We start from the raw sequence: 72,089 nt of genomic DNA on the forward strand, positions 1-72,089 counted from the left end.
GCATTAATTGTACTCTTTTTACCGGATTGTGACGAAATGTGGTTTACTTGTATACGCCCGGCCGAACTTAATAGATTTTGGCTTGTTTATATCTACACTACGTATATCAGGCCAAAATGGAACACAAAATCATCCCTTGAGCTGCTTGACTGTGTCCAGATTTGGTTGTTGGAGTTGATTGGAGTTGGTAGGGTAACCAACTCTATTGTTTCTAGAGAGCATCGTCGAAATGTCGAAATTCGGTTGGAATCGGTTCAGATTTAGATATAGCTTCTCAGATTTTGGGCAATTTGGAATGAAGTTTTCATTTGCCTATCGTAGTAATTAGAGTTTGAATATATTTGCTCTAAATTTTATACGGATTGTTTAGTAGCCCATCTGAAAATATCCGCCGAGGTCCATTGGTTCAGAATTATTCAAAATTGGTTCAAAATTAGATATAGCTCACACTTTGTACTTATGGGGTAGGTGTAGGGTATTATATAGTCGGCACCGCCCGACTTTAGCCTTTTCTTACTGGTTTTAGTTCTAGACCTCTGCACCACCTTCGCCATCGGCTGTAAATAGAAGAGCTTTAAATATTTTACTTAAAATTAAATCAGTGAGAACTAAATTTTGACAATACAATATAAAGGCAGAAAGATGTAAGACAGTCTGTAAAATTTTAAAATTATGTTTAAAGATTGATAGGTTTGATAAAATAAAATTAATCTGATATATTCTGTTTGTTTATCATACAATTCAAAAATTCATTTGTGTGCATTTCAGCAGAACAATTGCTATAGTTAATAGCAGCGATGCGAAAAAATTCTGCTACAAAGTATCATGCAGCACAAAAATGCTTTGTAACATGCTCCCCTATAGCATACAACCATCAATGGCATGAAAGCAATGCAGTTGTTTTGAAGAGCTTTTTTCAATAACGGAATTTCAATTGAAGTTTTGTATAGAAATTCACAACATGTATCAAATATTGTAGAAAAGTATCTAACCTACTTCTACTGGATGCAAGTGTACATTCATACGAAAATAAAACACAGCCAACACAAGAATGACCAAGAAAAAAAGGGTGTTTTTGTGTAAAACTGTATGTTCCGTTTCCGTTCCAGTTTCAGCCAACAGACAGACAACATCAAGATGTATGGCACACCAGCAACAAATTGTTTGTAAAAATTATTTCTCTGAAAAAGATTACAAGTCGCTTTTTTTCTTTCTTTACTGTTGCAAATGCCTTCCCGCTAGCTGGCAAGTTGTGTCTTTGTGTCACCGACAACAATCACGCCAGCACCCACATTGATATTTGTCCGTTTGCTTGTATGTTACGTTCTCTATCTCTCTCGCATTCGCTGCTTTTGCTCTTCTTACTTTGTTGCTGCAATATGTCCACACACATGTGTGTGTGGGTGTGTGTGGGAGGGTGTTTGCTAGTATTGCGTACAAAACAATAATCCGTAAAGAAATATTTTAAACAATATCTAAACATGCTGAACAATAATCTAAAGCTTTGCACATTTACAGCGGCAACACCAAATCGCATGGATCCACACATGTAGTTTAGAGTAAAGCACACATGGACACACACACAAATGATGTACAAAAGACAGCAATGTGTGCGTGTGTGTGTATAGGGAGCATAGAAAAATGCCTGTAGATGGTGGTAAATGATAGCAATAAAAAACTCAACAACAATCGTTGTTACTTTTGTAGAGTTGAGAAAAGCCACAGTCACAATGGTCATGGACATTGAATTATTACCGAATTCGTAATACAAGAGGGATAATTTAAAATGATACAGCTACAAATGTAAAAATGGAACCAGGGATTTGATCTATTTAGCCGACAGTAGCCTGTCGGATTCCCTGATTGTTTTGAACTTAGCCATATCCGTCCGTCTGTGCGTCGAAAAAATGCTAACCATCGAATGAGTAAAGCTAGGTGCTTATAAATATAAATGCTTCCTATATGTGTATGGCGGTTTTGATTGTCTACCATACAAACCGATTTTCTTATTTGACTTTGTCCTAACTTTTTTAGGTAGTGTTTAGCTACGGCTTCTAGCATCCGGTCTATAACCTGATATAACCCCCATTTAAACTTATTACCTGATTTAAAGTCTTGAGTTCCTAGAGGACGCAAATTACGAAATTATGCACAACGACTTCTCCTATGACCTACAATCTACGTGTCTAAAATGGTTCGAATCGATCCATAACCTGATATAGCTTTTATATAAACCGATCTCTTGAATTCACCTGATGAACCCTTAGACGGCTACCCTGAAATCGAATTCTCCTGTGACTTCCAACATATGTGGCAAGTATGGCCCGAATCAGTTAAGAATTTGATGAGGTACCACATAAACTGATCTCCCAGTTTGTTATTTTGAGCCTTTAGAGGAAGCAATAATTATTAGATTTGAAAATTTTTAACTATGACGTTCTCTATGACATTCAACAGATGAGACTTCTATTCAAGTCATCGATAACTAAGCCGTAGACCTATTCAAGTCTAGTTTGAGTCGCAAAATGTTGGAGTGTTTACAACGCCTTACAATGTTGGGGATTTTTCTGCAGAAATCGGACCATAGTCAAATATGCAAATTTGCCCATGAACATTCCATTAAGGAACAGTGGAGAACTTCTCACATATCAATAAGTGCAGTCCGATTCATGTTAAGCTCATTGATAAGGGGCCTCCTTTTTATAACCGAGTTCGAACGGCGTGCCGCAGTGCAACACCTCTTTTGATGATAAGTTTTTACATAGCATAGTACTTCACAAAAGTCGCCAGCATTAGTAGGGCATAGCCACCGCTGAACATTTTGTAATGGTCTGGCCAGTATTCGAACCAAGGCGTTCAGAGTCATAAGCGGACTTGCCAACCTCTGCGCTACGGTGGCCTCCAGCGGTCCATAGTCAGGATTCACAATTTCGACTACTGTTGCGTTAGCCTCACTTTTTGGGTCCGCCAGGAGTTTATTCTCACAAGATTCGTTGAGAAAGCATTGGAAACGCTTCTTCAGAACACTGGATCCTTGCGGTGTGGAAGTTTCTTCCATAGGTACTTCACCAGCTACTGCCGTGGAAGTGCCTTTTGAGTTCCGCCTTTCCCCACTGGTGCATACCTTGAGATCAATCCACAAGGATGAACCACCCACACAGGGTTGTCCGAGCCCGTATTGAAGTCTTCCCCTCCTATCTTGACTGTGGTAGGGGGATTTTCTGTCTCCTATAATCTGTCAGAACTTAGATATGTGGTCGATAGTTCCTCAGACAAGTGTTCAGAAAACAGCTGCTGAGTCGTCTTGGAATTCCCCAACCCCAATGCATCTATACTTGTTGACAGCTTAGTCTCAACTTGTTGACAGCCGAATACTGCATCTCTTCGGCCGCCATAAGCCTCATCCAATCTACCAATCTTCCAGTCGGTGGTTGAAAGACTGGGATTATATTCTCTTAGTCTTCCAAATATCGATTCCGGATCTGAGGGAATCCTTGGTATCCAAGCATGCGCCATTGGTCGAGAAGGCATGTCTTCCTTCTTGACTGAATCCAGTGCTGCGGCTGGCCAGATTTCGCTAATCTTTCTTAAGGCACAACGATACATGTCAATTGAGAGTAGGTCCCCGAAAGCAATTGGTTTGTATTGGCCCCTATACCAGCCAGCATCGTCATAAACTTGAGGAGGATACAGACGACAGTTCATTGGCTATCCCACTCCAATTGTTCCTTGGTATCAGCTCTGTTGTTGTTGTAGCAGTGTTGTGCACTGAGGCGGCAGCCCTTGCCGATTATGGAATTCTTCGGTTCAATCCGGCACGCACAACAGGCTTCCATGGGATTGTATGGGATGCAGCTCTGTTCTTTTCCCTTGCCGACAACTATCATCACCAAGCTGTCCCTAGCGACGTTAGCAAAGATTCTTGAACCCGTACTATTGTTTGCCTTAGTTCTCTACGGCATGGGATGCCCTCCCCTCCAATAGACTACTGTACATGCAAATTTCCCCAGAACATTCCCTTAAAGAACAGGGGCATGCTTTTCACAAATTAATGAGTGTTGTCCGATTCAAGTTTAAGCTCAATGATAAGGGGCCTCCTTTTTATAGCTGAGCCCGAACGGCGTGCCGCATAGCGACATCCCCTTTGGGAAGAAGTTTTTACATGGCAGAGTACGTCACAAATCTCCAGCATTAGGAGAGGATAACCACCTCTGAAAATTTTTCTGATCCTCTTCCCAGGATTGGAACCCAGGCGTTCTGCGTCATAGGGGGATATGCTAACCTCTGAGCTACGATGGCCTGACTACTCTGCCATTTCCATATCTAGACTTGTAGTCTTTGGGGTAGCCTGTGCAGCGAATCTCCAAGCCTAACTAAGGGAGCCTCTCCTTTTTGGGGAGAGTTTTATGATCATTCCATTTATTATTCCAAACTCTTAAAGAGTTATCACACGGCATATTTTTTACTAGTTTTTTTTCCCGATATTCTCCCACTGTGCGATTGGTTTAGCAAATTATAGGCATGAGAAGATAAATAGGTTCGGCCTTGTCCTTAAGATTTGAACCGGAAGTCTTCGTCAAAAGCACTGCTGACCAGATATATTGGAGCCTGGCGCTGTTGGGTTTTTGGAATCCATTCTAAGCTTACTCCCGGGCTCATGATCAGATACGTTACGATTCGTGATTCATGATCTGGAGTGGCTGATCCGCTCCAATAGTGGAGGTCTCAGTAGCAGACAACATGCTCTAGTCTGATACAATCGCAGCTGTTGGGTCTTTGGAGTCCATTCTAAGCCTACTCCCGGGCTCATGATCAGCCACTCGCCTGGCCACAGACAAACAACATCAACCGCCTAATGCATAACACCATCGTAGTTATCCTTGAGTGACTTAAAAATTTCTCCGAAAATAATTGAATATTACGAGTTATAGAAAATTCTTGCGGAGCGAAATAAAAATACGTCCGCTCCACTAAAAGATTCAAACAAGTAGAGAGCCCCTATAAGGCTGCCTTGATATTTTGCACATTGACTTCAACTATAATCTCCATCATCCAAACAAAATATATCCAGAATCGGTCCATAACTTCATCTAGCTCCAATAGCATAGCAATTTTTACCCATTATCGTTTGTTTGCATATGAAGAGACACCGGGCAAAGAACTTGAAAAATGAATTCCAAGATGGAGGTTATACAGCATGCGTTTTATTGTTTTAAAGGGTGATTTTTTAGCTATTATCTTTTTGGCAACACTGCCTTAAACAGGTCACACATGTTTCGTGTTTTGTTTCACTGTCAAACCTCTTCAGTTTGGTCCATAATTTAACCATGAATCATCTTACAAACGAATAACGCTTGAAAATTGTTTAATTTTTTAATCAAAATGCGTGCTCTGTTAAGAAAATTTAACGCATGCTTCTTCCATGTTATGGTCAGTTTAATCGATCCACTGAAGTTGCTATTCGGGCTATTGTAACTAAATTTCCCACCAAATTGACATTGTTGGACATTAAACCACCAACACGCTAACTTAGAGTGCGAGCTGATGAAAATATCGCTGGTGTAACAGCCAGTGTTAATTACCATCAATTATCGATTGGTCGCCGTTCGCAGCATTGTACCTCTGTCAACAACGTGGACAATTTTGCAGAAGGATTTAGGTGTAAAACCTTTCAAAGTACAGTTGGTGCAAGAATTGAAGCCGAACGATCTACCGCAACGCAGAATTTTTGGTGAATGGGCTCTCGGAAAATTGGCCGAGGATCCATCCAAATTGGCGACGAAGCTCATTTTTGGCTCAATGCGTATGTAAATAAGCAGATTTGTCGATTTTGGAGTGATGATCAGCCAAAAGCATTGCAAAAGCTACCAACGTATCTAGAAAAAGTCACAGTTTAGTGCGGTTTATGAGCTGGTGGCATCATTGGACTGTACTTCTGCAAAGATGATGCGAATCTTAACGTAACTTCGTATGGTGAGCACTTCCGTAAAATGATATCCAACTGTTTTTTACCCAAAATGCCAAAGCTTGATTTGCATGACACGTCGTGGATGATTTCATGAATTTTTCAGATTTTTTTTTTTTTTTTTAAACTTTCCCATAGCTTTTAAAACAAGAAAAAAGGCGTTAAGTTCGGCCGGATGAAACCACGTTTCATCAAAATCCGGTGAAAATTGCATACCTTATGGCCCATAGTAGTTATATCGAAATATGTTCCGATTTGGACCAAATATTAATAAATACAGTAGCTATATCTAAAAATAATTCGAACAAAAAATTGGTCTAAACGGCAGCTATATCCGAATTTGAACCGATCAGGGGCAAATTGAGGGAAGATGTCGAAGGCCTTAAGACAACTCACTCTCCGAAATAACAGCAAAATCGGATAGTAAATGTAGCTTTTATGGGCCTAAGACCCTAAATCGGAGGATCGGTCTATATGGCAGCTATAGCCAAATCTGGACAGATCTGAGCCAAATTGACGAACGATGTCGAAGGGCCTAACACAACTCACTGTCCGAAATTTAATCAAAATCGGATAATAAATGTGGCTTTTATGGGCCTAAGACCCTAAATCGGAGGATCAATCTATATGGCAGCTATATCCAAATCTGGACAGATCTGGGCCAAATTTAAGAAGGACGACGAAAAGCCTAACTTGTCTCACTGTCTCAAATTTCAGCGACGTAGGAGAATAACTGCGGCTTTTATGGCCCCAAAACCTAAATCCGAGATATCGGTCTATATGGCAGCTATATCCAAATCTGAACCGATCTGTGCCATATTGCAGAAATATCTCAAGGTGCTTAACTCCCAAATTTCATCAAAATCGGGCAATAAATGCGCCTTTTATGGGCACAAGACCTTAAATCAAAAAATTGGTCTAAACGGCAGCTATATCGAAATTTGAACCGATCTGGGCCAAATTGATGAAGGATATCGAAGGGCCTTACGCAACTCATTGTCCCAAACTTCAACAAAATCGGATAGTAAATGTAGCTTTTATGCGCCTAAGACCCTAAATCCAAATCTGGGCCAAATTGACGAAGGATGTCGAAGGGCCTAACACAACGCACTGTCCCACATTTCAGCAAAATCGGATAATAAATAGATCTATATGGCAGCTATATGCAAATATTGACCGATCTAAGCCAAATTGATGAAGGTTATCGAAAGGTCTAACAAAATTCACTATCCCAAATTTCAGCATAATCGGATAATAAATGTCGATTTTATGTGCCTAAGACCCTAAATCGGCGGTTCGGTCTATATGGTCCGATATAGCCCTTCTTCGAACTGCTTATGGACAAAGAAAGAATCTGTGCAAAATTACAGCTCAATATCTCTATTTTTAAAGACTGTATCGTGATTTCAGCAGACAGACGGACGGTCAAATCTAGATCGTCTTAGATTTTTACGCTGATCAAGAATATATATACCGTTAAGGGTCGGGGATTTTGTCAATCCCCTACCTTTGTAAATATTGCAAATATATTATTTTATTTCATTGCCTTATTTTTCTTTTCTCAAACATTGCTTACTTTATGGCATTAGCAAAACGTTGTTCTATTTCACAAACCCTGCATCTTTTCACCGACTTTTCTTATTGTTGTTCTTGTTGCCAAACTAAATATCCTTCCTAGATTTTGTATCTTTACGTGTTTTTTATTTGCCAGACAGAGTTGTAATGCCAACAATACAGGACCAGCAGCTGCAATTGGTATGACAACGGCAACACCAACACCAACACCAACAACACGTAGTTATTGTGTCAAAACAATGCAATGCCGGCTAACAAAAGTGAGTGGGTGAGGAAAAAAGGAGATGGTCACAAAGAGAGAGAGAGAGAGAGAGAGAGAGAAAAAAAAGGCATCGGTAGCAGCGGCAACAACAATAACAATATTGTTTATGGCAAGAACATGTCACAGTGACATGTAATTGCTCAAATTATGACACACAATATGTAATTGTTAAGCGTGTAGTAGTAGAGTAGCATTCCAGAACAGCAGATCAAAAACCTAAAGAGGAACGCAGCGAGGGTAGACAAATGCCGAGATGGCCTCACTGTTAGAATGGCACATAGAGGAGAACATGAATTACATTTTCAAAGCGTACAAAAAACAAGAAGAAGAATAAGAACTATGAGATGTACATCAGTGCAAGCACAAAAGATGAGTGATATGTTTGCTGCTCTCAAAAAACAAGTAAAAGAAATAAAAAACAAATGTTTTTTAGTGATGCTACTTCTTGTGTTTGTTCATTGTGTGTAGCATCTTTAGCCGAGTGGAGGCAAACAAAAAATGAAACACACCAAGGAAACAAGTGAATAATAACAACGGACACCATGAATGAAATGCAACTCTAAATGGTATTGTAAACAATTGCAATTGTCAGTTTTATTTGTTTCCTTCGCTCTGTTTCGCCCCACCATTAATGGGAAAGATGGGTGGCGATGGGCTATGCTCTAAAAGGATGTCTTGCATATGATAAAGCATTGCCAGCTTAAATTTCCTATAGAAAGTCAGAGTATAAAGCAATTCTTAACATTTTAGTTAGCAGAAAATGTTTGCAATTGTGGCCCAGAAGTATAAAATAGTATTTTTGTACTTCGAGAAAGTGTGTCAATGTTTAACTGGTGATTTTGCTTTATGAAAGCTACAAGAAATGTGGAGGCAATTAATATGCAATTAAAAAGAGCTTTGCTTTTGTAGAAAAAACTTATGTTTTAAGAAAAAATTTACATAAAATATTTTAAATTTTTGTTTCAAAAACACATGTCTGTTGAAAGTCTCTATGAAGTAAGTAGTTATTATTATACCCACCACCGAAGGATGAGGGGTATATTCATTATGTCATCCTGTTTGCAACACATAGAAATATCCATATCCGATCCTATAAAGTATATGTATTCTTGATCAGCGCAAAAATCTAAGACGATCTAGACATGTCCGTCCGTCTGTCCGTCTGTCTGTTGAAATCACGCTAGTCTTTAAAAATAGGGATATTGAGCTGAATCTTTACACAGATTCTTTTCTTGTGCATAAGCAGGTTAAGTTCGAAGATGGGCTATATCGGACTGTATCTTGATATAGCCACCATATAGACCGATCCGCCGATTTAGGGTCTTAGGCCAATAAAAGCCACATTTATTATCCGATTATGTTGAAATTTAGGAGAGTGAGTTGTGTAAGGCCCTTTGACATCCTTCTTCAATTTGGTCCAGATCGGTCTATATTTGAATATAGCTGTCATACAGACCGATCTCTCGATTTAAGGCTTTGGGCCGATAAAAGGTGCATTTATTATCCGATGTCGCCGAAATTTGGGACGGTGAGTTAAATTAAGCCCCTCGACACTTTTCCATAATATGACACAGATCGGTCCAGATTTGCATATAGCTGCCATATAGAAAGATCTCTCGATTTAAGGTTCTGGGCCAATAAAAGGCGCATTTATTGTCTGATTTCGCCGAAATTTGGGACAGTGAGTTAAATTAAGCCCCTCGACATACTTCCACAATATGACACAGATCGATCAAGATTTGCATATAGCTGCCATATAGACCGATCTCTCGATTTAAGGTTCTGGGCCCATAAAAGGCGCAGTTATTGTCCGATTTCACCGAAATTTAAGAGAATGAGTTCAATAATTTTCTTCAATTTGGCTCAGATCCGTCCATATTTATATATAGCTGCGATTTAAAGTTTTGAGGTCATAAAAGACGCATTTATTGTTCGATGTCGCCGAATTTTGGGACAGTGAGTTGTATTAGGCCCTTCAATATTTTTCTTCAATTTGGCTCAGATCGGTCCAGGTTTGGATATAGCTGCCATATAGACCGATCTATCGATTTAAGGTTTTGGAACATAAAAGTTGCAGTTATTGTCCCATTTCTCCGAAATATGGGAAAGCGAGTTGTGTTAGGCCCTTCGACATCCGACTTTAATTTGACCTAAGTAGGTCCAGGTTTAGATAAAGCTGCCATACAGATCGATATCTCGATTTATAGTCGTTGCCCCATAAAAGGCGCATTTATAATCCGATTTGACTGAAATTTGACACATTGACTTATTTGAGGATTTTCGACATCCGTGTCGTTTAAGGTTCAGATCGGTTTATTTTTAAATAAAGCTACTAAAAAGACCAATATTTTGTTATACACAATTGAACAAAGACTTGTTCTTATTAGTATTTGGAACATATTTCGATATAACTGTTATGGGACATAAGGTATGCATTTTTCACCGGATATTGACGAAAGGTGGTTTACATATATACCCGAGGCGGTGGGTGTCAAAAGTTCGGCCCGGCCGAACTTAACGCCTTTTAAATTGTTTTTACGATACAATTGCGCAAAACCATTTGAAGGTAGTTGAATTCTAAATCAAATTATACAAACAGATGAAAATTGTGTCGATTTTTTAGCTCATACCATTTATGAACAGCTACAGCGAAATATTGTCCATTCTAGACCACGTTGATTTGGAATGACAAGCAATACAAAATAACTCAAGGGGGCAGTGTCACCTCATATCTTCAAAACAGCATTTTTGGGTGTAGCAAAGCATACCGGACCAGCTAGTACTAGGCAACTGAGGATACTAATTGAAGAGCGTTCATTTACCTTCTCATACGATGTTGTAATACTCCTAAAAGACGCGATTCTAGTCTGATCTGCAGAAAGGCCAAAACGTAGGTGGGAATGGCATAGGACTGGGATAGATTCGGGGTCTTGATCGTTAAAGAAGGCAGACTGACTTCCAGCATAAGCGGAAGGAAAACATTGGCCAATAAGAAACACAATTTTTCATGAAAAAAATAATATTCAACAAAACAAGTAAGAGCGTGCTAAGTTCGGCCGGGCCGAATCTTATATACCCTCCACCATGGTTTGCATAAGAGGCGCCTTTATTTTTCGATTTCAGTGAAATTTGGTACAGCGAGCTATGTAAGGCTCCTCGACATCCCTGTTCAATGCGGTTTAGATTGGTCCAGATTTGGATGAAGCTGCCAAATATACCGATTTCCCAATTTAATGTTTTATGCCCATAAAAGGTGAATTTATTAACGTGTTTCGCTGAAATTTAGCACTATGTGTTCTGTTAGGCCCTTCGAAATTCGTACGGAGTGTGGTAAAGATCAGGCTGTATTCTATTTCGCTGAAGTTTGACACAATAGGTTGTGTTTGGATCTTCGAAATTCGTATTCAATATGGCCCAGATCGCTTATACATGGCATCGAATTTCGACAATTTTATAGGTCCTAGACCTTTAATCGGGAGCTCTATATGACAGCTTCTTAGATATGAAGCTGTCATATAGGGCTCCCGATTAAAGGTCTAGGACCTATAAAATTGTCGAATTTCGATGCAATTTGGCACGGTGATACCTTTCAAGCTCTTGTACATCTGTGCCTAATATAGTTCAGATCGGTCTACATTTAGATATAGCTGCCATATACATATACTGATCTCCCGATTTAAGTTCTTAGGCCCGATTTTGTTGCATTTAGGCACAATGAGTTAGGTAAGAAGCTTATATAGCCTTCCTGAATATGGTGGAGATCGGACTATATTTAGATATAGCTTCCATAGGTTTATAAATGATGCAATTTTCACCGTGTAATGACGAAAAGTGGTTAATATATACATATATCTGATGTGGTGGGCATCCAAAGTTCGGCCTGGTCGAACTTAATGCCTCTTTACTTGGTTTTATTTAACTTCTTAAACCCTGAGAAGTTAATTTTTTTCTTTAATCTCCAAATAATTTCAGGTGAACTACAAACCATTTTCACCCACACAAATTCCCCCAGGCTAATTTAATATAGACTCCAAAAATTTATGCTAAAGTAACAACTGACTTAACAAAAAATAAAAAGAACCCGCCGACAATAGCCGCTGTTGGCCCTATACAATGGCGTTTATTGGTCTACTTGTCTATTCATTTGATTGGCGTGAATTCATTAACAAAAACTTAACACAGATGCCAGTCAGGTGTACATGAGATGCCAGGCATAAAGTCCATTGATATCGGGCTTTTTGCAGCACGCTCTATCTGTAATTGAAATACAACAAAAGTTGTCAAAAGGCCCATTCACGACAAACAATGGCTGGCCAGCACACTTTTTTTTTTTTTTTTTTTGGTTACATAATTGTAAATGGCCTGGCTCTTTAAATACAAGTTTATAATCAAAGTGTAGGTCTGTTGTTTGCACTTTGGTGGTTTTCAATAGAATCGTGAAAAGCAAAGAGGGAGAAAAATAAATGGCGAAAAAATACATATCGGGAACAGCAGGAAACAGGAGTAGCTACCGCATCATTAAAGTGTGAAAACTCTAGGATAGATTGTTGATGGAGTGGATGAAGTAAACCATCAGAGGACACAGCTGCTGTATATGGGAATTTGCCAGAGTGTATTGGATAATAATGGGGGAAAACACATAAAATTTGACCGGTCCGTATTTTGGATATGAATTTTCCCTATTATATGCTCAAGAAGTTCAATATGAAGAATAGAGTTTACATGAAAGCTGTATTCAATAATGGATGAATTAGTGGGTAAGTCCAAACACGCATATACATAGTCCGACTTCGAATCCCGAGCGCTCCTTGCTCCACCCGGAAGAATTCTGACAAATTTAGCCAAAAATGTCTCAAAATTGAGAGAATTTTTGTATAGAATACTGATATGATAATATAGGGAGACATTTTAGCTATTATCTTTTTGGCAACACTGGTTTTTAACACACGTTTCGTTCATTGTTTCCCTGTAGAACATCTTCATTTATGAATCGTCTTATAATCGAACAACGATTGCAAATTATTGGAATTTATTAACAATTTGCGCCCTCTGTTAAAAAAGTTAAGCGACGATGCTCATTTTTAGCCCAATGGATGCATAGATAAGCAAAATTTTTGATTTTGGAGTAAAAATCAGCCAGATGCATTGGAAGAGCTACCAATGCACCCAAAACAAGTAAAAAGGCGTTAAGTTCGGCCGGGACGAACTTTTAAACCCATCACCTCGGGTATATATGTAAACCACCTTTCGTCAAAATCCGGTGAAAATTGCATACCTTATGTCCCATAGCAGTTATATCGAAATATGTTCCGATTTGGACCAAATACTAATAAGTACAAGTCATTGTTCAATTGTGTATAACAAAATATTGGACTTTTAGTAGCTATATCTAAAAATAAACCGATCTGAACCTTAAACGACACGGATGTCGAAAATCCTCAAATAAGGCACTTTGTCAAATTTCAGTGAAATCGGATTATAAATGCGCCTTTTATGGGGCTAAAACTTTAAATCGAGATACAGAAATCTGGACGGACTTGGGTCAAGTTGCAGAAAAATGTCGAAGAGCCTAACACAACTCAATGTCCCAAATTTCGGCGAAATCAGACAATAAATGCGCCTTTTATGGCCCCAAAACCTTAAATCGAGAGATCGGTCTATATGGCAGCTATATCCAAATATGGACCGTTCTGTGGCAAATTGAAAAGGGATGTCGAGGGGTTCAACATAACTCACTTTCCGAAGTTTCGGCAACATCGAACAATAACTGCGTCTTTTATGGGCCCAACACCTTAAATCGAGAGAACGGTCTATATGGCAGCTATATCCAAATCTGAACCGATCTGAGCCAAATTGAAGAAGAATGTCGAAGGGTCTAACACACCTCACTGTCCCAAATTTTGGCGAAATCAGACAATAAATGCGCCTTTTATGGCCCCAAAACCTTAAATCGAGAGATCGGTCTATATGGCAGCTATATCCAAATCTGGACCGTTCTGGGGCAAATTGAGGAAGGATGTCGAGGGGCCTAACACACCTCACTGTCAAAAATTTTGACGAAATCGGACAAAAAATTCGCCTTTTATGGGCCTAAAACCTTATATCGAGAGATCGGTCTGTATGGCAGCTATATCCAAATCTGAACCGATCTGTGCCATATTGCAGAAGTATGTCCAGGGGTTTAACACAACTCACTGTCCCAAATTTCGGCGACATTGGATAATAAATGCACCCTTTATGGGCCCAAGATAATAAATCGAGAGATCGGTCTTTATGGCAGCTATATCCAAATTTGGACCGATCTGAGCTAAATTGTTGAAAAATATCAAAGGGCCCAGCACAACTCATTGTCCCAAATTTTTGCAAAATCTGACAATAAATGCGCCTTTCATGGGCCTTAGACCCTAAATCGGCGGATCAGTCTATATGGCAGCTATATCCAAATCTGGACCGATCTATGTCAAATTGAAGAGGGATATCGACTGGCTTATCAAAACTCTTTGCCCAAAATTTCAGCAAAATCGGATAACAAATGTAGATTTTATGGGCCTAAGACCCTAAATCGGCGGATCGGTCTATATGATGGCTATATTAAGATATAGTCCGATATATCCCATCTTCGAACTTAACCTGCTTATGGGCAAAAAAGGAATATTTTCCAGAATTTGGCTCAATATCTTCATTTTTAAAGACTGTAGAGTGATTTCAAGAGACAGATGGACGGACACAGCTAGATCATCTTAGATTTGTATGTGGCAGCTTAGATTTTTACGCTGATCAAGAATATATATACTTTGTAGGGTCGAAAATGGATATTGCGATGTGGTGCAAACGGAATAACAATATGAATATACCCCCTTCCTTCGGTGGTGGGTATAAAAAGTCACAGTAAAAAGTACGGTTTATGGGCTGGTGGCGTCATTGGACCGTACTTCTGCAAAGATGATGCGAATCATGTCGTAACTAATATGAATGGTGACCGCTATCGTGTGATGATATCCAACGTTTTTTTGCCCAAAATGCAAGAGCTTGACTTGCATGACATGTGGTTTCAACAAGACGGTGCCACATGCCACAGAGCACGTATAGCAAAGGACTTTTTGAGAGGCGAGTTGGGTGAACATTTTATTTCATATTAGGGGCGCTTCAATTGGCCGCCTAGATCGAGCGATTAAACCCCTTTAGACTATTTTTTGTGGGGCTATGATACATTCCAGCACGCTTCAATTGACGCATTGGAAGAAACATTGAAGCATTTATTAGTGAGATACCGGCCGAAGTGTTGGAAAGAGTTTGTCATTATTGGCCTAAGAGGGCGGGCCATTTGAGGCGCATTCACGGTCAACATTTGCATAAAATTATCTTCAAACATAAAATTATATGAGCCGTACTTTCGATTCAAATAAAGATTTCATCCATTTTTCTGAATTTTATGTGTTGTTTTTTGAAAACCTTTCCTATAGCTCTTAAAAAATCACCCTTTACATTTTCTGTGTACTGAACTCTGGGGCCTTTGATCAACATTCTGAATTGTTAGAAATTGAATGAGGAAGTTTGCATAATTTTTTCATGCGTGAAAATGTTTATGATGGAAATTTCGTATTTGCGATACAACCCATTGTGCAAACAAAGCTGGGCGAATGTGTATACTATCGTAGCATAAACTTGTGCAACGCTGAAATGTAAGTAATGATGATGTTGATGAGGGTACTCAAACTTTCTGGCTGGTTAGTTTAAAGATTGATGTTCCCTTTTTTTGTTGCTCATGTTAAACAAATGAAAAGTACTTGAAAATCTACATAAGATGAGGACGATGTTGGTTTTCTTAAATAATAATAAAAATATGCTGTTTATTTATTATAGGCTCGTTCCGGTCTAATACATGAACCCTCCCTACAGGCAACTGTTAAAACATATGCCATATACACATATGTGGCCTACGCTTTTTATACGCTCCACCACAGGATGGGGTTATACTTATTTCTTCTTTTCGTTTGTAACACCTCGAAATATTCGACAAAGACCCCATAGTGTATATAATTCTTAATTGTCATGATATTCAAGTCGATCTAGTCATGGCCATATGTCCATCCGTCTGCCGAAAACTATCTTTCCGAAGCAGTAAAGACAGACGACTAAAATTTGGACAAGTACTTCTTATTAATGTAGGTTGGTTGGCGTTGTTCTTGTCGAAGCGTATAAAAAATTCATGGGGATTTCTTGTTATGGCCTCCATTTACCCCTTTTTGAGTTTTTACCTATAAAGAGAAACCGTCCAAAGAACTTGTCGAATGCCTTCCTTGGTGGAGGGTCTATTAGATTCGACCCAGCGGAACTTTACACTCACTTACTTATTTCTGTTATTGTGTTAACGGTTGGCAGTAAAGCCTAGGTGCATAAATAAGTTCGTGGGCCCGAGTTCCCAGCTGCATGTGAGAGTTTTATTTTAGCTCAGATGTGTTGTATTCAGCTCTCGTTGTTAGTAGGTGCTTGTTAATGAAAGTATGTCAATGCACTTCAAGGTATCAATGAGTTCAGAGGAGAGTTGGCAAAGTAAGTTCTGAATGCACTTGTACGAGTGCTGATTTTATAGCTGGCTACATGTACACCCCCTACACTGCTCATCACACTAAAACTCACTACTGTTATGAACATGAATGGTGGTGTACAGAGAAGCGAATGAGTGATTAAAATAGTGGATGAGTTTGTATCTGTTTTGTGTGCAAAACTTCAGGCACATATTTGGCATCACAGCATCACAGTTGGTAGTTTCTATGGAGTTATGGATAAATTTTTAATAAATTGTAAAAACAAAAATATTTTAATTGAAAGTTTTAACTATGCTATTTTGTGCGTTAACGTACGCTTTGGAATGTGCTGATCAAGAACATATTGCTAAATTAACAAAAAAAAAGTAAAAGCGTGCAAAGTTCGGCCGGGCCGATTTTGGGAACCCACCACAGTGGATTCTGCAAAAAATTTATACAAAATAAATTTAGTTAGAGGGTATAATTTTATTCTACATACCAAACTTCTGTCAAACCAGCAAAAATTAAAGCTTCTAGGAACCGAACATGGATAATCGAGAGACCGGATCATATGGGAGCTATATCAGGTTATAGACTGATTTGGACCGTACTTGGCACAGTTTTTGAAAGTCGTAACAGAACAAAAAATCGGGCAAAAATTAAGGCTCCTAAGGACTCAAGATGTCAAATCGGGAGATAGGTATACATGGGAGATATCAGGTTATAAACCAATTTAGATCGTACTTTGTTGGAAGTCTTAACAAAGTACTGCATGCGGCCTCAAGCAGTCCAACCGGGAGATCGGTTTATATGGGAGCTATATCTGAATCTGATCCGATATGACCCATTTGCAATCCCCAACGACTTACATCACTATTAAGTATCTGTGAAAAATTTCAAGCGGCTAGCTTTACGCATTCGATGGCTATCTGGATTCCGACAGATAGACGGACGGACGGTCATGGCTTGATCGAATCAGAATGTCGAGACGATCCGGAATACATACAAACTTTATGGGGTCACAGAACAATATTTCGGGGTGTTACAAACGGAATGACTAGAAGTAACAAGTCGGGCCAAGCCTGCTTTTTGAAACATTACACCACATTGGGTATGCAGGCTGTTAAGAAATAGGCTGACAGAGCCTCTAATTGTGAAAATCGGTTAATAAATATATGTGTATGGGGGCTACATCTGAATATGAACTAATTTCTATGAAATTCAACAGTAATAAGTCATAAGTGAATCCTTTGTGTAGGTTAACCAGTTATCAAATGACCACGTTTTTTGTGTAGGTTAGGCAGGAAGGAAACATAGACTATATAATTTTTTGATATCGGGAGGGGGCGGACCCTCCCCCTTACCCCAAAAGTACTACCCAAAAACAAAAGTGGACCGATCGGGACAATATGGGATTCAAATGAAAGGTATTCAAGAGTAGAGTACGAATTTGAAAATAAAAGTTGAGTCCAAGTATCTGGGGGCCGCCTAAGCCCCAAAACCCCTTAAAAAAGGGTTATTTGACTATCAAGGGACTCAAGTTAAAGGTATTTGGGAGTAAATTACGAATATGGTTGGGAAATAAGAGTAGGCTTTATTATTTATTGATAACGGAAGGGGGCGGACCCCCCACCGTTATCCCAAAAACACCACCCAAAATCAAAAGTGGACCGATAAGGACAACATGGGTATTAAATGAAAATGATGCGGGAGTAGATAACGAGTCTGGTATACAAATTAATGTCGAAGTATAGGGGGTCACCCCACCCCCACAAAAACGCCCAAAATGGGCACATTAACCAATCACGTATGTATGGGATTTGGTTTGTTTGTTCCGTATAGACTGAAAAATGGCTCGAAATTTTCGAATATTGTGTAGATTGGTCTGGAAGGAAACATAGGCAATATAATTTTTCGGTATCGGAAGGGGGACGGACCCTCCCCTTATGCCAAAAACACAACCCAAAAACAAAATTGGACCGATCGGGACAATATAGGTATCAAATGAAATGTATTGGAGAGTAAGATACGAATATGGTATTAAAATTTGTGTCAAAGTACCCATCGGGACGCCCTAACTCCAAAACTCTGTTAAACAGACATATTGGACGTTCATTTCAATATGGGGCTCAAATGAAAGGTATTCGGGAGTAGATTTCGAATCTGGCATTCAAAATCAGATCGAAGTATACATGGTCACGCCACCCCTCAAATACGCTATTAGATCCATTATGAGTGTATGATACTTAGGTGAACCGATTTTCGCAAAATTTTCATAGATTGTGTATGTTTGTCTGGAAGGAAACATGGCTATAAAATTTTAAGATATCGGGTGGAGCCGGACTCTTACCCCAAAAGCGTCACCCATATCCGAAAGTGGTCCGATGGGCGCAATAAGGGTATCAAGTGAAAGGTATTGGAGACCAGAAAACGAATATGGTATTAAAATTTGGGTCCAAGTACCCAGCGGGCCGCCCCAACTCCAAAACAGATATATTCGAAGTCCATGTCAATATGGCATAAAACATTAAATCCAAGTAATGGGAGATCGCCCTCAAATACCCCCTAAATGGGTATATTAGTCGACCATGGCTATATGGAACTCAAATGAATGGTATTAGGGAGTATATTATGAATATGACATTAAAATTTTCATTCAAGTCTAGGTGGCGCTTTTCCTCTTAAAGATACGTCAAATGGGATTTTTGACCCATTATGACAATATGGGACTAAAATGAAAGGTATTTGAGAGTAGAAAAGGTATTTGATATCCAATTTTGGAGCCAATTGTTTTAGGCTACGCCCTGAAGCACCCCCTAACCTGAATTTCGTTTCCGTTACCTTCAAAAACGGTTCATACTTACCGGCCATGGCAATATGGGGCTCAAATTAAAGGGATTTGGAAGTGCAGCACGAATTTGATATCCATATTTGAGTTGAAGTGTCTGAGGTGCCATTCCTTCCCAAATAAGGACATTAGCCTAAGGAAGAACAATACCACCAGGAACCGAGAAGGGGCATATTCTCACACATCAATGAGTGCTTTCCGATTCAAGTTTAAATTCAATGATAAGGGACCTTTTTTATAGCCGAGTCCGAACGGTGTCCAGCAGTGCGACGCCTGTTTGGGGAAAATTTTTTAAATGACCATGCATGGCATTGTACCTCTCAAATGTCGCCAACATTAAGAGGGAATAAACACCGCTTTGTCCGATGTTCTCGCCAGGATTCGAAAGTGTTCAGCGTCATAGGCTACAATGGCACGAATTCGATATCCACATTCAGGGCGAAGCATCCCCACCCTAAAAACATATTAGAGAGTTAAAGAAGGCTCAGCGAAGCGGAGAACTGTATTTTGTACACAAATAACCATGGACAGACAGATGAACGGATGGACGGACGGATGGACGGATGGACGGACGGATGGACGGACGGATGGACGGACGGATGGACGGACGGATGGACGGACGGATGGACGGACGGATGGACGGACGGATGGACGGACGGATGGACGGACGGATGGACGGACGGATGGACGGACGGATGGACGGACGGATAGACGGACGGATAGACGGACGGATGGACGGACGGACAGACATCTAATTCGAATCAGGAAATGATCCTGGATCTCTCTTCCTTCTGGTTGTTACTAAGAAATTTACTGTTTTACCCTTTAACCACAGTAGTGATGTAGGCTATAAATATGTGAGAGATTATTTGAACAGTATTAAGACTTTTCAATAATAACTTGCATATGTAACCAACTGAAATAAAATTTTGAATGAGAAGTACACTAATGCCTTCCAATACTCACTCCAAATATTGTTTTTCATCCCCCCTTACTCCGTTATGGCCCGGCAACCAAACGATGCAGATTGTACCATCCTTAGACAAGGCGTTAATCTCCTTCTTACACTACAAAACTGTTCGTGACCTTACCGTCCTGATTCTTATTGCCCTTATGGCAATTTTACTGTCGGTATAGTTGTTTACGTGATCAACTGGATCTCTGCCTGCAGGACCGTATTATGGTCAGGCAGTCTAAAACAGATCTAAGTCCCTGGGTTATCAATGCAGACTCCCAGGCCCACTCTTTCCCCTAGCTTTGATCCATCCGTGTACTTCCAACTTCCAACAATTGAGCCAAGTATGGTCTGAGTCGGTCTATAACCTAATATTGCCCCTATATAATCCGATCTCTCGATTTGACATCTTGAAGATAAAAAATTAAGAAAATAAATACTTCATCGAATAGAATATCACTATTACGCAATGGTGGTTTGTATAAAAACCGATAATATGTAAAATTTTAATGTCAACTGTCCTTTGTGTGAACAATAATTCTGCTTGGCACATCAACTATGCATACACAAATTATTTTGACAGTATAATTGAAAGATTGTCAGTTATGTGAACGCTGACCATAAAGCTTTAACATGACCGTTTCCGCTTGGACAAATTAGAATATTTAATGGTGATGATATGAGAGTCATTCCAATACTAAAACTCTTGAAATCTAAAGTCTTTTGACTTTAGATTTCAAGGGAAGGTACATAATCTACAACATTTTAGAGAACATCAGAAACATTTTTCAGAAAAATGTTCAGAAAAACTTCACTCAAGAACGGCGTCGCACTTCAGCACCCCATTCGGACTCGGCTATAAAAAGGGGGTCCATTTGAGGTTAAATTTGAATCGGATACCACTCATTGAGATGTAAGGAGTTTACCCCTGTTCCTTAATGGCATGTTCATGGGCAAATTTGCAATGTTGTTAAGCAGAAAAAAACAGGCCATGACTTTTGTACTCTTAATGATCATAAGTCAATTTCTTTTTAATTTAGGTAACCTTTTGAGATTGAAACATCATATATTCTGTTGATTCAACTTTCGCTATTATCCTCTTCGAACACAGATTACATTTTATGGTAGGCTCGCTTTTAAGCATCTATAAAATAGCCCATATAGCACGCAACTGCATATTTCTAAACGCATTACGCCAACAAATTGGTGTCATATTAACAGTTATATTGGTTGAAATGTGTTCATATTCACATATTCCGTCTAAATCGCACACATGCACTAATACATGTATCGTCGTATATATACGCATGAGTACTTAAGTGTATGAGTGTAATTGTGTAATTATGACTTTAACGGAACAAACGATTGGCCCCAATGACAGTTTTGACGAGGTTAAAAGCGTTACACAAAGAAAAATTGATATTTTTATTAAACACTTAAGGGAGGACGGGCTAAGTGTGTATGCAGGCTAAGTCGAAATTAAAATTTGATTAAATTTGAAGTGAACGACCAAAATCCGTTCATATTGTGGTAGTCATTCAGAAAATCGCTAAACATAGTTTTGAGAAGATCCGTTGATAAATGCGCTTGCAAGGGCCGTAAAAGTGAAAATCAGGAGGCACATACATTTATATGGGAGCTATATCGGAATCTGAACCTATTTCTATGAAATTTATCATTGATGTCAAGAGCCATAAGAAATATTGTACTTCGTGTAAATTTTGTCGAAAAAAAAGTAATTTTTAAAATTCTAAACTTTTTTGGACGAGCTTAGTCTGTCCTCAGAGACCTTTCTACGCTTATGAATGGAGTTATATCTAAATATGAACCGATTTATCACACACCCATGATTCGTCACCCACGATGTTCAAAAGCTCCTGAGCAATGACTATGCGACGATATTTTTGATCAAAATTTAGCAAATCTTTAACAATTTTCCCTGCAGGACGTTTTGTGCCTAAAACATCCTTTCAAATTGCTTGGAATGAGCCGAACGATATGCCAATATCATCAGGAACCTCTCTGATTTTGATTCAACGATTGACCAAAATAATTGTTATAACCTACACCACTACTGTGGTACAGGGTATTATAAGTTAGTGCATTTGTTTGTAACACACAAAAGAAAGAGAGATAGACTCATTGATGAGTATATCGATCGACTCAGAATCACTTCCTGATTCGATTAAGCTATGTCCGTCTGTCTGTCCATGTTAATTTGTGTACAAACTACAGGTCGCAATTTTCATCCGATCGTCTTCAAATTTGGTATAGGAATGCTTTTCGGCCTAGAGACGAAGCCTTTTGAAATCGGTTCAATTTTCGATATAGCTCCCATACATATGTTCTTTCGATTTGCAGTAATAACGCAATAAAATGGTTATTTGTTAATCGATTCTCTTGAAATTTGGTAGGAAGGACAAAAGACGACTAACCTTTATTACCTGTCAGAAACAGACTCACAATCCAAAATGGCTGGTATTTCCAATATATTTAATAGACAGGAGTACCAAAATAACAGAAAACCAGTTACGAGAGGCAAAAGTCGGGCGGAGCCGACTATGTAATACCCTACTCCACCTAGTCAACATACATATTATTTTCAATACATGTTTAAATCTAGATTGACTTTAAATTTGAAACTGAATAGAACCTTGTAAAATTTTCGTCGCTAGTACATAAATAGTCGCTACTACAGACTTTAAGGACCATATCGGAGATATATTCAAATCTGGACCGACTTTATGAAATTTACCACACGTTTTAGGACGTTAAATAAAACACCTCACGCTAAATTGTATAAAGATCGAACCAAAATTGTGGCGACTACAGCCTAAAAGGCCATATTGGATGAAAGATATATATGGAATTAGATGTTGCTTCCAAATATATCCTGAACCGATTTTCATAAAATTTTGCACACGTATTAAGACATCAAATGAAACCTCTCACGCAAAAATGTGCAAAAATTGGGCCAAAATTGTGGCTACTGCAGCCTTAACAAGCCATATTGGCTGAAAGATATATATGGAAGCTATATCCAAACCTGATCCGAAGTTAATGAAATTTTGCACACATATTGGGACGACAAATCAAACATCTCGTACTAATTCAAGTTATAGTCGGACCGAAATTGTGGCTACTACAGCTACTAAAAGACCATATCGGATGACAGATATATATGGCAGCTATATATAAATCTGATCCGATTCTAAAGAAATATTTCACAAATATTGGGACGTCAAAAAACGCACTTAGTATCAAATTTGGTAAAGATCAGTCTAAAATTGTGGCTTCTGCAGCCTTATAGCGGATGAAAGATATATGTCGAAGCTATATCCAAATCTGAACCCATCTGGGCCAAATTGAAGAGGGATGTCGAAGGGCTTATCATAACTCACTGTCCCAAATTTTAGCAATATCGGATAATAAATGTGGATTTTATGGAAGACCTTAAATCGAGAGATCGGTCTATATGGTAGCTATATCCAAATCTGGACCAAATTTCAAAAAAATGTCAGGGGGCCAATTCACTGTCCCAAATTTCGCGACATCGGACAATAAATGCAATTTTATAGGTCCAAAATCTTAAATCGAAAGATCGGTCTTTTATGGGCCCAAGACCTTAAATCGGCGAATCGGTCTAAATGAAAGCTATATCCAAATCTGGACCGATCGGAGCAAAATTGGGGAAGGATGTCCAAAGGCCTAACCTTACTCATCGAAGTCGGAAAATAAAGTCGTCTTTTATGGGCCCAAGACCTTAAATCGATAGATCGTTATATATGACATCTATATCCAAATCTGAACCAAATTGAAAAAAAATCTCGAGGGGCCAATTCACTGTCCCAAATTTCGCGACATCGGACAATAAATGCACTTTTATGGGCCCAAAACCTTAAATCGAGAGATCGGTATATATGGCAGCTATATCCAAATCTGGACCGACCTGTGCCAAATTGAAAAAGAATACCGAAGGACCTAACACAACTCACTGTCCCAAATTTCGGCGACATCGGACAATAAATGCGCCTTTTATGGGCTCAGAACCTTAAATCGAGATATCGGTCTTTTATGGGCCCAAAACCTTAAATCGAGGGATCGGTCCATATCGACCGATCGGGGCTAAATTGCTGAAAGATGTCGAGTGGCCTAACATAGCTCAATATTCCAAATTTCAGCAAAATCGCAAAACCTTTAATCGGCGGATCGGTCTATATTGCAGCCATATCCAAATGATTAACAAGTGACTTCTTATATGGGAGCTACATCTAAATTTTAGCCAATTAGACCAAAATTCGGAGTCATGCCCTTTTATGGGCTCAAAAAATAAAATCCGGAGATCGGTTTATATGGGAACAGTATGACAAGTATGTTGAAGGTCATAGAAGTAGCCGATGTACCAAAATTTTAGCCAAATCGGGTAATAAGAGCGTCCTCTGGAGGCTCAAGTAGTCAAAATCCCAAATCGGTTTATATAACAGCTTTATTAGATTATTGACAGATTTGAACCATGCTTTGCACAGTGATTGGAAATCATATCATAATATTTCTTGCAAAACTTTAGCCAAATCGGATAAAAATTGCGCCCTCTAGTGGCTAAAGAAGTCATGATCCACGATCGGTTTATATGGCAGCTATATCAAAACATGGACTCGTATGGCCCATTCGCAATTCAAATCAACCTACACTAATGTAAAGCATTTGTGCAAAATTTCAAGCGCCTAACTTTACTCCTTCGATAGTTAGCCTGCATTCGACAGACAAGCGGACGGACGGACATGCCTAGATCGATTTAAAATGAAAGGACTACCAAGGATATGTAAACTTTATGGGGTCTTTGACGAATATTTCGAGGTGTTACAAACGGAATGACAAAATTGGTAAACCCCCACTACTATGGTGGAGGGTATAAAAAAAACCTTACCAAATTTGAAGATGATCGGAAAACTTGAAAATTGGGACCTGTACTTTGTACACAAGCTAACTTGGACTTGGAATTGATTCTGTGTCGACCCGTGTACTCATCAATGGGTCTTTCTCTCTTCATTCTGAGTGTTACAAGCAAATTCAGTGAGTTATAATACAATGTACCACAGTTGTGGTATAGGGTATACAAAATTGCAACCTTCGGTAACCACATTAAATGTTTCTCACAGTGCAAGTAATCACCCAGGCTGTTATCATTGCTGACGCTGTTGTGACAATTGACTATAATTTTATCTGTCGCCATTTTAACATAACAACAAAGCTGCCGTTAGCACCAAATTATTAAAAGGATATGATTGCAGCTGGTAATGATGATATTAAAGCTCATGGGTACCGAAGGACACACTACCAGCTAACGACAAATGGATAGAGGGATGGGGGATGGATGGTGAGATGGAGGGTGAAGAGGGGATTTGTGTATATTTCGCACTAAACGCCAGGCTGCAAAATCCAATTTTAAATTCTCTATAAAGGCCAACAAAGCCTACGCCATGCACTCAATAGCTCAGTGGCTTGGCGGTGGAAAACTAATGAGAGGAGTTTTAGTGGTATCATGATTTTGCCATTGTCCAAAGCGATTGTCATCATTTTGGGCCTTAATAACGCCATTATAGTCGCGGCAGCACTCACGCAACCATTTCAAAGATTATGTGAAATGCAGGCGTTTAAGGAGCATATGGAAATTCAACATTTGCGAGATGCCATAATTCTTCATAATGGCCCAAAATTATGGGCACGCAATGAAACTGAAAGAAAATATCGGCAAATGAAAAATGAGAAAATTTCCCATGGGTTTTTAAAAAATTTCACAAATTACCATTTCTTGGAATTCTTCAACATCAACGAACATATTGAAGGGGTGTTCAAGCCCCAGTCTCGTGAATATCCTGCAAGAAGGGCTGTGTTTTTGCCGTATACCTCTGAGGGGGGAAGTTATCGGCATATACTTTTGTCAGCTTCCGCTAAGGCGTGGTTTAGTTACCCCATATCCTGGTTTGTTTTTATGCAGGACGATGCAAAGGAGCACCTGGCAAATATCCGCCGGACATTTGGTACTTTGAATATTCAGCTCAATGCTGATGTCACTGTGGCCTATAAAAGAGACAAGTGAGCAAAATTGAAAAGACATGGGCATTAAGGGGAATATTTTCTTGCCTTTCTATTGCAGCTGCATTTTCGATCTTTATGACATTCATAAAGTGTGTCATAAATGTGGAAGCCCTTTGTTGGTGGAGCGTAAGGGGAATTGGAGCCCTGAACATGGTATGAGGATACACGAAAAATTTAAGCTCTCTTTTATAGCGCAAAGACAGAACTGGGCAAATGCATCTGTTAATGTAGGCACCGCTGTAAGTTGTCTTTCATTTCATTTTAAGAGAAGTGTAAATGTATAAAAACCAAAATCTATTTCAGCTTTTGAATTTTTCTCCTGATTTGCATATGCCAATTATGGAATACCTGGAGGACAATAAACGTTTTTTGCAAAATGATTTAATGCAAAGGAAAACCTATCAGCTGATGAAAATGGTGCAAGAATTGTTTAACTGCACGTAGGTCAATTTGATTTTATTTTTATTAGTTTCAAGTTCAATTGTGCCAGTTTTTATTGCAGCTTTGCCACAAAAATATTGAAAGATTGGGGTATACGTCAAAATGACTCTTGGACTGGCCTAATGAAGTCTATTGACTCGAACGAAGTGGAGTTTTCAATATGTCCCCTGAGATTTACCAGAGAACGATTTCATGCTGTATTTTATTCTCCGGAATTGCATGTTGAAAGGTATGTTTGGAATTTTTTATAACAAGCTGAAATGAAATTTTGTCATTTCGTCTTGAAATGCTAATATTCGGTTATATAAGGTAGATATATGATTTAACACTCACGCTCAAGAGAAACAAGGCGTTAAGTTCGGCCAGGCCTTTCGTCAAAATCCGGTGAAAAAATGCATACCTTATGCCACATAGCAGCTATATCGAAATAAGTTCCGATTTGGATCAAATACTTAAAAGTACAAGTCATTGGTCAATTGTGTATAACAAAACATTGGGCTTTTTAGTAGCTTTATCTAAAAATAAACCGATCTGAACCATAAACGACACGGATGTCGAAAAGCCTAACATACGTCACTGTGTCAAATTTCAGTGAAATCGGATTATAAATTCAACTTTTATGGCCCCAAGATCTTAAATCGAAAGACCGGTCTATATGGCAGCTATATCCAAATCTGGACCGATCTGAGCCAAATTAAACAAGTAAAAGCGTGCTAAGTTCGGCCGGGCCGAATCTTATATACCCTCCACCATGGATCGCATTTGTCGATTTGTTTTCCCGGCATCTCTTCTTAGGCTAAAAAGGATATAAGAAAAGAGTTGCTCTGCTATTAAAACTATATCAAGATATGGTCCGGTTCGGACCACAATTAAATTATATGTTGGAGACCTGTGTAAAATTTCAGCCAATTCGTATAAGAATTGCGCCCATTGGGGCTCACGAAGTAAAATAGAGAGAACGATTTATATGGGATCTGTATCGGGCTATAGACCGATTCAGAACATAATAAACACGTTTGTTGATGGTCATGAGAGGATCCGTCGTACAAAATTTCAGGCATATCGGATAATAATTGCGACCTCTAGGGGTCAAGAAGTCAAGATCCCAGATCGGTTTATATGGCAGCTATATCAAGTTATGAACCGATTTGAACCTTATTTGACACAGTTGTTGAAAGTAAAAATAAAATACGTTATGCAAAATTTCAGCCAAATCGGATAGGAATTGCCGCTTCTAGAAGCTCAAGAAGTCAAATCCCCAGATCTGTTTATATGACAGCTATATCAGGTTATGGACCGATTTCAACCATACTTGGCACAGTTGTTGAATATCATGACGAAATACTTTGTGCAAAAACTCATTCAAATCGGATAAGGATTGTGCCCTCTAGAGTCTCAAGAAGTCAAGACCCAAGATCGGTTTATATGGCAGCTATATCAGATTATGAACCGAATTAAACCATACTTGGCACAGTTGTTGGGTATCATAACAAAACACGTCGTGCGAAATTCCATTCCAATCGGATAAGAATTGCGCCCTCTAGAGGCTCAAGAAGTCAAGACCCAAGATCGGTTTATATGGCAGCTATATCAGGTTATGGACCGATTTGAACCATACTTGGCACAGTTGTTGGATATCATAACAAAACACGTCGTGCAAAATTTCATTTCAATCGGATAAGAATTGCGCACTCTAGAGGCTCAAGAAGTCAAGACCCAAGATCGGTTTATATGGCAGCTATATCAGGTTATGAACCGATTTTAACCATACTAAGCACAATTGTTGGATATCATAACAAAACACGTCGTGCAAAATTTCATTTCAATCGGATAAGAATTGCGCACTCTAGAGGCTCAAGAAGTCAAGACCCAAGATCGGTTTATATGGCAGCTATATCAGGTTATGAACCGATTTTAACCATACTTGGCACTGTTGTTGGATATAATAAGAAAACACGTCGTGCAAAATTTCATTTCAATCGGATAAGAATTGCGCACTCTAGAGGCTCAAGAAGTCAAGACCCAAGATCGGTTTATATGGCAGCTATATCAGGTTATGGACCGATTTAAACCATACTTGGCGCAGTTGTTGGATATCATAACAAAACACGTTGTGCAAAATTTCATTCTGATCGGGTAAGAATTGCGCACGCTAGAGGCTCAAGAAGTCAAGACCCAAGATCGGTTTATATGGCAGCTATATCAGGTTATGGACCGATTTGAACTATACTTGGCACAGTTGTTGGATATCATAGCAAAACACGTCATGCAAAATTTCGTTCCAATCGGGTAAGAATTGCGCACTCTACAGGCTCAAGAAGTCAAGACCCAAGATCGGTTTATATGGCAGCTATATCAAAACATGGACCGATATGGCCCATTTACAATACCAACCGACCTACACTAATAAGAAGTATTTGTGCAAAATTTCAAGCGGCTAGCTTTACTCCTTCGGAAGTTAGCGTGCTTTCGACAGACAGACGGACGGACGGACGGACGGACGGACGGACGGACGGACGGACGGACGGACGGACGGACAGACGGACGGACATGGCTAGATCGACATAAAATGTCACGACGATCAAGAATATATATTCTTTATGGGGTCTCAGAAGAATATTTCGAGTAGTTACAAACAGAATGACGAAATTAGTATACCCCCATCTTATGGTGGAGGGTATAAAAAGAATGCCAAAGGTCCTAACACAACTTACTGTCCCAAATTTCGACGAAGTCGGACAATAAATGCGCCTTTTATGGCCCCAAAACCTTAAATCGAGAGATCGGTTTATATGGCAGCTATATCCAAATCTGGACAGATCTGAGCCAAATTGAAGAAGAATATCAAAGGGCGCAACACAACTCACAGTCCCAAATTTCGGCGACATCGGACAATAAATGCGCCTTTAATGGTCTCAAAACCTTAAATCGGGGGAACAGTCTATATGGCAGCTATATCCAAATCTAGACCGATCTAGGCCAAGCTAAAGAAGGATGTCGAAGGGCCTCATACAACTCACTGTCTTAAATTTCACCAAAATCGGATAATAAATGTGGCTTTTATGGGCCTAAGACCCGAAATCGACGCATCGGTCTATATTGGGGCTAATATAGTCCGATGTAGCTCATCTTCGAACTTGACATTTTATGTCGATCTAGCCATGTCCGTCCGTCCGTCTGTCGAAAGCACGCTATCTTGCGAAGGAGTAAAACTATCCGCTTGAGCGTTTGCACAAGTACTTCTTATTGGCGTTGGTCGATTGGGATTGTAAACGGGCCATATCAGTCCATGTTTTGATATAGCTGCCATATAAACCAATCTTGGGTCTTGACTTCTTGAGCCTCTAGAGGGCGCAATTCTTATCCGGTTGGAATGAAATTTTGCACGACATGTTTTGTTATGATATCCAACAACTGTATTAAGAATGGTTCAAATCGGTCAATAACCTGATATAGCTGCCATATAAACCGATCTTGAGTCTTGACTTCTTGAGCCACTAGAGGGCGTTATTCTTATCCGATTTGAATGAAATTTTGCACCACGTGTTTCGCTATGACTTCCAACAATTTTGCAAATATGGTTCAAATCGGTCAATAACCTGATATAGCTGCCATATAAACCGATCTTGGGTCTTGATTTCACGATTTGACTTTTGAGCTGGGCGCAATGCCTATTCGTTATGGCCGAAATTTTGCATGACGTATTTTATTATGACTTTCAACAACTGTGCCAAATAAGGTCCATATCGGTTCATAACCTGATATAGCTGCAATATAAACCGATCTTGAATTTTGACTTCTTGTGCCACTAGAGGGCGCAATTCTTATCAGATTTGAATGAAATTTTGCACGAAGTATTTTGTTATGATATCTAACAACTGTGCCAAATAAGGTCCAAATCGGTCAATAAACTGATATAGCTGCCATACAAACTCATCTGGGATTGACTTGACTTCTTGAGCCTCTAAAGGTCGCAATTATTATCCGATTTGCCTGAAATTTTGTGCAACGAATCCTCTTATCGCCATCAACACACGTGTTTATTTTGGTCTGAATCGGTCTATAGCCTGATACAGCTCCCATATAAATCGATATCTCTATTTTACTTCTTGAGCCCCCAAAGGGCGCAATTCTTATTCGAATTGGCTGACATTTTACACAGGTCTCCAACATGTAATTTGATTGTTGTCCAAACCGGACCATATCTTAATATCGCTCTAATATCAGAGCAAATCTTTTCTTTTATCCTTTTTTTGCCTAAGAAGAGATGCCGTGAAAAGAACTCGACAAATGCGATCCATGGTGGAGGGTATATAAGATTCGGCCCGGCCGAACTTGGCACGCTTTTACTTGTTTTTTTCTTTTCTACCAAAGACGAAGTGTGTAATCTGTTTGCCATAAACGAAGTGGCTTTTACATCGAAAAGTGACAACACAGATATTTCAATCTTTTTTCGTGTGATAGTAGTACATATAGCATATATACATTATTTGTCTGTCTGTTCGTCCGAGCTGAAAGTTTTTACAGATTCGTATTTTGTTCATATACATCTAAAGTTTTGGAATGGGCAAAATTGGACCATATAGCTGCTGTATAGACCGATGTCCTGATTTAGAGTATTGAGCCCATAACTCCATTTCGTTTCCAAAGTTCGGCACAGCCGAATTTAATGTGTTTTTACTTGTTTGTATTTTGGAAGTTATTTAGCCAACAATGCATTAACCAATTATGTCAATATTTTTTTAAGGCCATTTAAGTACTGTAAACAATGATACAATGACATTAAATTTACCATTTACACCGAAATGTCTTTGCAGAATTCGTTTTCTTCTACGCCATCCCAAAGGTTCACATATGCGCAACATTTTCTTTGAGCCACTGACCTACCATGTCTGGTGTTGTGTGTTGGCCCTAATTGTAATAACGGCATTCTTGCTGACCATTTATATGCATGCAGAATACCAATTGTATTGGAAAGTCAATATGTCCGAGGGCGGCAGACCGCTGGCCCCTAACAACGAACCACAAATGGACTTTGCCATTTTTACCACCTTGGAGACCATATTCATGCAGGGTCCTTCGCCTGACCAGTTTCGTTTAAACTCCATACGCCTCTTGCTGATCTCGGTGTCGGTGTTTGCGGTTCTCTTAATGCAATACTATGGGGCATACATAGTCAGTTCTTTGCTGTCGGAGGCTCCTCGCTCCATTACTAATCTGCCCGCCCTGTACGAGAGCAATCTGGAAATTGGCATGGAGAACATTTCCTACAACTTTGAATTGTTTGGCACGGCCACCAATCAGGTGGTGCGGAACATTTACAAGAAACGTATCTGCCGGAAGGGGATACCTAATGTGATGAGTATGGAGCAAGGAGTGCAACGCATTGCCCAGGGGGGATTTGCATTGCACGCATCTGTGAATCGAGCCTACCGCATTTTGGCAGGTAAGTAGCACTGGATGGAGGAATCTAGAGTGGGATGGCTGTGAGAGCAAAAAAGCTTCCCCATTAAAAGTTGCGTTGACCTTTGCCTAGAATTTATTAATAAAAACTGAGTGAGTTTTTTGCAATTCACAATTCATAGTCGATTACAGTTTGGTGATGGGTGCATCGGTTGAGTGTGTTTGGGTTTCGGCATCTCTCTCCTTCCCTCTGCATATCATTTAACATTGGCAACAAAAGATTTACCATCAGTTTTGTCTGTTTTCCAAAAGAATCGGAAATAAAATGTTTAATATTTATTCGGTTTCTGTGGCAGATAAATTTCAAAATACAATGCAAACAAATGAAATATGCCCCATTGTTTGCCTTGCTGGCGCTGTTATACATCTTCTGCAACATTCATGCCTCAATCTGTTTCAGTGTTCAATGAAATCCATTCAAAATAACTCTGGCAATGAATAAAATCAGGAATTGTAGTCTCACGAATGGAAACATTTTTTTTTTTTGGCAATAGTTGGGATCTATGTGTATGTGGAACAGCCTACTAAAATCCAGGCATTGGGAGTTCGTCATGGCAATACGTATGGAAGTGTATGCCATATTATGATCCCTGCTCAGGAAACAAATTGATGAATGAGGTATCCAATACCTGGATTTCGAGTACTCGTACTCGTCTACTGCAGTAAGGGGGTTAATTATTTGGCAAAATATTTTCCATTCTTATTTTCGAAATGAGTTTTTACTTTGAAGGGTTTGCATTAGGAGCAAATATGTTATGTAGATAATTGGATGGTATTGCAGTTGCACAGGATTATTGTGAAGGATTTCCATTTGGAGCAGATTTATTCTGAAAAGAATGGTAACGAATTACAGGCTTTACAGTTTTTTTATTTATTATTAAAACATCAATAATTTTATGGATTTGTAAAATGTTTTTGCTCATTGATTTTGTAATTTTATGAGCATATAGTCCTTATTGTGGGGTAAAGAACAAATAATGCAACAGATTATATTTATATTACACTAGCTGACCCGGCCCGCTCCGCTGCGCCTTCTTTTATTTTTTATGGAAAAAAAATTTCCTTGGAATATTTATTTTCGACAATTAAAGATGTTTTAGTGAAATACCATGCAAACTTGACTAACAGTTTAACAATATAAGTGCCTTTATCTGAATCCCACATGATCTTTATTGGTCTACGAATTTAAGTTTGGATGTAAGGTGTACTCCATTCTTCAAATACTTCATTTCAGCCTGATATTCTCATGATGTCTGATTTAGTGGTGTTTTCGGGGTAGAGGTGGTCCCCCAGATACTTTGCCTTGAAAAAATATCAGCATTGTGCTCTTCTCCTAAATACCATTTGTTTAAACCCCCTATTGCCATTAGCTTAAAAGGAGTTTACAGGATGAGGCGTCCCCCAAACACATGGCCATAAAATAGTTTTTCAAATTCGTTTTCTAATCTCCAATACTTTTTATTTGAGCCACATATTGACATGGTCGAAATTTTTTTCCTTTTGGAAGTGGTTTGGGAAAGGGGTGATGCCCTAAATACATGGTCCTACATTTGGATATCAAGTTCGTATTATACTCCCAAATACCTTTATTTGAGCCCCATATTGCGATGGTCACTAAAAAATTGCTGTTTGTGGGGTATTTTGGGAAAGGGGTAGACCCCCAGAAAATTGGTCTCGAAAATGGGTATCAATTCTTGCTCTACCACCCAATACTCTTCATTTAAGCTCCACATTGACATGGTGGGTAAATATGCCCTATTTAGGGGTGTTTTGGGAATTGGGGTGGTCCCCCAAACACTAAGCCCGGAAAAAATATCAGCAACGTGCTCTATTCTCATATATCTATATATCATTTATTTGAACCCCATATTGCCATTGCCCTCAAAATAGGATATCAAATTCGTTTTCTAATCTCATTTAAACTCCTTATTGCAAAAGTCAGCAAATATGTTCGGTTTGGGGTATTGGCCCTAAAAACTATGAATATTTAGTTCCACTCTCTTTAAGACCCAAATTGTCTTGGTGAGCTAATACGTCCTATTTGGGGGTTGTTATGGTGGTGGGACGTCCGCTAGACAGTTGGCCCCTAATGTTGATATTAGATATTTCTATCTATATATATATCTATATATCTATTTCCACATACCTTTAATTTGAGCCCCATTTTTACATAGTCGGCAAACATGACCGGCTTGGGGGGGTATTTAGGGGGATGGGCGGCCACTCAGTGAGTTGGCCTTGAAAATATATATGGGATTCATGTCCCACTTTAAAAACCCTCTTATTTGAGCCCCATATGCAATAGTCAGAAAATACTTACTATTTGGGTGGTGTTGTGGGGGTGGGGTGGTCCCATAGACACTTTTCCCGAAATTTGATATCAAATTCGTGCTTTACTCCCAAAGACCTTTCATTTGAGCCCCATATTGCCATGGTCGTAAATTTGTCCCCTTTGGGGGGTGTTTTTGGTGAGAGGTGGCCCCTCAAACACTTGGTCACACATTTGGATATCAGAATCTTATTCCGCATTCAAATGCCTTTTATTTAAGCCTCATATTCCCATGGTCAGTAAATTAGTCCAGTTTGGGGGGTGTTTTGGGGTAGGGGTGGACCCCCAGAAACGTGGTACCACATTTGGATATCAGATTCGTATTCGACTCGCAAATACCTTTCATTTGAGTCCCATATTGCCATGGTCGGTAAATATGTCAGATTTAGGGGTGTTTTGGGGTTGGGGTGGTCCCCTTAGCACTTGGTCCGACAATTGAATATAAGATACGTTTTCTTATCATAAATACCTTTCATTTGAGTCCCATATTATCGTGATTGGTGTAAATATATGTTTGGTATGTTTTAGGGTTTTTTATTTTTAGGGTACTATATGAGAGCACACAAAATTTCGCTTAAATCCCACTACCCATCACCGAGATCCGACGTTTTTGAAAATAAGGGTAAGGGGGAGGGTTCGCCCCCCTTCAGATATCAGAAATGTAGTACCCTATTTTCACCACGGGGTCATTATGCATCATCTGTGAAAGTTTCAAGAAAATCGGTTCAGCCGTTTCTGAGTCTATAAGGAACACACAAACATACAAACAAACAAACAAACCTACAAACAAACACAAATTGATTTTTATATATAAGATTTAATTTTAAATTATACATTTCAGACATACTAGACGAAACCGAATTCTGCGAATTACAAGAAATCACCTTCAACACGCCCTTCTCTGCGGGCTTGGCAATGTCGAAAGCGACACCCTATCGAAAGTTTATCACAACGGCCATTTTAAAATTTCGCGAATCGTCATTGCTGCTCTACAATGACAGGCAATGGGAAATACCCCACATTGATTGTGCGACCAAGTCAAAAAATGATGTCGTTGTGGATCTGCAACATTTCGCTCCGGTTTTGGTATTTTTGGCATTTGCCATTTTGACGTCAATATGGGTGTTCATTATGGAGCTGCTACTTCATAAACACAACCAAAGGCAAATTCATGTGAACTTTAAAAACATTTGTAACACTATGCACAAATATTTGTCCAATAAACAATGAGAGGACATTGAGGGGCGGCAGAGTGTGTGGAGCTGCAGAGTTAAAGTGGGGGAGTCGAAGCCGTGGGTCCATGGCACCACTCCAAAGCCTATAGACATGGTGCATAGCATTATTATTATTTGCGAGTTTATTATTAACATAATTAAACAAATTAAATTTTATTTGCACAAAAACAATGGTAACAAAGAGTAAAGCAATTCAGAGCTACAATAAAATGAATTCACTTAGGGTTGTCATTGCGAGACTTTTGGGATTTGCATAAAAGGCACAAAACACACAAGATAGTAGATTGTTTTTGAAATGCACATCACATAAAATTGTATCACAATTATCAGTGAAAATAATAAAAAAAAGTAATTTAAAGGTATTGTTGTTTAAACTAACCAGTAAGGAAAGGCAATAGTCGGGCGGAGCCGACCATATATAATACCCTACACCACCTAGTGCATGTAGTACTTTTTATATGTAGAACTTATCTGGAAATCTAGTCAGACTTTAATTCGGATACGAATTGAAATAGCAATTTAGAACCATGCAGGATTTCCTACCATAGGACAAAAGATTTGGATTTCCACATATTTAAAAGGCCATATCGGATAAAAGATTATATGGGAGTTATATCGAAACGTGTGCCAATTTTAATGACACATACTGGGACATGAAATAGAACATCTCACGCCCCATATTGTAGAGATGTGACCAAAATTGTGGATTTTATTGCCTTAAAAGTCCATATCGTATGAAATATACACATTGGAGCTATCTACATTAGGACTGATTTTAATGAAATTTTGCGCAAAATCGGACGAAAATTGGGGATTCTACAGCTTTAAAAAGCCATATCCGATGAACGATATATTTGGGAGCTATATCTAAATCTAAACCGATTTTGATGAAATTTTGCACACATATGAGGACGTCAAATAAAGCACCTCATGCAAAATTTTGTAAAGATCGGCTCAAAATTGTGGCTTCTACAGCCTTAATCGGATGAAAGATCCATATGGGAGTTATATCTAAATCTGCACATACATTGAAACTTCACAAAAACGACTCCACGTCAAATTTGGTGAAGATTTGACCATAATTGTGGCTTCTACAGCCTTAATAGTTCAAATCGGATGAAAGATATATATGGGAGCTACATCTAAATCTGAATCCATTTTGATGAAATTTTCCAGATAAGTCAGTAACAAAACAGTTCGTTCCAAATTTTGTGCAGATCGGTTGAAAATTGTAGCTACTACGGCCATTTAAGTGCAACTCGGGCGGTACATATATATGGGAGCTATATCTAAATCTGGACTGATTTTTATGAAATTCTGCACACATATGGACACGTCAAATAAAACACCCCATGCCAAATTTTGTAAAGATCGGTAAAAAATTGTGGATTCTACAGCCTTAAAGTCCATATCGGATGAAAGATATAAATGGGAGCTATATCTAAATCTGAACCAATTTTTATGAAATTCCGCACACATATGGAGACGTCAAATTAAACACTCCATGCCAAATTTTGTAAAGATAAAAAAAAAATTGTGGCTTCTACAGCCTTAAAAGTCCATATGGGATGAAAGATATATATGGGAGCTATATCTAAATCTGAACCGATTTTTATCAAAATCAGTAACGTTCGTCCTTGGGCCAAAAAAAGAAATATGTGCAAACTTTCGTGATGATTGGACAACAAATATGACCTTCACTTTGATTACAAGAATGCATGGACTCACAGGCGGAGAGACGGACATGGCTAAATCGAATCAGAAAGTGATTCTATTTAAGTCAATCGGTATACTTATCAATGGGTCTAACTCTTCTCCTTCTTAGCGTTGCAAGCAAATGCACAAATCTATAATACCCTGTACCACAGTGGTGGAGTAGGGTATAGAAATATAGGGTTGCCCAAAAAGTAATTGCGGATTTTTCATATAGTCGGCGTTGACAAATTTTTTCACAGCTTGTGACTCTGTAATTGCATTCTTTCTTCTGTCAGTTATCAGCTGTTACTTTTAACTTGCTTTTGAAAAAAAGTGTAAAAAATGTATATTTGATTAAAGTTCATTCTGAGTTTTATTAAAAATGCATTTACTTTCTTTTAAAAAATCCGCAATTACTTTTTGGGCAACCAATAGAATGTTAATAAATGCATTAATTTTTATGTCCACCACCGAAGGATGGAGGTATATTTATTTAGTCAGTCCGTTTGCAACACATCGAAATATCCATTTCCGACCCTATAAAGGATATATATTTTTGATCAGCGTAAAAATCAAAAAAATCTAGTCATGTCCGTCCGTCTGTCCGATCGTCTGTACGCCCGTGTGTCCACCCGTCTGTCCGTCCGTCTGTCCATCCGTCTGTCCGTCAGTCTGTCCGTCCGTCTGTCCGTCCGTCTGTCCGTCCGTCTGTCCGTCCGTCTGTCCGTCCGTCTGTCCGTCCGTCTGTTCGTCTCTCCGTCCGTCCGTTGAAATCATAAAAGGCGCATTTATTGTCCGATGTCGCTAAAATTTGAGACAGTGAGTTTTGTTAGCCTCTTCGTCGTCCTTCTGCAATATGGCACAGATCGGTCCAGATTTGAATATAGCTGCAGTATAGACCGATCTCCCGATTTACGGTTTTGGGCCCATAAAAGGCGCATTTATTGTCCGATTTCGCCGAAATTTGGGACAGTGCTTTGTGTTAGGCTCTTCGAAATTTTTCCGCAACTTGCAACAAATCGGTCCAGATTTGGATATAGCTGCCATGTAGACCGATATCTCGATTTAAAGTCTTGGCCGAATAAAAGGCGCATTTATAATCTGATTTCACTGAAATTTGACACAGTGACTTTTATTAGGATTTTCGACATCCTTGGTTCAGATGCTTTTTGTTGAAATGTTATATTGAACAAATATGGAAAGACAGAAGATAAACGGAAAATATTCCTCACCACCGAGGAGGATATTAAGATTCGATCCATCCGAACTTTACACAATTTTCTAGATAATCTCCTGAGATTTCATAAGCCATCATCTAGTCTATCAACTCTTGTGTGAAGCTCGTAATGAAAACGTTTATTTTAATATTTACGAGTGCACAAAGCCTTTGTTGTAGGTTGGTTGTTATAAATAAACGTCGGCATACTTTTCTCAAGTATTTGTTTGTGTTTGTTTTTTTTTTTTTTTTACTATTGTTGTTGTTGGTGTTGTTGGCTACTCATTTGTTTGTTTTGCATACAAATGAGACGGAAATTTTAACGCTTTTCAAAAAGGAAACGTATAAAATACGGAAAAGTTAAATGACTATGGCCATACCCCTATACACGGAGACTCACTCACTCCCTCACACACTAACACCAGCACATTTCATTTCATTGTATGAGCACAAATACAAGGCGGCAGGCCATGATGCCAAATGTTCATGAAATCAAACGGCAAACAATGGCCAAACTTAAGTCTACGAATAAAAATAAAAGGAAAACAAACGAAACCAGCAATTATGAAGGTTTTTTTTTTGTTTCATTCCCGGCATTTCCGATCCAGGCAATGGAGTATTGAGCTGGGAATGAGGGCGCCCCAAAAGAAAGCAAAATCAAAAAAAGAAAGAAATCAACCATGCCAGCACAAAATAATAAACACCAAATGGAGTATAATGAGCTGCATAGAAAGGTGTGTGTGTGTGTGTTGCCCCCTATGGAGGCACAGAAGGGATGAGTATCAAGTGGTCAGACCAACTTCTCTATTCGTACCCGAAATATTTTAATTTCTGACAATATTTCCATAATTAATGTAGGCCTGTTTGTTGCTTTGTGTTTAGGGGCCAATGGCGTATAGGCTTGGGAGCATATTCTAAGTTTTTAATTCAGAATAATGGGAAGTCCAGGGAATTAGAATTTGTTTGCCATTTATTCAAATTTTTTCCCTTTTTTAATCATTTTATTATGTTTCTCTCTTCGCAATGGCCGCACAGGTAATTTTATTTAGAATTTGTAAGTTTTGAATTTTTTGTAAATCAATTTTTGCAACTTGTTAACCTTGAAAGTTGAAACAAAATAGGGAACCATTTTTGCGAGAAGGGGGTTAAAGTTTTTCATTTGTTTTAAAGTTGCTACAGTACAAGGTAAGCATACAAAGTTAAAGAGAGATATTTTAAATTCGTGACTTGGGGTTGTTGGAAACCTAGCTACGGTTCTGATTGGTTTCAACTTGGCAAAGTCCAGGCTTATCGTGGTCTTCTTTCAACTCAAAACTTCCTGCGGTGACACCTGGATATGTATCTTAAAAACCACTAAAAGTGAGGGCTAAAATGTGCAACGAGTTCACTCTAAGAACGATAAAAACTTGGGTTAGGATGTTGGGTTAGTAGCTCACCACTCGTTAATAGCGTAGCTCACCACAATTAAAAGTGTGCTAAGTTCAGCCACGCGGAATCTTAAGAACCCTCCACCATGGATAGCAGATGTCAAGTTCTTTAAATGACTTTTTCAAATATATCTGAGCTATACCAAGTTATTGACCGCTATGGGTCGTTGTTGTCATGGCTGTTAGGAGTCCTAGAAATATATCAACTCCAAAATTTCAGGCAAGTCGAGTAATAATTGCGTTCTCCAAAGGCTCAGAGAGATAAATTTGGAGATCAGTTAATACGGCAGCTCTATTAGGTTATGACCCGATTTAGACCATACTTGGAACAATTGTTGGAAGTCATAACAAAACGACATATGCAATATTGCAACCAAATTGGACAAGAAGTCTAGCCATGTCCGTCCGTCTGTCGGACGGACATGGCTAGACCGACATGTCACCATGATTAAGAGTATGTGTTCTTTATGGGGTATTAGAGGAATATTTCGAGGTGTTACAAATGGTGTCAAAATTAGTATACCCGCATCCTATGGTGCAGGGTATAAAAACCAAACATTGAAACCAAGCAAATAAACAAAAATGATGCTTCGTAAAGTATATGGACCAGTCTACGTTGATAGAGAAAGAAGGCGTGTACCACGAGCTGAGTGAGCTGTATGACGAAGATGGCATAGTTATTTGTATCATATTGTCAAAATGAACAAAGAAGCTCCAGCGACCATAATAGAATACGCAAAAATGGAAGATCAAAACTCCGAAATAGAGACAAGGTGGAAAAAGACATCTTGAAACTGGGAATCAGAGTTCGGAGAAATAGGTTAGAAGATCAAGGTGCTTAGAAATCAATTCTATGTTCGGCTAGAGGTACAAATGTTATGCAATGAATACTAATTACTACTAAATATCCCATGAACATTGCATTCAGGAACAGGAGATACTTCTCTCATATCAATGAGTGCAGTCCGATTAAAGTTTAAGCTTAATGATAAGGGGCCCACTTTTTATGACGAGTCTTAATATGCCGCGATACCCCACAAATGTAGCCAACATTGGTAAGGGGATAACCATCGCTGAGTTCACCCCGGGATTAGAACCTCTGCGCTACGGTGACCTCCTCTGTAATGGCTAACTAACCAAATATTTTAAATTCTTCTATTGCTTCCCCCAAAAAATCTTGTTAAATACATTTTTTCAAACATGGCCAATAGTTTTCTATTCATATAATCTTTATCATATACTAAATTAAATTTTGCCCGTTAATTAGATATAATCTCTAGCAATAGTATCTATTCAATAGCTTAAAAGGGCTTTGACATCGATAGTAGCTTTATTGCATTTTGCGTTTCCATTGATGCGTTTGTTTTCATTCACAGCATAGAATTTATCAAACAAATCGATGATATAATTAGGCAACTATTTATAATTGAATAATGCATTTTAGTATTGGTCAAATATGATGATGATACCATTGAAAACAAATAGTGTCGGTTACAAACGTGTAATCACTAATTAACGCTAATTCATTACAACTCAATTGCTATATGAAGTGAAAGAATAGCTGCTGAAAATGATAATCGCATTGTACTCGCAAGCTTGATGCGAAATAAAGACCTATTGAAATAGGTCATCCAGATTCAAATTTCATAATTGGTTTAAATAGCTTTTGACCAAGCCAGCAACTATTAATGAATAAAAGCACATTAACAGCATGTTGCTGCTGAGTTCTGAACTTTATGAAAATCCGATAAAAATTGTAAAAATGGGCAATGAATATATATGGGTGCTTTATTTAAATTTAACCTGATTATTATGATATTAGGCAGAGATTACCAAATAAGTTAAACTCATTCGCTGCCAAATTTCGCAAAGAAGGTCGAAACTGAATCATAGGTGAAAACCATGTGGCTATGAATATTTAATTTGTAAATAAAGGTAATTGTTTATGATTCTCTTTCGATGCAGTGTTAACTCTTAACTCGAAGTGGTATCTTCCCATGAGCCACTTCAATTGTTGGAACAAAAACGTCAAAAATGGACCAGGACTGAGGAATACGGTGACAGCAGTCTCATTAATGAAGGCGGTATGTACAATAGTTCGACTCATGAAATTGCACCTCAAAGTCAAATTGAAACTATGCTCAAACAGGTACATGAAGCACAACAACAAAATTGTTGGGACCTTTTTCGTTTTTTGGGGCCTTTCTCGTTTTTTTTTTTGGGTTTTTTTTCAAGCAGACATTGGGGTCAATTAAGATTTTCTTCTAGTAAATTCAAAATTTTCAAATTAAATTGGGGGTTACATAAAATTGGGTAATATTTTCATTTAACTGTTGGCCTAATTTCACTATTTCGTGGCTCAAATGTATAATGAGTACTTTGTTATTATTATACCCACCACCATAGGATAGGGGGTATATTCATTTAGTCATTCTGTTTGCAATACATCCAAATATCAATTTCCGACCCTACAAAGTATGTATATTTTGGGATCGTCGTAAAATTCTAAACGATAAACGATGTCCGAGTGTCTGTCCTTCTGTCTGTCCGTCTGTTGTAATCACTATAGAGCCTTCAAAAATTGAGATATTGAGCTGAAATTTGGCACAGATACGTCTTTTTAATGCACGATGGTTATGTTCTTGAATGGGCCAAATCGGACCATATTTGGATATAGCTGCTATATAGACCGATTTTCCGATAAAGGGTCTAATGCCCATAATAACTTTATTTTTCATCCGATTTTGCTGAAATTTGAAACAGTGAGTATCTAAAATCTTCCCAATGACTGACCCAAATATGGTTTAGATCGGACTATAATTAGATATAGCTGCCATATAGACCGATCTCCCGATAAAGGGTCTGAAAGCCATAAAAGCTTTATTTTTTATCCGATTTCGCTGAAATTTTTAATAGCGCTCAGTTTTAAGTCTTCCAACATCCGACCCAAATATGGTACAGATCGGACTATATTAAGATATAGCTGTCATATAAACCGGTCTGCCGATAAGGGTACTGACGCCCATAAAAGCTTTATTTGTTACCCGATTTCGCTGAAATTTGAAATAGACAGTAGGGTAATAGACCGATCTCCCGCTAAAGGTTTTGAAGGCCATAGAAGCTTTATTTTTTATCCGATTTTGAATAGCGCTCAGTTTTAAGTCTTCCAACATCCGACTTAAATATGGTTCAGATCGGACTATATTTTGATATAGCTGCCATATAGACCGCTCTGCCAATAAGGAGACTGAAGCACATAAAAGCTTTATTTATTACCCGATTTCGCTGAAAATTGAAGCATTGATTTTTTCTGAGCCTCACGATGTCCGACCTTAATATGGTTCAGATCGGTTTATAATAGGATATATCTGCCAAAATTGAATATATCTATAAAATTGAATAGTGACATATATATTAGACCTCTCAATGTCCGTGTCGAATTTGGGTGCTCAAGTGATTTTCACCGGATTGTGACGAAATGAAGTTTAGATATATACCCGAGGAGCGGGTATCCAAAGTGCCGCCCGGCCGTACCTAATGCCTTTTTATTTGTTTTTATATACACCACCGAAGAATGGGGGTATATTCATTTCGTCATTCCGTTTGCAACACATCGAAATATCCATTGCCGACCCTATAAAGTATATATATTCTTGATCAGCGAAAGAATCTAAGACGATCAAGACATGTCCGTCAATTTGGTCTAGATCGGTTCAGATTTGGATATAGCTGCCATATAGGCCGATCCTCCGATTTAGGTTCTTAGGCCCATATAAGTCACATTTATTATCCGATTTGGCTAAAATTTGGGACAGTGAGTTGTGTTAAGTCCTTCGATATCCCTCACCAATTTGGCTCAGATCGGTCTAGATTTCGATATAGCTGCCATATAGACCGATCCTCCGATTTAGGCTCTTAGGCCCATAAAAGCCACATTTATTATCCGATTTTGCTAAAATTTGGGACAGTGAGTTGTGTTGGGCCTTTCGACAACCTTCTTTCAGATTGGTCCAGATTTGGATATAACTGCCATATGGACCGATCCTCCAATTTAGGGTCCTAGGTCCATAAAATTCACATTTATTATCGGATTTTGCTCAAATTTGGAATAGTGAGTTGTCTTAGGCCCTTCGATATTCTTCGTCAATTTGGTTGAGATCGGTCCAGATTTGGATATAGCTGCCATATAGACCGATCCTCCGATTTAGGGTCTTAGGTCCATAAAAGGAGCATTTATTTTCCGATTTTGCTGAAATTTGGGATAGTGAGTTGTCTTAGGCCCTTCGACATTCTTCGTCAATTTAGCTCAGATCGGTCCAGATTTGGATATAGCTGCCATATAGACCGATCCTCCGATTTAGGGTCTGAGGTCAAAAACAGTGCATTTATTGTCCGATGTCGCCGCAATTTGGGACAGTGAGTTATGTTGGGCTTTTCGACAACCTTCTTCAATTTCACTCAGATCGGTGTAGATTTAGATATAGCTGCCATATAGACCGATCTCTAAGTTTTAGGTTCTGGAACCATAAAGGGCGCATTTATTGTCCGATTTCGCTGAAATTTAGGACAGTTAGTTGTGTCAGGCTCTTCGACGTTCTTCTTCAATTTGCCCCAGATCGGTCCAGATTTGAATATAGCTGCCATATAGACCGATATCTCTATTTAAAGTCTTGGCCCCAAAAAAGGAGCATTTATAATCCGATTTAACTGATATTTGACACATTGACTTATGTTAGGCTTTTCGACATCCATGTTGTATATGGTTCAAATCGGTTTATTTTTAAATATACTTAAAAGACCAATATTTTGTTATACACAATTGAACAATGATTTGTACTTATTAGTATTTGGTCCAAGTCGGAACATATTTCGATGTAACTGCTATGAGACATAAGGTATGCAGTTTTCACCGGATTTTGATGAAAGGTGGTTTACATATATACCCAAGGTGGTGGGTATCTAAAGTTCGGCCCGGCTGAACTTAACGCCTTTTTATTACTTGTTTTTTCGTGGTTTGGCAGAGTAAAATTATGGCCTTCAACTTAATTTATTTTGTGTAAACTTTTATCAGTATCGATGATGGTGGGTTTCCAGGATTCGCTCCGGCCGAACTTAGTATGTTTTTACTTGCTGCGATGCTTTTGCGCCTGTTTGAGCAGGTTATTATTTATTTGTATGCTGCATTTTGTAAAAGTATGGCATGTGTATGGGAGTTCATGCATGTAGCTGACTGCGTCTCCAGTTCCCACTGTTCCAGTGTCCTTTTGTTTTCTCACTCATTTTGTGCCGTTTGTGGAACTGACAAACAACTGCCAAAACACCAAATGAATAACAAATACGAATGGGATAAATATCCAAAGCTTACGCTTGCTTACTCGCTCCATTCATCGCTGGCATTGAGATGAGAAACGTTATTGTCACACATTTGCGGGAATAAATAAAATAATTAAATGCGTTACATGCCGCAACCGTTCACTTCCGTCTTCATATTTAAGCGAAGCCATGACGCTCTCTTACATTCACACATGTGAGTGAGTGCGTAAGTTCGCTTGTATGTGTGCATGGCAAGGATGCGAACGTGCATCCGTTTATTGTTGTGAATAAAAATGTATGTGAGCTCAGGTTTTTTTTTGTTGTTGGTATCTTTGCATATTATTTTCATACAAACAGAACTGCGTACGGAGGTTGGGTAATTTAATTTTGCGTTTTATAGAGCAATTCCATCCATGCAAAACAAGCATGGAATTTTATGTTGAGTAAATGTAGATAGTGTAGAAATTATTGTATGATTATACCTACCGTAGGATGGGAGATTAATTGGAGGACATTACTAACAGAATCCATTGTGGTGGGCTCCCAAGATTCGACCCGCGCTGAACTTAATATGTTTTTATTTGATATACCCTCCACTATAGGATGGGGGTATACTAATTTCGTCATTCCGTTGGTAACACCTCGAAAAAATCGTCCAAGCCATGTCCGTCCGTCCGTCTGTCTATGAAAAGCACGCTATTTTTTGAAGGAGTAAAGATCGGCTTTTGAAATTTTGCACAAACTGGCCTGTATTTATGACGGCTGCTGATTGAGGAGAGATTTAAATTCGTCTTCTACGCAGACGATGTTATAATACCTCTAACGGGTAAGGATCCGACCCAGTTGTACAAAAGATCTTGCAGATGGCATACGACTGGGCTAGACCAAGGGGTCTCAATGTTAACGCAGAAAAGACCGAAATCTATTCTCGAGGAAGACAAAAGTGGGGCAATTTGAGGATTTCGATATCTGACAAGGTCAAACACTTAGGTGTGATCTTGGACAAGAAACTGAATTGGAAGGAGCTACCCGAGAAGGATCACAGATGTTGGACACTACGTAGACGTGCCGTAAGCTCGAAATGGGGCCTAAATCTGAGGATAGTCTACTGGCTCTACAGGAAAGTGGTTAGACCAATACTTACTTACGCCTCACTAGTTTGGTGGACTGCTATGAAGAAAAAGTGCAACATAAGGTTCAGAGAAAATGTTGTCTTGGCATAGGCGGAGTGATTAAGACCACCCCCACTAGGGCACTGGAGACTATTCTAGATATCCGACCCATGGACATGCAGATTATGTGTGAGGTAGCCATTGTGCGATGGGAGAATGGTATGAGGATGGGAGCACCTCATACCATCGTGGTATAAGCGAGGCGTCGGTAGGAAACCTGGAAGGAAGGGAAGAGGTTTCCGATCGTTGAAGTTGAGTGCGAGGCACTGCTGCCATTGGCTTAGTCTTGGATAGAGGATAGGAGTCACCTCGGTATAATCGAGGTGAATATATAGAAAAAACAGAAAGAATGGAAGAGGTTTCCGATCAGATACATAAGATTAAATTTGAGGTCGAGCGAGGCGCTGCTGCCAGAAGCACAGTTTTGGATTGGACAGAACCCTAGTTTTGCCATCTAGAAGATTATGTTACACGGATGGATCAAAGCTTGTGTGGGCCTGGTCTACATTGAAAAACCGGGAAGTGATAACTGTTTTAGACTGCCTGACCATAATACGGTCCTGCAGGCAGAAATCCAAGCGAACACGGAATGCGTTCGGTGGTGTAGTTTTCGAGCGAAGACGTTGAGTGTGAACATCTTTACGGACAGTAAACTAGCCATTAGGGCAATAACAACCAGAACGGTAAGATAATGAACAACCTTGGAGTGTGGGAAGGAGGTTAACGCCTTCTCAGAGAATAGTACGACCCGCATCGTTTGGATGCCGAGCCATAGCGGAGTAAGGGGGAAAGAAAAAGCAGACGATTTGACAGTGAAGGCCAGAGGATTGCCGTCAATAAACTTGGTTAACCCGAAGCCTTTCGGGTCGACGCAGTCCGAGTTAAGGACGTGGGCTAAGAACGCATGCAACATTATGAAACAGCAAAACGTTGGGTAGGACGAAGAAAATCCTAAGGGGAGATCCATATCGTGAGAAGAAAAGGCTATAACTGAAAGGTAGTAAGAAGGAGATCAGTATAGGTTTCGCTAAATTGGTCTAAAAATTGGATATCAGAGGTATGGGCCCTAAAAACTGTCAATAGCGGGCTCCACTCTCTTTAAGACCCAAATTGTCTTGGGGGTTGCTATGGTGGTCCTATTTGGGTGTTGTTATGGTGGTGGGACGTCCCCTAGACAGTTGGTCCCGAATGTTGATGTCAGATTCATGGTCTACTCCCAAATACCTTTCATTTGAGCCCCATTTTTCCATAGTCGGCAAACATGTTCGGTTTGGGAGATGGGGCGGCCACTCAGTGACTTGGCTTTGAAAATGTATATCAGATTCGTGTTATACTCTAAAAAAAATCTCTTATTTGAGCCTCATATTGCAATGGTCAGCAAATACTTCCTATTTGGGTGGTGTTATGGGGGTGGGGCGGCCCTATAAACATTTTTCCGAACATTGATATCAGATTTTTGCTTTACTTCCAAAGACTTTTCATTTGAGCCCCATATTGGTATGGTCGTAAATTTGTCTTCTGTGGGGGATGTTCTCGGGGATGGGCGGCGCCTCAAACACTTGGTCCCACATCTGGATATAAGATTCTTATTCTACACTCAAATACCTTTAATTTAAGCCCCATACTGCGATGGTCAGTAAATAAATCCTGTTGGGGGGGGGGGGGGTGTTTTAGGGAAAGGGGTGAACCCCCAGAAACTTTGTCCCAAACTTGGATATCAGATTCGTATTTTACTCGAAAATACCTTTCATTTGAGTCTCATATTGCTATGGTCGGTAAATATGTCCGATTTAGGGGGGTTTTAGGGGTTGGGGCGGTCCCCCAAACACTTGGTGCGACAATTGGATATCAGATACGTTTTCTAATCTAAAATACTTTTCATTTGAGTCCAATATTGTCGTGATTGGTGTATATATATATATATATGTTTGGTAGGTTTTGGGGGTGGGGCGCCCCCTTGGTAACCCATCCAAAATTTGGATATCAAATTTTTGTTTGTAGGTTACTATAAGAGAGCACACAAAATTTCCCGCCCATCTCCGAGATCTGATGTTTCTGAAAACACCAGATATAAAAAGTACCCAATTTTCAACACGGGATCATTATGCATCATCTGTGAAAATTTTAACAAAATCTGTTCAGCCGTTTTTGAGTCACAAACACTCAAACAAACAAACCTACAAACAAACAACAATTGATTTTTATACCCTACATCATTACTGTGGTACAGGGTATTATAACTTAGTGCATTTGTTTGTAACACCCAAAAAGAAGAGAGATAGACCCATTGATAAATACACCGATCGACTCAGAATCACTTTCTGATTCGATTAAGCCATGTCCGTCTGTCTGTTTGTCTGTCCGTGTGTCTGTCCGTTTGTACATGTTAATTTGTGTGCCAACTACAGGTCGCAATTTTCATCCGAGTGTGGTCAAATTTGGTGTGGGCATGTTTTTCGGCCTAGAGACGAAGCCTATTGAAATTGGAAAAAATCGGATCAGATTTGGATATAGCTCCCATATATATGTTCGTCCGATTTGCAGTAATAATGCAATAAAAAGTACATTTGTTAACCGATTCTCTAGAAATTTAGCAGGGAGGGGTTTCTTTTGACTCTCGGCACTATTGGGGAATTTCCAAGAAATCGGTTCAGATTTAGATATAGCTCTCATATTAATATATATCGCCCGATATTCACTCGTAGAGCCATTACAAGCACATTTATTGACCCATCTGCCCAAAATTTTGTAGAGCGACTTCTTCGACGACTACCACAATATCTGAGAAGTTTGCTTGAAATCGGTTTAGATTTGGATATAGCTCCCATATATATGTTCGTCCGATTTGCAGTAATAATGCAACAAAAAGGTCATTTGTTAACCGATTCTCTAGAAATTTAACAGGAAGGATTTTCTTATGACTCTCCGCACTATTGGTGAGTTTCAAAGAAATCGGTTCGAATTTAAATATAGCTCTCATATATATATAGCCCGATTTTCACTCCCAGAACCATTCTTAGCGCATTAATTAACCAATCTTCCTAAAACTTTGTACAACGCCATCCTCGACGACTATCAAAATATCTAAGAAGTTTGCTTGAAATCGGTTCAGATTTGGATATAGCTCCCATATATATGTTCGTCCGATTTGCAGAAATAATGCAATAAAATTGTTATTTGTTAACCGATTCTCTCGAAATTTGGCAGAAGGATTTTTTTTGACTCTCGATATTTATGGTGAATTTCATAGAAAACGACTTAAATTTAGATATAGCTGTCATATATGTAAATCGCCCAATTTTCACTCCAGGAGCCTCTGCAATCGCATTTATTGACCAATCTTCCCAAAATTTTGCACAACGCTTTCCTCGACGGCTACCACAATATCTGAGAAGCTGGCTCAAAATAATGTTGTCAACCGTAGTTATTAAAGTTTGAACATATGCTCGAAATGTGATACGGATTGTTTAATAACCCATCTGAAAACATCTGCCGAGGTCCCTCAAAATTGGTTTAGGGTTGGATATAGCCCCACATTGTACTTATAGGGTTGGTGTAGGGTATTATACAGTCAGCACCGCCCGACTTTTGCCCTTCCTTACTGGTTATACAGGGTGGCTGATGAAAGCCGCTACCAAAAAAAAATGTAATAACTTTTTTTCTATTTAATAATAATAATTTAATAATTAATTTAATTAATTAATTAATTAATTTAATTAATAATAATTTAATAATTAATTTAATAATTTAATTTAACATGAATAAAAGAAAAATGTATTCCATACACCGAAAAAAAAATGTAGCAATATTCATCATTGTAGCAATATTCATCAGCCACCCTGTATATAAGATTAACAATTTTAACAGCTATAGAAAGGTTGCATGGTTTATCAATGCTATTGTATCAAAGTAGAATCTCCTTTTTTGGATCTGTTAACCCTAGAAGCAGCAGTCAATATTAAATGTTTATAAAATATTTAGAAATCTTAACAAATCTTGTTTTGATTTGGCTCATTTATTGTGGAATCGCCTTCATTTCAAAAGCTTGAAGCCAGAACTATACTCTTTATGCTTTAGTATTGAAGTCTGCTGTTGCTCCTGTTGACTTTATTTCAAGGCAAACATTCTGCATCCGCTCGATAGTACGCACGTGCACGCAGTTTACCAAGATTCATTGCTAACTGCACACCGTCGTTTATTGTTTGTGGCTTTCTGTGTGTGTGTGGGCGTAGCGAGGGGCTGGGTTAAGAGTGGGCAAAACATTATTATATACTCATGCACTTTTTTTTTTTGCCACAACTCTGTTTCCGTTTCCGTTCATATTCATTGCTTCGTGTCGGTGCGCTGCTGTGGTTAGACCCATCCATTCATTTCAATTGCTCTGCTTACGATTAAATAAATCCAACAGATAGATATACAGGCAGACCGACACACGGGCCAACTCTCATTGCCAGTTCGCAGGCAGCAGGAACCGCACATCCTCCAAAAGAACCTGACTAAAGTTATATTTTATTTGTTTGTGGTACATCCTTAACTTACATGTGTGTACTAGCAACGACCATTGTCGTTGTCAGCCAACTTGCAGGACAATGATGGCGGCGGAGCAGCAGAAAAATCAAAACAGCGGGCATTGAATTCAAGAATTTCACCTTCATTGTTGTGCAATTATCCATTCAGATTTGAAAAATCTCCACCAGCAGACAGATGATGGCGAAAACACACACACACACAAAAGGTCTGGTGTTAAATATGTCTGTCGCCATGTCGAACATACTTATCCGCCGTCACTAATTACCAGCCATTAAATTGTATCAACATACTGAACTGAGACCAAACTTACTTTTACATTAATTGGCTATGATAGAATATTTGATCCACTAGCCGAACGTAGAATAGCGTTCCAAGCGCATCGATCTTCTGCGCTCATTCCAAAATCTCTGACACCAAGTTTCGAGGTGTCTCCCACCACTTGATCTTTCCATCGGGATTTTGGTTTGCCTTCAAAAGACTTCTTTGCAGGAGCTTCTTCATCCATTCTGACAACATGACCTAGCCAACGCACCCGTTGTATTTTGATGCGTGTAACTATGCTATCGTCGTCATACAGCTCGTGGTTCATACGTGGCCTATATTCACCATTATCGCAAAATGGTCCATATATTTTTACAACATTTGTGAGGTACTATGCCATGTAAAACTTCACTTCAAAGAGGTGTCGCACTGCGGCACGCTGTTCGGATTCGGCTATAAAAAGGAGGCCCCTTATCATTGAGCTTATACTTGAATTGGACTGCACTCACATTGATATGTGAGAAGTTTGCCCCTGTTCCTTGGTGGAATGTTATTCAGCCATGGTCTAAACGAATCAATTAATATGGATCAGAGAAGGACCCATGGCTCAGATTTGTTTGATCATCTGGGCACCAGCTTAAAAATGCTTAAAGCTAAAACTATTTCCAACAAGTAAAAGCGAGTTAAGTTTGGCCTGGCCGAATCTCACATACATTCTCCCATGGATGGCATTTAACAAGTTCTTTGAATGACGTTTCCAAATACATAGGAGATACATGGAATGTTTAAAATTTCACCCAAATCGGATAATGATTGGCAGTCGGTTTATATAGGAGTTATACTAGGTTATGGACCGATTTAGCCTAAAAATTCCCTAAAGATGGTCTTAGACTCAATTTCCCCTACCCTTACAACTTCCTCTAGCCTAACGTTATTTTAATGACCCTTCTTCACGATTACTCTCTCTATCTCGCAAACCACATCAGATTATATTCTTTATTAGAAACATTTTTTTTTTCTAAGAAATGCTTCACTTACATGGCAATTTATCCATAATTTGATTAGTTTTTATTCTGTCTTGAAAACTGTCAGAACATTTATCAAAATTTCTTAGAATTACAAGTGAAGAGGAAAACTAGTCCATCCATGTTCATAGTTGCTGCTTATCAAAGTAATTTCATCATGTAACTTATGATGACACTTGTCACAACTGTCCACCGCACAATATCCAGAGAAATAGTGTGACAAAGAAAAGAAACGCAAACCACAAAAAAAAAGGATCTGGCAATCATTCCATTCCATTCCAATTTCCAATGTGGCTAGAAATATCTCCAGAACATGAAATACCACAAGATGTGCACAAAAAAATAGAAGCAAAATTTAATATTTGGTAGTTTCATAGATAAAAATAATTTGTTAACCAATTTCAATATGTTTTACAATCGTCCCATTCAGGAACTTGACAGGGATTTTGTATCGTTTCCATATTCTCTGCACTCAACATCCGATGATTTGTGGCCAGAGGCCTGAAAGGTTGACACGGGGACAAGCAATGTGATGAATTTGTATTTGTAAGAGGGCCAACAGCATGTCTGTCATTCTTTCACTTACTAGTCGAAGGAAATTCTTGGGGTTTCTTTGCTACTGACAAGTCATCCAGGAAGCAACAACAATACCATCACCATCTTCGTCCTCATCATCATCATCCTCATTCTCCTCATCGTCATCGTCATCAACATCAACATCATATTTCATGGTTTAGTGTTGGAGGGCGACGTTGATTCGACGAACATCCTGCTTTGTATATCCCAGCCATGAATAAAATCCAATAGCAATGGCATTGTTAGGCATCACACATTTACAGCCATGATTCATGGAAATTATCAATCACGATAATAAATAAATTTTCTATATGAAGTATTTAAATGTGTGAATAATATAATAACTGAACTGTATACTGAATTTATGACAATGATGTGGAATAATTTTACAAAATACACTCAAAGAGTTTTTTTTTGTGTATAGTCAAAATAGCAGATATGAATTCATGGGAATCTAAAGAGGCTACAACGAAGCTTTGAATTGTTCGAATATATAAAATGTAGCAAAGAGATCTTATAAGTCACCACTTAAGGACAATGACTATTCTGCTATGGCTTAACTGGATGCCTGGAGAGTTTTAATGTCACAGCCATGGAAGGGAGCTGTTGTTATACCCTACATCACTACTGTGGTACAGGGTATTATAACTTGGTGAATTTGTTTGTAACACCCAAAAGGAGGAGAAATAGACCCAATAATAAATATACCGATCGACTCAGAATCACTTTCTGATTCGTCTGTCTGTCTGTCCGTCGGTCCGTGTTAATTTGTGTACAAAGTACAGGTCGCAGTTTTCATCCGATCGTCTTAAAATTTGGTACAGGCATGTTTTTCGGCCTAGAAACGAAACCTATTGAAATTAGAAAAAATCGGTTCAGATCTGGATATAGCTCCCATATATATGTTCGTCCGATTTTCAGTAATAATGCAATAAAATGATCGTTTGTCAACCAACTCTCTCGAAATTTGACAGGAAGGATTTCTTATAAGTCCCGACACTACTGGTAAATTTCATAGCAATCAGTACAGATCTCGATATAGCTCCCATATATATGCTCGTCCGATTTTCAGTAATAATACAATAACAAGTAAAAAGGCGTTAAGTTCGGCCGGGCCGAACTTTGGATACCCACCACCTCGGGTAGACACGTAAACCACCTTTCATCAAAATCCGGTGAAAATTTCATACCTAGCAGTTATATCGAAGCAGTTATATCGAAATATGATCCGATTTGGACCAAATAATAATAAGTACAAGTCATTGTTCAATTATGTATAACAAAATGTTGGTCTTTTTAGTAGCTATATCTAAACCGATCTGAACCATATACAATATGAATGTCGAAAAGCCTAACATAAGTCAATGTGTCAAATTTCAGTTAAATCGGATTATAAATGCGTCTTTTGAGGGCCAAGACTTTAAATCGAGATATCGGTCTACGTGGCAGCTATATCCAAATCTTGACCGATCTGGGCCATAATGCAGAACTATGTCAAGGGGTTTAACTTAACCGAATATCCCAAATTTCGGCGACATCGGACAATAAATGCTCCTTTTATGGGCCTTAGACCCTAAACAGAAGGATCGGTCTATATGACAGCTATATCCAAATCTGGACCGATCTGAGCCAAAATGACAAAGGATGTCGAAGGGCCTAACACAACTCACTGTCCCAAATTGCAGCAAAATCGTATAATAAATGTGGCTTTTATGGGCCTAAGACCCTGAATCGAAGGATCGGTCTATATGGCAGCTATATCCAAATCTCGACCGATCTGGACCAAATTGACGAAGGATATCGAAGGGCCTAACATGACACCCTGTTCCAAATTTCAGCAAAATCAGTTAATAAATGTGGCCTTTATGGGCCTAAGACCATAAATCAGAGGATCGGTCTATTTGGCAGCTATATCCACATCTGGACCGATCTGAGATAGATTGAAAAAGGATGTCAAAGGGCTAAACACAACTCACTGTCCCAAATTTTACCACAGTCGGCCAATAAATGCGCATTTTATAGGTCCCAGACCTTAAATCAAGAGAACGATTTCTCGATGTAAGGTTATAAGGTAATATGGCAGCTATATCCAAATCTCAACCGATCTGGGTCAAATTAAGGGGGTATAGCGACTGGCCGGATAATAAATGTGGCTTTTATGGGCCTAAACCCTTAATCGGCGAATCCGTCTATATTTGGGGCTATATCAAGATATAATCCGATATAACCCATCTTCAAACTTCAACTTCAAAGCGTGCCAAGTTCGGCCGGGTCATATCTTATATACCCTCCACCATGTATCGCATTTGTCGAGTTCTTTTCCCGGCATCTCTTCTTAGGCAAAAAGACGATAAGAGAAAAGATTTGCTCTGCTATAAGAGCGATATGAAGATATGGCCCGGTTCGGACCACAATTAAATTATATGTTGGAAACCTGTGTAAAATGTCAGCCAATTCGGATAAGAATTGGGCTCTTTGGGGGCTCAAGAAGTAAAATAGAGAGATCGATTTATATGGCAGCGGTATCAGGCTATAGACCGATTCAGACCATAATAAACACGTATATTGATGGTCACGAGAGGATTCCCCGTGCAAAATTTCATTCCAATCGGCTAATAATTGTGCCCTCTAGAGGCTCAAGAAGTCAAGACCCAAAATCGGTTTATATGACAGCAATATCAGGTTATAAACCGATTTTAAATTTATTTGGCACAGCTGTTGAAAGTCATAATAAAATACTTCATACAAAATTTCATTAAAATCGGATAAGAATTGCGCCCTCTAGCGGCTCAAGAGGACAAGAGTCAAGATCGGTTTTTATGACAACTATATCAGGTTACGGACCGATTTGAACCTTATTTGACACAGCTGTTGAAAGTCATAGTAAAATACTTCGTGCAAAATTTCATTTTATTCCAATCGGTTAAGAATTGCGCCCTCTAGAGGCTCAAGAAGTCAAGACCCAAGATCGGTTTATATTGGAGCTATATCAGATTATAGACCGATTTGAACCATACTTGGTTCAGTTGTTGGATATCATGGCAAAATACGTCGTGCAAAATTTCATCCCAATCGGATAGGAATTGTGCCCTTTAGAGGCTCAAGAAGGAAAGACCCAAAAAGACTCGTTCAAAATTTTATTCCAATCAGATAAGAATTGCGCCCTCTAGAGTCTCAAGAAATCAATATCCACGATCAGTTTATATGGAAGCTGTATCTAGTTATTGACCAATTTGAACCTTATTTGGCACAGTTGTTAAAATTTTCAGCCAAATCGGATAGGAATTGCGCCCTCTAGAAGCTCAAGAAGTCAAGTCCCCAGATCGGTTTATATGACAACTATATCATGTTATTGACCGATTTGAACCATACTTGGCACAGTGGTTAGATATCATAACACAATACTTCGTGCAAAATTTCATTCAATTCAGATAAGAATTGCGCCCTCTAGAGGCTCAAGAAGGCAAGACCCAAAATCGTTTTATATGGCAGCTGTTTCAAAATATGGACCGATATGGCCCATTTACAATACCAACTGACCTACACTAGTAAAAAATATTTGTGCAAAATTTCAACCGGCTTGCTTTACTCCTTCGAAAGTAAGCGTGCTTTCGACAGACAGACGGACGGACAGATGAATGGACGGACGGACGGATGGCTAAATCGACATAAGCTGTCACGACGATCAAAAAAATATATACTTTATAGGGTCACAGACGAATATTTCGAGTATTTACAGACAGAATGACGAAACTAGTATATCACCATCCTATGGTGGAGGGTTTAAAAAAAGAATCTGTGCAAAGTTTCAGCTCCATACCTCTATTTTTAAAGATTGTAGCGTGATTTTAACAGACAGATGGACGGACGGACGGACAGACAGACGGATGGACGGATAGACGGACGGACATTGCTAGATCGTCTTAGAAATTTACGGTGATCCAGAATATATATAGGGTCGGAAATGGATATTTTGATGTTTTGCCAACGGAATGACAAAGTGAATATACCCCCATCCTTCGGTGGTGGATATAATAAAAATAAACAAATTTAACCATCTAACGCTGCTTGTTGTAGAACAAACATAAAAATAATTTTAGAAAAACTGAAATGAACTATGAAATTAAATTTTGTAGATAATTTTGGTATACCACCAAAAACCAATTACCCCTCACACACGCATATAAACATTCCGTGAGGTTTTCTCTCAAGATTTGGCACATTTTGTGAAGATACTCTAATATTTTAAGTAAAAGAAAACTAACAAAATAGTGTCTAAAATGACATCGAAGAACAAATTGGAAAATAGTTTTTGCAAACCTTTTCCAACAACTGGGCCTGCGAAGCATTTCCAATTGGCACATCCACTCAAATGCATGCAAGAAAATATCCATAAAATGTTAGTACGACCTTAGAATCCCATTACATTTGGCCTTATTTCACAGTGTATTGCCAATCATTGAATATTGCTGGGGAAAAGTTTCCAAAAAAAAAGAACCTCTTGGGAGCCGTGGCACTCGCATTGGGCCACCAATGATGGTGGCAGAGTTAATGTTAAAACAAATATAATCTCACAAAGTGGTTTTATACTTTGTTGGTTACTGTTATTACCATTCCATTTCCATTCTGCCACTGTTTTTTTTCGTCCTCCTTTTGCTTTAGTTCTTGCTGCACTAGTCCCAAAAAATTCACTAAAAGTAGATGGAAACATTTGTTGCCACGAATGTGTGTGAGTATGTGGTGTCGTTGCCTAGAAGAGGATGTGTTATTGAAGTAAATTTGTCCTTTGTCTACAATGGCATTCATTGCCATTACATTTGTTGAAGGAAAAGAAATCGAAAAAGAAAGAAAACTGATGAAAACTTGTTAATGGAAATGAAAAATGATTGGAAAATGACAATGAGTTCTTTTTGTTCGTTGTTTTTTTTTTGTCTTCACATTCTTTGCATTCGAAAATAATTAGGATGCCATAGTGGGAGAAAGAACGGGAGGAGTAACCACAGAAGCCACTCCTTTTCTTCATAGGCATCAAGCATCAGCAGCAACACAACCCACTTTTAGTTAATTGAGATAATGAAAGAGAAACAGAAATTCAAGTTTTTATGTCATCGTTAATGCCAAGAGTGTCATTTATCTTCCATCCTTCCATTTTTAATGGAATTCGGTAAAAGGCATGGGCGTGGACAATGGGATATTGGCAATGCCTACCGTAGTCTTTGGAGCAAAATTTGCTCTAATTTTGAAAGAAAATGTTAATTTTTGTTGGAATTTTATTTTGAAAGAATTTCTCAATAAAATTATTAATTATTATACCCATTCCTTAGTAGGGGGATATACTCCCCATACCGTTTGTAACACCTCGAAAAATTAATCTTATTGCCTATTGATAATATATGTTCTTGATCGTCTCTACATTCTGAGTCGATCTACCCATGCGCGTCCTTCCATTTGACTGTCTGTTGAAATCACGGTAGCGTTTGAAGGTAAAAAAGCTATACGCTTGAAATTTTGCCATGATACTTCTTATGGATGTAAATAGGTCGTTGGGGATTGAAAAGGGTCTATATCAATTTTCATCCGACTTGGCTGAAATTAGGCACAAAGGGTTTTGTTGCGACTTCCCATAACCGTGTCAAGTCAAGTCTTTGAAAATAGAGATATTGAGCCGAAACTTTGCACAAATTCTTTGTTTGTCCATAAGCAGGTTAAATTCGAAGATGGGCTATATTGGACTATATCTTGATATAGCCCCCATGTAGACCGATCGGCCGATTTTGGGTCTTAGGCCCATAAAAGCCACATTTATTATACGATTTTGCTGAAATTTGGGACAGTGAGTTGTGTTAGGCCCTTCGACATTCTTCGTCAATTTGGCTCAGATCGGTCCAGATTTGGATATAGCTGCCATATAGACCGATCCGCCGATTTAGGGTCTTAGGCCCATAAAAGCCATATTTATCATCCAATTTTGTTGAAATTTGGGACAGTGAGTTGTGTTAGGCCCCTCGACATCCTTCGTCAATTTGGTCCAGATCGGTTCAGATTTGGATATAGCTGCCATATAGGTCAATCCTCCGATTTAGGGTCTTAGCCACTACAAGCCATCTGAAACTAACCTTAAAATCTTATCTAATTGTGTGACATTGACCTACCCTTTTCTACGCCAATGTGGAATATTTTTATTTCTTCCCTTTCTATATTTGGCGAAGGGAAAATCGTAAGTGGGGACTCGGCGGCTAAGACAAGTGTTAGTTTTACTAAAGCCACATCTGTAATGTTTGTTTTCTCTAATAGAAATTATGAATAATGATATGTAAATATTAGACACTTATTCATACATTCCTAGGAACATATGAAGCGTATCCACTATATCCCCCCCCCCCCCCTGCCTCTATCTATGCGACAGAATCTAACAAACGCTTAGTCTCTACCAAACAACCACCCACCTACTGTCGCATTTAGAGGGTGCTGAAGTGCTAATGTTACACAGCATAAGCGTTTAGATTGCATTCATTAGTTGAACAAACATTCGAGAAGCTGATCAACATCGAAGCTTCATTGGAACAAATTGACACTGACATTTTTCCCATGAGCTCTAATTGATAGAGTGTGGTCCCGAGAGGGGGTGGGACTATGTGGTGGTAGCCCCACGGGGCTAGACGTAGTCGATATACAAATAAAACAAACGGCAGAGCATGTAGACCAACATTTGCCAAAGCCATAAAGTATGCATTGCGTTATGATTGATGGGCGATGATGATAATTCCCAAAGTAGGCAAAGGATTACATTCATATTTTACTTTTGATTTCTCTCTCTCTCTCACTGATTAACACAAATATTTTACCAATAAATATAACAAAACGGCGCAGAGGGCAACCACATACATCATTTAATGCTCAGTTTTGCAGATAAATCTAATTATGAATGAATGATTGGAAGGTCCTTTTCAATTTGGGTCACAACAGATTGCGAGGCTATTGTTTCAACAAACGAGTACTAATTATGAATATATTTGAGATAATTACGTTTTGGTCATTTGGGCTACTTGATGCGAATGCATTGAAATCATAAACGGGTGCTGGGGATAAGAACAATCCCCCGTTTATGGTCCTAAGCCTATAATAGACTTGTGTGTTGCCGGATTTCTCTGATGTTTTTTTTTACAGTGGGTTGTTTTTGGTTTCTTATGCCCACCACCGAAGGACGGGGGAAAAATCCATTTCCGACCCTATAAAGGATCGGAAATCAAATATTCTTGATCAGCGTAAAAATTTAAGATGATATAGACATGTCCGTCCGTCTGTCTGTTGAAATCACGCTACAGTCTTTACAAATAGACATATCAAGCTGAAATTTTGCACAGATTCTTTTTTTGTCCATAAGCAGGTTAAGTTCAAAGATGGGCTATATCGGACTATATCTTGAATAGCCCCCATACAGGCCGATCAGTCGGCCCATAAAAGCCACATTTATTATCCGATTTTTCTGAAATTTTGGATAGTGAGTTGTGTTAGGCCCTTCGACATCCTTCTTTAATTTGGTCCAGATCGATTCAGATTTGGATATAGCTGCCGTATAAGCCGGTCCTCCGATGTAAGGCCTTGGGCCCATTAAAGCCACATTTTTTATCCGATTTTGCTGAAATTTGGGACAGTGAGTTGCGTAAGACCCCTCGACATCCTTCGTCAATTTGGTCCAGATCGGTCGAGATTTGGATATAGCTGCCATATAGACCGATTTTTCGATTTAAGGTTTAGGACCCATAAAAGGCGAATTTATTGTCCGATGTCGCCGAAATTTGGGACAGTGAGTTGTGTTAGGCTCTTCGATATCGTTCTTCAGTTTAAAGACTTGGCCCCATAAAAGGCGCATTTAAAATCCGATTTCACTGAAATTTGACAAAGTGACTTATGTTAGGCCTTTCGACATCCGTGTCGTATATGGTTCAGAATGGTTCATTTTTGGATATAGCTACTTTACTTTTTAATATTTGGTCCAAATCGGAATATATTTCTATATAACTGCTATGGACATAAGGTATGCAATTTTCAACGGATTTTGATGAAAGGTGGTTTACATATATACCTGAGGTGTTGGATATCCAAAGTTCGAACTTCACGCCTTTTCACTTGTTTTTTTTTTATCCATGTCGAAAATTTCGCAGATCGAACCATGTCTGAATTTAGCTGCATAATAGGCTATTTTCAAATTCAAGGCCTTGCGATTGTTCTTATCCAAATTCATTGTTTTAACGCACTCTGTGGCTCCATATGTAACACTTTTTGCAAAATCTTAGCCAAATTGTCTAAACATTGTTCGCCCCAAAGTGTAAAGAAGCCAAATCTGGAACTCTATTTATTAGAAACTAAGCAAGCTTTAGACAGACAGAAAAACTGACGTTAGGGCATTGCTGGATTGACATCAAATATCATGACGATCAAGCATACAAAGATTTTAATGGTTTCTGGTCAATATTTTAAGGTGAGAATGTTACACGCAAACCGGAAAAACCAAAAGCCCGATGGATAGATCAAGTGGTGGGAGATACCTTGAAACTTGATGTCAGAGAATATTGAATAAACGCAGAAGATCGAGGCGCTTGGAACGCTTTTTTACGTTCGGCTAATATTTTAAGGTGTTAAAACGGCAAACAACATAGGTTAGGTTTGGTTAGGTTAAAAAGAGGGTGCAGATATTAATCCGCCCCATGCCACTATGGACATACACCTAAGCCAGTAATCGGATTGTTGCGCGCTTTTAAAACTATTAACTCTAACTATTAACCTCTAAAAAGAAAATTTTAAGTTAGGAATTCCTTGCTGCTTGCAAAATCCTTAATTGTTTTCAATACCACTCCCCCAAGTTGATTCATGTCTGGTATTAAGTCTCCACCTAAGTGCCGGTATCTGTTAGACGCGAAAGCCGGACAATGAGAAAGGTAATGTTCCAACGTCTCATCATCTTTCCCGCATGCCCCACACATGCTATCACTTGCCGCACCGGTTTTACATAAATGAGCTCGTAGTCCTATTTATCCCGTTATGATACCAATAGCTATACTGATCTCCTTCTTCCTTTCAGTAATAGCCTCATCTTCTCACGATCTGGATCCCCCATAGGATTTTCGTCGTCCTACCGACCGTTTCGCTGTTCCACAATGTTGCATGCGCATTCGTCGCCCACTCCCTTAACTCGGACTGTGTCGTCCCGAAAGGCTTCTGTCGTCCCAAGCAAACAACATAAAATTTTTTTTTTTTTCATCGATGGTCCCTCTTAATGCTGCTGACATTGTAAATGCATGAAAATTCCACTAAGGAACCAAGGCAAACTTCTCACATATCAATGAGTGCAGTCTGATCCATTAGAAGGGGAAAACCACCGTTGAAAAGTTTTTCTGATGGTCTCGCCAGGATTCGAACCTAAGCATTCAAAGTCATAGACGAACATGTTAAACTCTGCGCTCCTCAATTTAGCTTGCAAACCTGCTTTTCTACATTATCTTCATTTGCAGTAATATTATCATCTACTTTAAACTACAATTCCTTCTTACATACATTGATTTGTGCATTTGTGTGAGTGTGTGTGGGTGTGCTCATCTAAAAATGAATAAATGTCCTTACGGTATATGAATTTTATGTTGGACATGAAAATCTGCCATAAAACCAAATTCAAATATCATTTTCAATGTTGAGGTTGCTCTTAAGCAAAACCTGGATGTAGCTGTACATAGCGTCGTATATGTGTGCATGTGTATGGGTAATGCACTTAAAAGCTCTGTGGCATTGCACATGTTCTTCTTCTTTTTCTCTACCTCTCACAGTCGTATTTTTTAATGATTTTTTGCTCATTCCCCATCTCGTCTTATACGCATTTACTGGATAATAAGCGTAAAAAATGCACAGACTGCTAGGATGAACCAAATCTCATTTATGGCATAATGTGCCGAAGAGCATGGGTGTGTGGTAAATAATTTTGTGGATACTCGTGGTGGGTGTGAGTCTGCATATTCCAACTACAAGCATTAGCATAACAATTACAGGAATAGCGAAATTGAGTAGCGTGAATGGGGAGTCCTTACCTCAGTACATTGCTGAGGTTATTGTTGTTGCCGTTTCGTTATTTTTTGGTTACTCCTTTCTGGTGGCTATAACAATACGAGCATGAATATCTTGTCAGAAGCATTTTCTTTGCTGTTTTTTTTTTCCTGTGCTGTCTTTCTACCTCAATTTTATTCTGGTTAATGCAAATTTACAAAAGATATGCAGGACAAAACCAAAACGAATGAAGGAGAAAAAAAAAGCACTTGAAATTAAAGTTAAGTTGAATCATTGGCTCTTCTTGCACACACTGTGCCTGAACTGAAGATTTCAGTGAAATAACAGCACATGTACTAGATTATCTTAATGCACTGCGTATAATTTTTAAAATTTTATTTTTTGGAGAATGTATGATTTGAAATTTAAACCCATAATTTATAACATTCGTGAAACTCTTAACAACGAGTTGGTAAAAAATGCTGGAAAATAGAAATGTTTTACAAAAAAATTCTAGCTTGAGTTCATTCTTGTTTGAACTGTTGAGTGTAGCGGACGAATTGTTATTTCACTCCGCAAGAATTTTCCTGAAACTCGTAATAGGTCATTATTTTGTTAAAGAAAAATTCAAGTCACTGCGATAGAGATATCCATTGGGCGGTTGATGATCTGCGTCTGTTTCCAGTGGAGCGGCAGATCTAGAGCCCAGGAGTAGGTTTAGAATGTACTCCAAAGACCCAACAGCTTCAGTGGTGTTATCAGGCCGTAGCATGTTGTCTGCTACTGAAACCTCGACTCGTGGCTCCACTAGCCGACAGACGACTAGTCATCAGGGGCTTTTGACGAAGAATCCTGGTTCAAGTCTCAAGGACAAGGCCGAACCAATTTCTTCTTCGCATGCCTACAATTTGCCTAGGCCATCGGCCTTCCCCGGCAAATCACCACGCTCTTTAAGAGGTTGGAACTATAGAAGACACATCGCTCTCAGGTTTATTAAGAGGCTTGGTGCGAAAGATCCTAAGACTCTCACTAATAGGGATAGAGACTCCTTAAATTCGAAACGGGAATTCGATGCACAGGCTACCTCAAAGAGTACACGTCTAGATTCGGAAACTGCATGGCAGTCAGCCAAAAGACTGCGGTCACCTGCAGGGCATCCCATGCCTAAGAGAACTAGGGCAAACAACAGTAAGATGGGTCCAAGAACCTTTGCTAATGTCGCTAGGGACCGTTTGGTGATGGCAGTTGTCGACATGGCAGAAGAACAAGGCTGCATACCTAGAAATATTTAGAGTGGGGTAGGGTCAATAGACTGCATCAGTATACTCCGAAGTTCTTGCAGAATTTCCTTGGTCTTCTCCAGTTTGTGACAATGCAGGCTGGTATCGAGGCCGATACAGACTAACTGCCTTCGGGGATCAACACTCAATTGAAATGTATCGTTGTGCGCTAAAAAGATTGATGAGATCTGGCCAGGAGCAGCACTAGATTTAGTCAATGGCGCATGCTTGGATACCAAGGATTCCCTCAGATTCTGAAGCGATACTTGAAAGACTAAGGGAATGCGATCCCAATCTTTCAACCACCGTTTGAAAGATTGGTAGATTGGATGAGATTCTCATTTGGGGAGACACTTTGACCCAAATATGGATATCAAATTTGTTCTTTATTCAAATGAAACATCTCATGCAAAATTTTGTAAAGATCGGACCAAAATTGTGGCTTCTACAGCCTTAATAGGACATATCAGATGAAATATATATATGGGAGCTATATCTAAATCTGAACCGATTTTGTTCAAAATCAAACCAAAAAAGTGAATTGTGCAAAATTTTCTAACAGTAGGACAACAAATGTGACCTGTACCATGATTAAAACAATACATGGACAGACAGACAGTCGGACAGACGGAACGACGGACAGACGGGCATAGTTAAATCGAATCAAGAAGTGATTCTAAAACTAGGGATACTTAGCAAATGCACAAAGTTATAATAACCTGTACCACAGTGGTGACGTAGGCTATAAAAAACTGAATTTTTGGAAGTGATCACGAGTTAACCTTACTTTTGCTCTACGAGGCTTAGTTAAGGAGATATGGCCATTTTAAGTTTTGGAAGGGAAAAAATTAATTTTTTTGTCGATTTTCATCAAAAATCCGAAGTTTTGGAAGTAATCACGAATTAACCTTACTTTTGCTCTACAAGGCTAAGTTAAGGAGATATGGCCATTTTAAGTTTTGGAAGGAAAAATTAATTTTTTGATCGATTTTCATCAAAAATCTTAATTTTTGAAAGTGATCACGAATTAACCTTACTTTAGCTCTACGAGGCTTAGTTAAGGAGATATGGCCATTTTAAGTTTTGGAAGAGAAAAATAAATTTTTTGGACGATATTCATCAAAAAACTGCATTTTTGGAAGTGATCACGAATTAATCTTAATTTTGCTCTAGGAGGCTTAGTTAAGGAGATATGACCATTTTAAGTTTTGAAAGGGAAACATTAATTTTTTGGTCGATTTTCATGAAAAAACTGAATATTCGGAAGAGATCACGAATTAACCTTAATTTTACTCTACAAGGCTTAGTTAAAGAGATATGGCCGATTTAAGTTTTGTAAGGGAAAAATTAATTTTTTGGTCGATTTTCATCAAAAAATCTGAATTTTTGGAAGTGATCACGAATTAACCTTACTTTTGCTCTACGAAGCTTAGTTAAAGAGATATGGCCATTTAAAGTTTTGGAAGGAAAAAATTAATTTTTTGGTCGATTTTCATCAAAAAACTGAATTTTTGGACGTGACCACGAATTATCCTTACTTTTGCTCTACGAGGCTTAGTTAAGGAGATATGGCCATTTTAAGTTTTGTAAGGGAAAAATTAATTTTTTGGTCGATTTTCATCAAAAAACTGAATATTTGGAAGTGATCACGAATTAAGGAGATATGACCATTTTAAGTTTTGGAAGGGAAAATTTACTTTATTTTCTTAATTTTCTTAAGATTCGGCCCGGCCGATTTTAGCACACTTTTACTTGTTTTAGTAAACTTGCTGTGGAGGCTACAAATATTGTTAGACGCAAACAATTTTTTGCAATCTAACAATATGCCCGTTCTCACACTTAATTTTTTTTTTTGATTTTTCCCACTGTGTAACGCTGAAAACCTTGGTTCGAATCCTGGTGAGAACATCAGAAAAATTTTTCAAAAAGTTTTCCCCCTTTTGCTGGCGACATTGGTCATGCAAAACTTCTCCCCAACTAGGTGTCACACTGCGGCATGCCGTTCGGACTCGGCTATGAAAAGAAGGTCCCTTATCATTGAGCTAAAACATGAATCGAATAGAACTCAAAGGTGAGCTGTTTGCCCTGGTTCCTTAATGGGCACATTTTCATTTGCTTAACTTTATGCCTTTGTATCTGTTATTCTTCCCAAATGACAAAAATACAAAACTTTTTAAGACCAATTAATAATTTTTAATACAATCATTCCATTGTTAGTAATAAGTCAATAGTTCAGCGAATAATGGAAAAAGTATGGCAAAAGTTATTTCGACTCTATGATTTCCTTTCAATAATTTCCAATGTTTTTGCTCATTTTTATATTGCTCTCCATCGTTCTTAGTAACTATTAATTCCCTTTTCAATCATAAATTTCTGCGAATTAAGTTCATGCTAGAAATGCAATGGCTTGGGTATTCATTCAATCACTCGTTGATGGCCAGAGCTTTAGATTGCAAAAAGAAAAGTGTACAAAAAATTTTAAGACTCTTTTTGGAAATCTCGTTAAGTGGAACAAAAAAGTGATGCAATACATTTCGGGCGAAATAGGAAAGCCAAAGAAAACATCATTAATAACTGCCAATAATTGGGTAAATATTTGAAACGCACCTTAACTCCCTCCTCTGCTGCTACCCCTGCTCTATTATCAACGATGCTCGTGTTCATGGCCCTGCCAAGATTTGAAACAATTTTTCAAATGTCTTAATAGAGAGAATTTTACTCAGGCAAGTGCTGTAAGTCTTAGTCAAGCAAAGAAAATTACGCTAGCCATTGCCAATGAGGGAACACCAGCAGTAATACACCCATCAACACCTTCTTACCTGGGTACTGGAGAAACGAGGTAACTAGCATTTGGTAAAACGAGCTGCTGCGTATAATCATTTGTTATCTTCAAAATCTTTCAAAGAAACTTTATCAAGGGATAATATTGATTTTGACACCAAGTTCCAGAGTAGCACAAAATGCCAGAAGGACGCCTGTGAGCACGCAGCGTAAACAGAACAAACGTCATGTTTAATGGCAGTTCGAAGCAAGCAATACGAATTGGGCAACCGAAGCAATTGCATCATTATTTCAAGTTCCAATGACGTTGTTTTATGAAACAACAAGAAGAAAAAGAAATCAAGTAAATAGGTGCTAATCTTATATACCCTCCACCATGGATCGCATTTGTCGAGTTCTTTTTCCGGCTTCTCTTCTTAGGCAAAACAAGATTCCAGATTGGTTAATAATGGCAGCTTTATCAGGTTATGAATCGATTTGAACCTTATTTGGCACAGATGTTCAAAGTCATAATAAAATAAGTCATGCAAAATTTCAACCAAATCCGATAGGAATTGCACCCTCTAGAAGCTTAAGAAGTCAAGTCCCCAGATCGGTTTATATGGCAGCTCTATCAGGTTATTGACCGATTTGAACCTAACTTAGCACAGTTGTTGAAAGGCATAGCGAAACACGTCGTGCAAAGTTTCATTCCACTCAGATAAGGATTGCGCCCTCTAGATGCTCAAGAAGTCATGACACAAGATCGGTTTATATGGCGCTATATAAAAAGATGGACCGATATAGCCCATTTACAATCCCAACCGACCTACACTAATAAGAAGTATTTGTGCAAAATTTCAAGCGGCTAGCTTTACTCCTTCGAAAGTGAGCATGCTTTTGACAGACAGACGGATGGACGGACGGACATGGCTAGATCGACATAAAATGTCACGACGATCAAGAATATATATACTTTATGGGGTCTCAGACGCATATTTCGAGTAGCTACAAACAGAATGACGAAATTAGTATACCCCCATCCTATGGAGGGTATAACAAGTAAATAGGTGCTAAGTTCGGCCGGGCCGGATATTATGTTACCTCCATGATGGTTCGCATTTTTCAAGCCCATGAATATTGCACTAAGGAACAGGAGCAAACTCCCCACATATCATTGAGTGCTATCTGATTCAAGTTTATAGCCGAGTCCGAAAGGCATGCCCCAGTGCGACACCTCTTTGGGGAGAAGTTTTAACATGGCAAAGCATTAGGAGGGAATAATCACAGGAAAAATGGATTCGAATCCAGGCGTTCAACGTCATGGGCGGACATGCTAACCTCTGCACTACGGGGGCCTCCAATCATGGTGGGCATAAAAACAAATAAACTTGCTGTTATACGAAAATTCAACAAATATTCTGTACGCCTCCTGCGGAACGACCAATTTTACAACATTGGTATATTGAAATACGGCACGTATTGTGCACAGATTTCAAGATTGCGTGAAGTCCTAATGAACTCAACAGTTAACGAAATGAAGGTCATTTTTTGCTAAAGCAATGCTAGACATACGAATGTTCAACATTTTAGCATAACCATTTGCAAACTTTTAAGGCAAACAAAACTGTTAACCATGCAAAATGACGCTATTGCATTTGATTACCAATGCGATTTTTTCGGCAATAACAGCTCCCTATTTAACTTCATTGTTGGAAACGAACACAAGATGGGTCCAAGCTGTTGGCCGGAGAGCGCATGTTGAGGCCAGGTCACAGTGTTTTGAAACAGAAGTAAATCAAAAACATGTAAAAAGGCATAAAATTGGGCCGGACCGAACTTTGGAAACCCAACAAAACGGATTTACATATATCTTAACCACATTTTGATGAAATTAGACATAAAATAAATTCAGTATAAATACCTAATATGGTTGATGAGTAATTCTGAACCAAACTATGAAACGTATCCCATAGTGGCTGGTGTGTGTTGTGATCTCTGGTTTTCCTTCTCCATTTGTAAAGAAAAATCTCCTATCATTGAGCTCGTCTCGAAAGGGAAACAAACAAAAATTGTAAAATTTAATGATCATCCTCCTAATAGGCAAAAAAACTTGAAAATGAAAAATTCGGCAGAGCCCGGCCGGGATTCGAACCTGGGCACACGGAGCAGCAGCGAGAACCGTTGCCGTCGTCTAGCGATCGAAGGCATCAATACAACTTCTAACAGATTCACAAAATCATGTGTATACCATGGGAGTAGTGTAATTTGTGTTGACAAAAAAATTTGCCATTACACAGAAGCACATGCATTGGGGAAAGTACAGCTAAAAGACAGGGTTGTTGGGTTGTCGGGCGTTTTCCGCAATAAATTCGGTATAAGTACAACTTACCAAAATACGACCCCTAAAATGGTTGATCAGATATTATAAACCAAATTACGAAACGCGTCCCATAGTGATTGGTGTGTGTGGCGATCTCGGGCTTTCCTTTCTCATTTGCAAAGAAAATCTCCAAATCTCCGATCATTATGCTCGTCTCGAAGGAGAAACAAACAGAAAACTTGCCTTTTATAAGACTACTAGACTACTAGCCGGTTTCTTACCAATTATACTTCTTTGCATTCACTAAGTTACCTTTGTATGTTTCGGTTATCTTTTTATGGAACGACCATAAGTTTTTCCTCCAGTTCCTGTTATGTATATATATTTTTTTTAAACTTCTTCCTTTTAAAGAACCGGGCTGGCTCCGCAACGCCCTCTTTACCTTTTATTTAAGCCTTACATTGCAATGGTCGATATAAAAGTCCTTTTTTGGTAGAGTTTTAAGATGGGGACAATTCGCGTCGAATGTTGATATCGAATTGGTATCATTGAAGCGCAAAGGTCGGTTCTACTCCCTTATAATTTTTTTTTGGACTCCTATATTGTAATGGGTAAATATGTCCGGTTTGGGGTGTATTTTGGGAGTGAGGTGTCCACCCAGACACCTGGCCCTTAAAGTAAATATAAGCTTCTTGCCATACTCTCAAATACTTTTTCTACGAGCCCCATATTATCATAGTCGGTAAACAAGTCCGGTTTCATTTGAGCCCTATATAGCTATGATAGGTCTATATATCCATTTGCGGGGGGTTCTTTTGGGGTAGGGATAGTAACTCAGACAGTTTGAATTTTGTTAAATTCGTGATCTGCTTCCAAATACCCATCATTTAAGACCAAAATTGCCATGGTCGATAAAAACCTTTCATTTGAGACCCATATAGATATGTTATGGGGAAACCACCCATTACGTGAACTTGAATTTTTTGCCATATTCGTTATCAACTCCCGAATGCCCTTGATTGGAGTCTCATATTGATATAAACATCCAATATATCTGTTTGGGGGAGTTTTGGGGTTCGGGCGGCCCGATGGGTATTTGGACTCAAATTTAAGATCATATTCGTATACTACTCTCCAATACCACACCCATATTGTTCCGATCGGTCCACTTTTGATTGTTGGTGGTGTTTTTGGCGTAAATAGGAGGGTGCGACCCCTTCCGATATCGAAAAATTATATAGCCTATGTTTCCTTCCAGACTGACCTACAACCGTTTTTAAGTCTATACGGAACAATCTATCAAACCAACAAACTAACAAACACGAAATGGCTTTTATATATAACACACCAACCTACACACCTGTGAAAATTTCGAGAAAATCGGATCGTTTTTGAGTTTTAACGAAACAAATAAGCAAGCCGACTCTTATATAGTAATGATTGGGTAATATGCCCATTTGGGGCGTTTTTGGGGGAAATTATGACCGCCTATACTTCGACTTGATTTTTAATGCCAGATTCGTAATCTACTCCCGAATACCTTTCATTTGAATCCCATATCGAAATGAAAGTTCAATTTGTCCGTTTGGAGTAATTTCGGGGCTTGGGCGACTTCCTGGGTACTTGGACCCAATTTTAATATCATATTCGTATTCTACTCTTCAATACCTTTCATTTAATATCCATATTCTAACGATGGATTTGGGGTGGTGATTTTAGGATAAGGGGAAGGTTCCACCCCATCCGATATCTGAATATTATATAGCCTATGTTTCCTTCCAGACCGACCTACAACCGTTTTTGAGTCTATACGGAACAATCTAACAAACCAACAAACAAACAACAATTGACTTTTATATATAAAGAAGAAGAAGATTTGGAAAATTGGTGTATGCGAAATAATATCCCTATCGAGTCTAATTTGGACTAAAAAATGGTAGCTCTATTCAAATATGATGCTATTTGCGTTACATGGGCCTAAGTCTTTAAATCGAAAGTTCGGTCTATATGACAGCTTTATCCAAATATAGTCCGATCTAGACTGTATTCGGCAATGCAATGTTATCGACGCAATTGAGATCATGGAGTTTAGTACCACTAGCTACATATCTACCTTTTTGTTACGTTAACATTCAGGAATCTCACTTGGTATTATAAAATCAGCCATATATGGGACTTCCTCCGAATTCTAAACCTAAAACGGTTTCTAAAATAAAGCTTCATCATTTAGACGGAACTTATTCCAATCAGAACACTGTTAGTATTCCAACTATCCTTTGCCTTAATGCTTTTTTCTTCGTTTCCTGCTTCTTTTTCGTTCACGTAAAACGAAAAATTTCTCAGGTGAATTTAAAAGATTCGTTGCAAAAAAGTTTTCTAAGAAAAACTGTTTTCTTAAGAATTTTCTTTTCATTTGTTTTTCTTTTTTCCCCTGCTTTGAATTCGGCAAGTTTCATTGAAGAATTTTTGCTAAATTGCATGTGGCACAGTGGCAGCAGTTAGCAGGGGGCAGTGAGCAGTGTGCAGTCAAATGTAATCGTTAACTTAACGGGCGCCAATGCAGTGGAAATAAGTTCTTTAGTTTTCGGGTTTTGAGTTTTCACAACTGTTTGTTGTGCATTTGTGCAATATTATCGTATATCAACAAATTCGGATCTTAAAATTTAGTTGAAACTTCTTTTATTTCCAACTATTGCCATTCCAACGAAAAGGTTGTAAGGATGAAGGTTGTGCCAAATAGAACATGGGTGTAACGAAATGAGCGAAGTATAGTAAA

The 72,089-nt window shown here is 38.7% G+C and overlaps 1 protein-coding gene across 1 annotated transcript; it reads left to right on the forward strand.

Annotated features, from left to right (window-relative positions):
• The first annotated feature begins 11,915 nt into the window (after nucleotides 1–11,915).
• On the forward strand, nucleotides 11,916–35,995 carry LOC106087561 (glutamate receptor ionotropic, kainate glr-3). Its single transcript, XM_059361797.1, has 8 exons — nucleotides 11,916–11,995; nucleotides 23,250–23,313; nucleotides 26,132–26,229; nucleotides 26,291–26,471; nucleotides 26,536–26,672; nucleotides 26,735–26,902; nucleotides 31,491–32,119; nucleotides 35,307–35,995. Exons 1-8 carry the CDS (start codon nucleotides 11,916–11,918, stop codon nucleotides 35,693–35,695), a joined length of 1,746 nt encoding a protein of 581 aa, XP_059217780.1. The 3' UTR covers nucleotides 35,696–35,995.
• The last annotated feature ends 36,094 nt before the right edge of the window (nucleotides 35,996–72,089 follow it).

Source organism: Stomoxys calcitrans, chromosome 2, assembly GCF_963082655.1.
Source record: "Stomoxys calcitrans chromosome 2, idStoCalc2.1, whole genome shotgun sequence".
Taxonomy (NCBI): Eukaryota; Metazoa; Arthropoda; class Insecta; order Diptera; family Muscidae; genus Stomoxys; species Stomoxys calcitrans.

What these genes read in the sequence shown, in the direction of transcription:
- LOC106087561 (XM_059361797.1), top strand. Translation starts at nt 11,916, where the DNA reads ATGGCGTTTATTGGTCTACTTGTCTATTCATTTGATTGGCGTGAATTC. An exon ending in CAAGAATTGTTTAACTGCAC is followed by an intron (nt 26,673 to 26,734) that starts GTAGGTCAATTT and finishes TTTTTATTGCAG; the next exon opens with CTTTGCCACAAAAATATTGA. An exon ending in CCGGAATTGCATGTTGAAAG is followed by an intron (nt 26,903 to 31,490) that starts GTATGTTTGGAA and finishes ATGTCTTTGCAG; the next exon opens with AATTCGTTTTCTTCTACGCC.